Raw genomic sequence first — 72,089 nt, forward strand, 5'->3', positions numbered from 1 at the left:
AGGGGATAGGGTGTGTCTTTTAAGATTTAAAACACAGCTAATGATATATATATTTTTTTACATTGTTTGCAAACTGATATGTGACATGTATTAATGCCAAAATAACATGCAAAACAGGCAAGCCCCTCCCACAATTTTTTATTCTTGTTATTTGTTTGTTTATTATTATTTTTTTTAAATATATATATATATATATATATATATTTATTTTTGGGGGGGGGGTGTTAGAATAGCATTTATGTATTTTGTATATAGTTCTTTCCTTCAAAATGTATCACTGTACCAATTTGGCCACTTGGGTACATTTGTGTGGGACACCTGGGTGACTTCATGCTCAATATCATGTAGCTCGCTCATTTTTTAAGTTATCTGTCTAAAACTTTGCTCAGCTATTGTTACCATCTTATGTTCTTCATTCAATTCATCCACAGCATCCTATCTGTATGTTCTTGGCCAATTGAAAGATGATGCAGCAACAATAAAAAATAGAAAACGTATGTTTATTTCCTTGTATTTTCTTCTACCAGATCTATTGTGTTATATTCTCCTATATTCAATTCACATTTCCACAAAATTCAGAGTGTTTCCTTTCAAATGATACCAAGAATATGCATATACTTGATTCTGGGCCTGAGCTACAGGCAGTTAGATTAGGGTATGTCTTTAGGTGGAAATTGAAAAGAATGGGGGGTACCCAAAAGAAGTTAAAGGACCTCAATGATGTCACCATTGCCCATGATTCTAAGCAATGTTGTGCTGCTATTTTTATTGACTTGGACAAAGATTTTGATACAGTAGACCATTCCATTCTTGTGGGCCAACTAAGGAGTATTGGTGTCTCTGAGGGGTCTTTGGCCTGGTTTTCTAACTACCTCTCTCAAAGAGTGCAGTGTATAAAGTCAGAACATCTGCTGTCTCAGCCACTGTCTGTCACCAAGGGAGTACCCCAAGGCTCAATCCTAGGCCCCACACGCTCTTCTCAATTTACATCAACAACATAGCTCAGGCAGTAGGAAGCTCTATCATCCATTTATGTGTAGATGATACAGTCTTATACTCAGCTGGCCCCTCCTCGAATTTGTGTTACATGCTCTACATCAAAGCTTTCTTAGTGTCCAACAAGCTTTCTCTACCCTTAACCTTGTTCTGAACACCTCAAAAACAAAGGTCATGTGGTTTGGTAAGAAGAATTTCCCTCTCCCCACAGGTGTGATTACTAGCTCTGAGGGTTTAGAGCTTGAGGTAGTCACCTCATACAAGTACTTGGGAGTATGGCTAGATGGTGCACTGTCCTTCTCTCAGCACATATCAAAGCTGCAGGCTAAGGTTAAATCTAGACTTGGTTTCCTCTATTGTAATCGCTCCCCTTTCACCCCAGCTGCAAAACTAACCCTGACTCAGATGACCATCCTTCCCATGCTAGATTACGGAGACATAATTTATAGATCGGCAGGTAAGGTTGCTCTCGAGCGGCTAGATGTTCTTTACCATTCGGCCATCAGATTTGATACCAATGCTCCTTATAGGACACATCACCGCTCTCTATACTCCTCTGTAAACTGGTCATTTCTGTATACCCGTCGCAAGACCCACTGGTTGATGCGTATTTATGAAACCCTCTTAGACCTCACTCCCCACTATCTGCGATATCTACTGCAGCCCTCATCTTCCACATACAACACCCGTTCTGCCAGTCACATTCTGTTAAAGGTCCCCAAAGCACACACATCCCTGAGTTGCTCCTCATTTCAGTTCGCTGCAGCAAGCGACTGGAACGAACTGCAACAAACACTCAAACTGGACAGTTTTATTTCAATCTCTTCATTCAAAGACTCAATCATGGACTCTCTTACTGAAAGTTGTGGCTGCTTTGTGTGATGTATCAATGTCTCTACCTTCTTGTCTTTTGTGCTGTTGTCTGTTCCCAATAATGTTTGTACCATGTTTTGTGCTGCTACCATGTTGTGTTGCTACAATGTTGTAATGTTGTGTTGCTGCCTTGCTATGTTGTTGTCTTAGGTCTCTCTTTATGTAGTGTTGTGGTGTCTCTCTTGTCCTGATGTGCGTTTTGTCCTATATTTATTTACTTTTTATTTTTAATCCCAACCCCCGTCCCCGCAGGAGGCCTTTTGCCTTTAGGTAGACCATCATTGTAAATACGAATTTGTTCTTAACTGACTTTCCTAGTTAAATAAATAAATAAAACATTAAACATTGGATTATTAAAGTGATAGCCTAAAGAAGATTGAAGAATGTAGATAATTTGAATACACATGGATCTTAACAAACAAATGAATAAGACTGTTCTATTGTCTTTGATTTAGTTCCAATTGCAACTCAGAAAAATTACATTTGATGACATACTGAATGTATGAAGGACAAATTAAATGTTCAAATATGTTGGAATGACGAGTTGCACACATCATGCATGCTCTGCACCTTATTTGGCTAGTAGGCAAATAGGCCTACATTAGGGTATAATGACTTCGACTGATTGCCTCGAGAAGGGCATCTTGGTGCTGTGGTTCTCCACGGAGGGAATAGCCCATACGGAGACTACCTAAGACCATTGCAGTCGGTAATTTGGTGAGGATTAGGCTACTATAAGCTTTAGATAGCGGTCTAGACTATCTTACCTAGCAATCAACATTTTCTTTTTTTTTAGCTGACATGGGATAATTGAGTGAATGTCAGTGACTAACATAACATGTGGAAAATTGCATTACCAAATTTAAAAATTGCACCATATTTTCTACTTTTCTAACTCAACAGTAAACTAAGTTGACACCTCGACTGAGTCAGGGTCCCCTAGCAGCAGCGGGGCCCTAAGCGCAGTGAAGAGGAAGAGGTGGCTCTGGATGCACCTTGATGATTCAGGCCTAGTGCATTGTCATGTCTAATCAAATTGCATGAGAATATAGGCAGGAAATGCTTTTTGTTCTAATACAAACAACTGGAATCGAATACATAACTGACATTCATTATAGAAGGTTTCCTTTTGGCTCTGAACACAAGTTGAATATGTCCCTTTCGGAAATTAAGACATTGCTATAATACAATAAATACGTTTGCTTGTTAAATGAGGTTGAACGAATAACATCATGACGGCACTTTAAATGGCAACTAGAAAAAGACATGCAAAAAAACACATTTCCAATTCACACGTGCGTATTAATACACACTTATGTGAAATAGGACAAATATAAGCACCCACCATATTATACTGAACAAAAATATAAACGCAACATGTAAAGTGTTGGTCCCATGTTTTATGAGCTGAAATATTATTACTAGCAAAGTTTTTCAAAAATAGCTAGCAATGCTAATGTTAGCTAGCTAAAATACAGTGGTCCCCTCATATTTAGTTGGCTAAAGTTGTACTGAATCTAAAGTCAATCTGGTGACATCACAATCATGACAAAAGGTTTCCTACTTATTTCCCTTTTGAAATGTTATTGTGGCCAGTTTTATTGCTTCTTTAATCAGGACAAACAGTTTTCAGCTGTGCTAACATAATTGCAAAAGGGTTTTCTAATGATCAATTAGCCTTTGAAAATGATAAACTTTGATTAGCTAACACAACGTGCCATTGGAACACAGGAGTGATGGTTGCTGATAATGGGCCTCTGTACACCTATGTAGATTTTTCATTAAAAATCTGTTGTTTCCAGCTACAATAGTCATTTACAACATTAACAATGTCTACACTGTATTTCTGATCAATTTGATGTTATATTAATGGACAAAAAATGTGCTTTTCTTTCAAAAACAAGGACATTTCTAAGTGACCCCAAACTTTGAATGTTAGTGTACATGTGGGTAGAGTTATTAGTGACTTATTCATAGATAAGAGTAGGAGCAGTGTAAAAGAGGGGGGGCAATGCAAGTAGTCTGAGAATGGGGGCGTGCTCGGTCCTCCTTTACCTGTAATCCACAATCATCTCCTTAGTCTTGATCACGTTGAGGGAGAGGTTGTTGTTCTGGCACCACACGGCCAGGTCTCTGACCTCCTCCCTATATGCTGTCTCGTCGTTGTTGGTGTCATCGGCAAACTTAATGATGGCGTTGGAGTCGTGCCTGGCCATGCAGTCATGAGTGAACAGGGAGTACAGGAGGGGACTGAGCTCGCACCTCTGAGGGGCTCCCGTGTTAAGGATCAGCATGGCATATGTGTTGTTACCTGCCCTTACCACTTGGGGGCGGCCCACCAGGAAGTCCAGGATCCAGTTGCAGAAGGAGATGTTTAGTCCCAGGGTCCTTAGATTAGTGATGAGCTTTGGGGTCACTAAGGTTTTGAATGCTGAGCTGTATTCAATGAATAGCAGTCTCACATAGGTGTCCTTTTGTCCAGGTGTGAAGGGGCATTGTCGAGTGCAATAAAGATGCATCATCTGTGGATCTGTTGGGGCGGTATGCAAATTGGAGTGGGTCTAGGGTTTCTGGCATAATGGTGTTCATGTGAGCCATGACCAGCCTTTCAAAGCCCTTCATGGCTACAGACGAGAGTGCTATGGGTTGGTAGTCATTTAGGCAGGTTACCTTAGTCCCTCTGTCCAAGAACACTATGGTGGTCTGCTTGAAACATGTTGGTATTACGGACTCAGACAGGGAGAGGTTGAAAATGTCAGTGACACTTGCCAGTTGGTCAGCGCATGCTCGGAGTACACGTCCTGGTAGTCCATCTGGCCCTGCGGCCTTGTGAATGTTGACCTGTTTAAAGGTCTTACTCACATTGGCTGCGGAGAGCGTGATCACACAATCATCTGTGAACAGCTGGTGCTCTCGTGCATGTTTCAGTGTTACTTGCTGTCACGCCCTGACCTTAGAAAGACTTTTTATGTCTCTATTTGGTTTGGTCAGGGTGTGATTTGGGGTGGGCATTCTATGTTCTTTATTTCTATGATTTGTGATTCTATGTTTTGGCCGGGTATGGTTCTCAATCAGGGACAGCTGTCTATCATTGTCTCTGATTGGGAATCATACTTAAGCAGCCTGTTTGGCCACTTTAGGTTGTGGGATGTTGTTTTTGTTAGCTCTATGTAGCCTTCAAGACATTACGTTCGTGGTTCTTTTGTTTGGTGTTTGGTTTTAATAAAGAAGCATGAACATGTACCACGCTGCACCTTGGTCTCATCCTTCCAACGAGCGTTACACTTTCCTTGAAACGAGCATCAAAGTAATTTAGCTTGTCTGGTAGGCTTGTGTCACTGGGCAGCTCTCCGCTGTGCTTCCTTTTGTAGTCTGTAATAGCGCCGGAGCCGGTGTAGTGTCATTGGATCTTAGTCCTGTATTGACACTTTACCTGTTTGATGGTTCGTCGGAGGGCATAGCAGGATTTCTTATAAGCTTCCGGGTTAGAGTACCGACTTTCACTCATTTTCTATTAAGGTATCTTTACTTTTACTTAAGTATAACAATTGAGTACTTTTTCCACCTCTGAGACAAACTATCAATTTAATCAATTTTAAATACCGTCTAACACAACGAAATGTTGGAAAAGTCAAGGGGTGTGAATACTTTCTGAAGGCACTGTACAGTATTTCATGAAATGTGTGAGAAAAGTTTGCCACCTATGAGTGTTTGCTAGGCTCTTCCTTATTTCTGCATTATTTTGTGACTATAGAGTGTGTATTGAAATTGACACAGCGTGCACTCATATGTATAAACAACAAGTAATTAAATAAATACAATTTTCAACAACCAGTGCATGCTTAAAATGACTTGATGTGGCAAAATACCCATGCTTGTTTGACTGATTTGTCACATTATACAGTGCTGTGAAAAAGTACACCCCCTGGAAAGTGGTCTTTTTAAAATGTATTTTAACATATTTTGATACATGGATATTTGAGCTAAATTCCAACCACATTCGTTGATAAAGCTGACCCAATTTAACAAATAACACAAAAAATGTAACTTTGAAAATGTTATGCAACTAAAATAAACAAAAATGCAATTTCCTTATGAAGTTAGTAGGCCCCTACCTTTACATCACATAAAATGGCTACAATTAGATGCATGTTCACCAAAGCAGGTGCAAATGATTAGAGAGTAACTTGGGAGGGTCCAGCCTTCCATAAAGATTAGAAACTTGGTCTGGTTTGGTCTTAACCATATGGGTTTGTGGTAACACATCATGCCAAGATCAAAAGACCTGTCCGAGGCCCTTGGAAGAAAGTTTATTAATGACCATGAGTCAGGGAGGGGGTTACAAATCCATTTCCAAGCAATTTGAAGTACATCATTCCACTGTCCAATGGGTCATCTACAAATGGAGAAAATTCCAGACCACTGGCAATCTACCTAGGACAGGCCATCCCACCAAATTCAGCCCAAGAGCTGACCAAACTATGTCATAGAATATGTCATAAGAACCCCAGGGTAACATCAAGGGATCTACATGCCTCTCTGCGAAAAAAACTGCGAAAAAGACACTGCGCAAGCACTTGGCCTACATGGGAGGTCAGGAAGGATGAAGCCTCTGCTCTCAAAAATATCAAGTCTCGACTTACATTTGCCAGATAACACCTGGGTAAAGATCGAAACTACGTGTTCTGGACAGATAAGTCAAAGGTGGAGTTGTTTAGCTGCAATGCAAGATGCCATCTTTGGCAAAAACAAAACACTGCCTTTGAACAAAAGGACCTCATACCAACTGTAGTGGCTTCCTTTCCTCTTTACCATAGCCACTGCCCAAGCCTGAAGCGGGGTTGTTTCGGACGCATACAGTCCACACTTAACGTTTCCAAACGGCCAAACATTCAATGAGATCCAGGGATATGGTGCAACAAAAAATGTTTATTCTTCTTATCTAACAAAAAGGTATTCTCCAATCAACTTAAAGCAGAGATTACTTGAAATGCAAATACATAATATAATATGACCTGTCTGTCTTTCTGTATGTATGTCTGTATGTCTATATGTCTATATGGTCAAAAAACTATACCGCTCCCGCATCTAGCAAGGACTCCCCCCCCCCGAAGGCCCAACTTCCTGCCTTTATACTAACACAATTAACACAGTACAATGAATGGGCAAGAGGGGGGGCCAAAAACTGAGTTACACTAATAACAAATGAATATATCTCAATCCGGTAAATAAATCATAAAGGTACGTACCTAATATTTCATCATATACATTAATATTTAATATATTTACACAAATGTACATGGAGCTCAGTATGTTCAGTCTTTTATACAAATATGCCCAAATCGGCTCTAACATACCGGCCCCTAATTGTTGACTGCACTGAATGCACAACAATTACTTAATATTCAAACGTAGAGCCAATACAAAAACATTCTATACCAGAGCACCATTACAGTTCATAGCTATATACAAATATACAAGGTGCCATATAGGAAAATAGTCCATAGATCTCAGTCTGAGTTGAAGTGTAAAGGTGTTCAACTTCCAAAAAATGTCAAGAGTTTGACGTCCAAAAAATGTATGACATCAAAGAATGTAAGAGTACGACATCAACGAATCAGAGGTGCACATGATTCAAAGATGGAGCACTGTGTGTGTGTGTGTGTGTGTCTCACTTCGTCGCCTCAAGGAGCAGACAGAGTTTATTGATAGGTCTCTGTAAGATATTGGTCTTAGTCTTAACCATGACGCTCCGGACAAGACCTTTGGCCCCTGGCAAAGCCTTCACCACACGCCCCATTAGCCAAGAGTTCCTTGGGGCGGTGTCATCGACGATGACCACAAGGTCACCAGGACTGAAGTTTCTCTTAGTTTTGTTCCACTTGTTCCGCTCCTGCATAAGTGGAAGATACTCCCTGATCCATCTCTTCCAGAAGAGGTCAGTGATATATTGTACTTGCTTCCATCTCCTTCGTGAGTATAGGTCACTTCTCTGGAATAGTCCTGGTGGCAGGACTGGCTTTGCTTTCAGATGAAGCAGATGGTTCGGAGTCAGGGGTTCTAGATCGTTAGGGTCATTTGTTACAGTAGTGATTGGTCTGTCGTTCATAATCGCCTCAACTTCACACAAGGCTGTCTGCAAAGCCTCATCATCCAGTACTTGCTCTTTAAGGACTGAATAGAGGATCTTTTTCACCAGTCGGATCAACCTCTCCCATACCCCCCCATGGTGGGCTCCAGAGGGAGGGTTGAATGACCATGTCACTCCTTCCTTCAGTAATTTATTTTGAATCTTGTTGTGATCCAGCTCTTTCAGAGCTTCTCCTAGCTCTCTGTGTGTTCCAACAAAGTTGGTGCCATTGTCTGTTCTGATACTTGTTACTGGGCCCCTTCGACAGATGAACCTGCGCAGGGCATTGATGCAGGAATCAGTATCCAGATAACTAGCAACTTCTAGATGGACAGCTCGACTCACAAGGCAAGTAAAGATCACACCATACCGCTTCACATGAACGCGGCCTCGCTTCACCTCTATGGGGCCAAAGTAATCTATGCCCACATGGGTGAAAGGCGGCAAATCAGGTGCTACCCGATCTTGTGGAAGGTCAGCCATCTTCTGTTCTCCAGCTCTAGCTTGCATCCGCCTGCAGAAGACACAGCTCTTAAGGATCTTTCTTGCTAAGGAGTTGGCACAGGGTATCCAATATCGCTGGCGATGTCTAGAAAGCATGTGACCTCTCCCAGAGTGGCCAACCTGCTCATGGATGTGGAGTAAGATCAGTCTGGAGATGTAGGAGTCTTTGGGCAGGATCATAGGATTCTTTAGTTCCGTAGGCATAGCAGCTTTGCTTAACCTTCCTCCTACTCTCAGAATGCCATTGTCAACTATTGGATCAAGCTTACAGATTGAGCCGCTTCTCTTGGCACATTGTTTTCCTTTTACAACTAGTGCAATTTCTTGTTTAAAGTGCTGTCGTTGCTCAAATCGAATGATGACCTTTTCTGCTTCATCTAGGTCATCTACAGACAGACTTTCTTTTCCAAACGTCAGTTTGAACTTGTCAATTTGTTCCTTCAGTGAGTCTGTCAGACTCTGATCTGATCCTGGATCAGTTTGGGTGAGAACTTTCCTTTTCTGGCTTAACTGTAGTAGAAGTCTCTTCAGTTTCAGCATCCAGGCAACTGCTTTCTTCAAGCTGTTCCATGTTGAATAGTACTCAATCAGTTTGCTGGTCGGACTCTTTTCTTCCACACATGTACTGTTTACGATGACGTCTTTTCTCACCTCTGGATCATCTGGAGGGATGGAGCCAAGCTCCTCGGGGACTTTCGGCCATTGTGTTTCTGTTTTCTCCAGGAATTCTGGTCCTTTGCGCCATCTCTTTGAGTTCAGGAAAGTTTCAACATGTAATCCTCTTGAGGCATCATCGGCTGGGTTGTGTTTGGAGTTCAAATACCTCCACTGTTTTGCTTTCGATAGGTCACGGATCATAGCAACCCTATTAGCCACAAAAGTATGGAATCTCTTGGTATCGTTGCGGATGTATTTTAGCACCGACTGGCTGTCTGTCCAGAAAGTTGACTCAAGTTCAATCTGGAGCTCCAACCTTAACATCCTGTCCACTCGCACTGCCAATGTTGCTGCAGCAAGTTCCAGTCTGGGGATCGTCATCTGCTTGAGTGGAGTCACCCTTGATTTCCCCAGTATGAATGCGATGTGGACCTTTTCCATAACGTTTGTGAACCTAAGGTAGCTTGCCGTGCCATAACCTTGTTCACTTGCATCACCGAAGTGATGCAGCTGTGCGGTCTTGATTTGACCAAAGTTCTCAGGCATCATACACCTGTCTATCTGGAATCTGGAGAGCTGGTCCAGCTCTGAGAGCCATCTCTTCCATGAAATAGAGTGTTCTTCAGGGATAACTTCGTCCCATCCACACTTTAGCTTGCAGAGCACTTGAAGAATTTGCTTTGCCTTTAATACGAATGGGGCGAGGAAACCTAATGGATCATAAATAGAGCTGACAGTTGAGAGAATACCTCTTCTTGTAAGGGGTCTGTTCTTGACAGTGACCTGGAAGGTAAACACATCCCTTTCAATGTTCCATCGGATTCCAAGTGCTCTTTCAACAGGCAGCTTTTCTCTGTCCAGGTCCAGTTCTTTTATCTGCTTGGCTTTGTGTTCATCAGGGATAGAAGCTAGTACAGTGCGGCTGTTGCTGACCCACTTGGTCAATTTGAACCCACCTTGAGAGCACACATCCCTGAGGTTTCTTGTGAGAGCTATGGCTTGTTCTTCTGTGGCCACTGACTTGAGGCAGTCATCAACATAGAAGTTGGACTTGACTGTTTGAATCACCTCTTCATCGTACCTCTCACAGTTGTCTTCTGCAGTCTTTCGCAGTGCAAAGTTTGCACAACTTGGAGAGGATATAGCACCGAAAAGATGTACTGTCATTCTGTACTCCTCCAATCTTTTGTTAGTATCACCATCCGGCCACCATAGGAATCGCAGGAAGTCTAAGTCATCTTCATGGACACGTACTTGATGGAACATTCCTTCGATGTCTGCCATCATGGCAATGTGCTCTTGCCGAAATCTTAGCAAGACTCCTATAAGCGTGTTTGCCAGGTCAGGGCCTTGAAGGAGTTCACTGTTAAGAGATGTACCTTTATAGGATGATGAACAGTCAAACACCACTCGTATCGTTCCTTTGCGCTTATGGTGAACGCCATGGTGTGGTATGTACCATACCTTGCCTTTCTCTCTGAGGAGCTGTTCTTGTGGTACCTTCTCGGCGTAACCTTTTGTTATCATCTCTTCCATGAAGCCTTTGTACTCTGCAGCGTAACCTTTGTCCTTCTTGAACTTCCTGATAATATTTAGAGCCCGCTGCTTTGCCATGTCACGGTTGTTTGGCAGGACTACATCTTTGTTGCGAAAGGGCAACGGTAAGTAGTAGTGATGGTCTTTGAGGGTTATGGAGCTTGATACAATCTCCATAAACCTACGATCCTCAGCTGACATCTCACTTTTCTCTTCATACTCTCTCTCAGGGAAGTCATGGTTGTACTGATTTACAAGAAGAACCCCCAGGTCGGCCATTGAGATACAATTGGCCATCACCGTAGGATGCCCAGATTCTTCTGCCATGGTACAACTGTTGAGAGGACCATTCATCACCCATCCAAAGAGGGTTTTCACTGCATACGGTCCGTTGCCTTGGCTATTTATGATTTGCCAGGGTTCCATTGCCTTTGGAGCATTTACGCCAATCAGAAGTTCGACGTCGGCATCAATCTCCTTCAACTGAACCTCTTTCAGGTATGGCCACCTTTTGAGATCTTTCTGAGTGGGAATGTTCTCTCTTGTCACTGGGATCTTATGTTGGGTGTAGACCTTTGGTAATGCAAGAAATGTGTCGCCTTCCACATTGCCAATCTCTAATCCAGATATCTCAAAGCTCTTGGTAGGACTCTCCTGCCCCATTGTGCGTAGCAGAATTTCAGTCGCACTGCCTTTAGCTTGCAACTGCCTCATGAGTCTCTCCGTACAAAATGTTGCTGAGCTACCAGAATCAAGAAACGCATAGGTTAACACAGACTTGCTTCCATTTGCCACCTTTACTTGAACTGGCACAATTGCAAGTGCACAATCTGTACCGGCCCCGGTATCTTCACCAGCTTCCAGTGAAACAAGAGCACTGCTGACAGTCTCCTCCCGCTTTACTGCTACACCACTCATATCTGCCTTTTGAGATCTAAATCTCTCTCTTCCCTCAATGTGCAGGATAGTGGGGTGCTTTCTTTGACAGCTCTGACAGGTCATCCTTCTTTTACATTCTCTGCTTAAGTGTCCTCTCATCAAACAGCCAAAACAAAGGCCTTTTGATCTCAGAAACTCAACCTTGAATTCATGTGGCTGTGCCTTCACCTGTTGGCAGTCGACCAATAAATGCGCACCAGCACAAAATATACATGAGATACTGGGAGCATCAGAAGGGTAGGTGCCTGGTCTCTTTACTTTGAATGTTTGTTCTTTTAAAGGTTTTTCAGAGTCACAATCTGCCACTACAGCTACTGTAGTGGCAAAGCTGCTTCCCCTACTCTTGGACTTGAACTGCTGTTTAAAGTCAGCTTCTGTTTTGGGTTTTAAAAACCTTTTGTTGTACAGGGGATCTTGAATATCTCCATACAACGGATCCTGCAGTATTTTGGCCTGTTTTTCCATGAACGTTACCAGGTCACTGAACTGGGCCCTCAGGTGACTTCTCTCTAAAATATCACATGCCATAGACCTCCATTTTTCCCTTAGTTTGTAGGGAAGTTTTGACATGATCAGCTTTATGTTGGAGGGAAGATTAAGCTCTTCCATGTTCTGTAGGTCTTGCATAGCGTTACAGCAACCTCTTAGATAGAGTGCATAACCACCCAGTCCCTTTCCATCATCGGGTTTGATGTTTGTCCAGTTCCAAGCCTTTTCCATGTAAGCAGTGGTGACTTTGATTTCATTGCCAAAGTGTTCCTTTAACAACCTCTTAGCTACTGCATAGCCTCTTCTGGCTTCCATATGCAGACAACTACGGACCAGATCCTTGGGCTGACCAGAGGTGTATTGTTCCAGGTAATAGAGCCTATCCTGGTGACTGCTTGTCTTATCTTCTATACCATGCTCAAATGCACGCATGAATGGCCTAAAGTTTAGAGGATCACCGTCAAACATAGGTATCTCCCTAACAGGGAGTGTGGCTTGTTTGTGCTGTAGTACAAGGAGGTCAGCAATTTCATTCTGCCTTTGCATGACAGTAGAGAGGTTATCATGGCTGGTATTATGGCTGATACCCGCAGTGTTGATTCTGTGTTGATTGCTAGACCTTGCTGTTGGCTGCTGAAGAGTGTGGTTTACGACTGTTTTCGGAATAGGGTTTGATGGCTTTGTGGTCGGTTGTTGTAAAACTCTTTGTAGTGGGGTCTTTGGAACTGCACCTAATGCAGCAAACTCAACAGGTGATGGTTCAGGTTCCACATAGACCTCTGGTTCCTGTTTCTCAAAATAAGAGTTCATTCCATCTTCTTGGCTTAGTAAATGGGCTGCCACAGAATGGGATTGAGAAGTTGACTCAGTACTCTCCAGGACCTTTAGTTTGGCATTATATGCTGCTATGTCCGTTTCCAGTGCCATTTTTTCCATCCTAACATTCAGTTGAGCTTTCTCCAGTTCCAATGCATGCTTGTCTTGTAATGATGCTTGGCGAGCTAGTAGAGCTGCTCGTTCTGCCTCGGCTTTAAGGCGTTCAGAGGACACTGAGGAAGCAGTCTTAGAATACTTAGTTTTACTTGATATTTTTGACACATTGGAAATACTGTCATGTGGTTCAATGAGCGTTTGTGGCTCAACTTCAGCCTTTTTCCATATTTCCACCTCCATCATTCACTTTTAGTTCACTCAATTTACAATGACACGGTTGTTGGTTTGATTGTTAAACGTAATGCCCCTTTAGACCTCCTTTAATCTTTAAAAACACAGTCATCCATTTCAGCATATTGACCCATTTTGAATTGCACATGTGCAAGTTTGGCATTTTAGATGCGTTTTAAACATTTCATCCCGTTGAGGTTTTGTCCCTTTAATGAAGTTAACACGCAGTATCTTTAGATCCTTAAGTTGCATTCGTTGCGTTGATGCATTGCATTTCCACGTTAGGCCAAATATTAGATATATGATTAGGCTACATTGTGCATAGGATCTGTGTTTCCCAAACTTAAACTTCTTAATTGTTTTCACAGCGCTGTATTTTGAATTCCATTCCCAAGTTTATCAAACATTCCAATTATAAGCACATTTGCGCTTCCATAATATGCATGATCAAACGATCGCATTGAACAGGGCAGCTCATTCATTCGCAGTGGTTACTCACGGCTGGCGAAATCTAGGAGTTCAAATCCTTCCAAGCGAGCTGTCCTTATGGTCCGAATGCAATTACAAATAGAACAAAATCCAGCGTGTGTCCGAACCGGAGATTTCCTTCCGGTAGTAATCCTTCACGGAGTTTTTTGACTTGATTGTAGTGGCTTCCTTTCCTCTTTACCATAGCCACTGCCCAAGCCTGAAGCGGGGTTGTTTCGGACGCATACAGTCCACACTTAACGTTTCCAAACGGCCAAACATTCAATGAGATCCAGGGATATGGTGCAACAAAAAATGTTTATTCTTCTTATCTAACAAAAAGGTATTCTCCAATCAACTTAAAGCAGAGATTACTTGAAATGCAAATACATAATATAATATGACCTGTCTGTCTTTCTGTATGTATGTCTATATGGTCAAAAAACTATACCGCTCCCGCATCTAGCAAGGACTCCCCCCCCCCCGAAGGCCCAACTTCCTGCCTTTATACTAACACAATTAACACAGTACAATGAATGGGCAAGAGGGGGGGCCAAAAACTGAGTTACACTAATAACAAATGAATATATCTCAATCCGGTAAATAAATCATAAAGGTACGTACCTAATATTTCATCATATACATTAATATTTAATATATTTACACAAATGTACATGGAGCTCAGTATGTTCAGTCTTTTATACAAATATGCCCAAATCGGCTCTAACACCAACTGTAAAGCATGGAGGCGGGGCATTAAGGTTGGGGGCTGCTTTGCTGCCTCAGGTCCTGGTCAACTTGCCATCATTGAGTCAACCATGAATTCAATATTGTGCCAGAGGATTCTTGAAAAAGTGAGAGCTGAACTGAACAACGATCTTGCAACAGGACAATGATCCAAAACACACAAGCAAAGCAACAACAGAATGGCTCAAAAAAAAGAAATGGAGGGTTATGAAATGGCCAAGTCAAAGCCCAGATCTCTATCCTGTCAATGCTGTGGGGAGACTTGAAGCGGGCCGTGCATGCAAGAAGACCTTGAGCATGACACAGTTGAAGCAGTACTGTAAAGAATGGGCAAAAATTTCTCTGAGTCGAAATGAGACCGATAGACAGTTACAAGAAACGGCTACATGGAGTTATTTCAGCCAAAGGGGGCATTACAAACTATTGTAGCTAGGGGTCTACTTGTTTTTTTCCGCACTATGGAATTGCATTTCTGTAGATTTGATGAATAAATGATTTCAAAGTATAATCTGATTTCAAAGTATAATAAAGTTTCTTCTTCTTTTTGCTGAGTTTAGTCATATAGTCAGTTTAGTCAGTTGCGCAGCCAGACTTATTAGCCACTCATTTTGCCCCATCTCTTACAACCATACAGTTTTTTGAAAGTTTACATACACATTAGCCAAAAACATTTACACTCAGTTTTTCACAATTCCTGACATTTAATCCTAGTAAAAATTCCCTGTCTTAGGTCAGTTAGGATCACCACTTCATTTTAAGAATGTGAAATGTCAGAATAATAGTAGAGAGAATTATTTATTTCAGCTTTCATTTCTTTCATCACAATCCCAGTGTGTCAGAAGTTTACATACACTCAATTAGTTTTTGGTAGCATTGCCTTTAAATTGTTTAACTTGGGTCAAACGTTTGGGGTAGCCTTCCACAAGCTTCCCACAATAAGTTGGGTGAATTTTGGTCCATTCCTCCTGACAGAGGTGGTGTAACTGAGTCAAGTTTGTAGGCCTTCTTGCTTGCACATGCTTGTTCAGTTCTGACCACAAATTTTCTATAGGATTGAGGTCAGGGCTTTGTGATGGCCACTCCAATACCTTGACTTTGTTGTCCTTTAGCCATTTTGCAACAACTTTGGAAGTATGCTTGGGGTCATTGTCCATTTGAAAAACCCATTTGCGACAAGGCTTTAACTTCCTGACTGATGTCTTGAGATGTTGCTTCAATTTTGCCACATAATTTTCCTGTCTTATGATGCTATCTATTTTGTGAAGTGCACCAGTCCCTCTTGCAGCAAAGCACCCCCACAACATGTTGCTGCCACCCCCGTGCTTCACGGTTGGGATGGTGTTCTTCGGCTTGCAAGCATTCCCCTTTTTCCTCCAAAGATAACGATGGTCGTTATGGTCAAACAGTTCTATTTTTGTGTCATCAGACCAGAGGACATTTCTCCCAAAACAGTATGATCTTTGTCCCCATGTGCAGTTGCAAACCGTAGTCTGGCGAGTGTAGAGAGTATAGAGATATTGTTATCCACGTCGGCACCAAAAATGTTAGGATGAAACAGTCAGAGGTCACCAAGTGCAACATAGCTTCAGCGTGTAAATCAGCTAGAAAGATGTGTCGGCATCGAGTAATTGTCTCTGGCCCTCTCCCAGTTAGGGGGAGTGATGAGCTCTACAGCAGAGTCTCAGCACTCAATCGCTGGTTGAAAACTGTTTTCCGCCCCTCCCAAAAGATAGAATTTGTAGATAATTGGCCCTCTTTCTGGGACTCACCCACAAACAGGACCAAGCCTGACCTGCTGAGGAGTGACGGACTCCATCCTAGCTGGAGGGGTGCTCTCATCTTATCTACCAACATAGATAGGGCTCTAACTCCTTTAGCCCCACAATGAAATAGGGTGCAGGCCAGGCAGCAGGCTGTTATCCAACCTGCCAGCTTAGTGGAGTCTGCCAATAGCACAGTCAGTGTAGTCAGCTCAGCCATACCCATACCCATTGAGACTGTGTCTGTGCCTCGACCTAGGTTGGGCAAAACTAAACATGGCGGTGTTCGCCTTAGCAATCTTATTAGGATAAAGACCTCCTCCATTCCTGCCATTATTGAAAGAGATCATGATACCTCACATCTCAAAATAGGTCATCCTACTTTTCCAACTTAATCGAGGAAAATAAGAACAATCCAAAATTTCTTTTTGATAATGTTGCAAAGCTAACTAAAAAGCAGCATTCCCCAAGAGAGGATGGCTTTCACTTCAGCAGTAATAAATTCATGAACTTCTTTGAGGAAAAGATCATGACCATTAGAAAGCAAATTACGGACTCCTCTTTGAATCTGCGTATTCCTCCAGGGCTTAGCTGTCCTGGATCTGCACAGCTCTGCCAAGGCCTGGGATCGGGAGAGACACTTAAGTGTTTTAGTACTATATCTCTTGACACAATGATGAAAATAATCATGGCCTCTAAACCTTCAAGCTGCATACTGGATCCTATTCCTACTAAACTGCTGAAAGAGCTGCTTCCTGTGCTTGGCCCTCCTATGTTGAACATAATAAACAGCTCTCTATCCACCGGATGTGTACCAAACTCACTAAAAGTGGCAGTGATAAAGCCTCTCTTGAAAAAGCCAAACCTTGACCCGGAAAATATAAAAAACTATCGGCCTATATCGAATCTTCCATTCCTCTCAAAAATTTTAGAAAAAGCTGTTGCGCAGCAACTCACTGCCTTTCTGAAGACAAACAATGTATACGAAATGCTTCAGTCTGGTTTTAGACCCCATCATAGCACTGAGACTGCACTTGTGAAGGTGGTAAATGACCTTTTAATGGCGTCAGACCGAGGCTCTGCATCTGTCCTCGTGCTACTAGACCTTAGTGCTGCCTTTGACACCATCGATCACCACATTCTTTTGGAGAGACTGGAAACCCAAATTGGTCTACACGGACCAGTTCTGGCCTGGTTTAGATCTTACCTGTCGGAAAGATATCAGTTTGTCTCTGTGAATGGTTTGTCCTCTGACAAATCAACTGTGCATTTCGGTGTTCCTCAAGGTTCCGTTTTAGGACCACTATTGTTTTCACTATATATTTTACCTCTTGGGGATGTTATTCGAAAACATAATGTTAACTTTCACTGCTATGCGGATGACACACAGCTGTACATTTCAATTAAACATGGTGAAGCCCCAAAATTGCCCTCGCTAGAAGCCTGTGTTTCAGACATAAGGAAGTGGATGGCTGAAAACGTTCTACTTTTAAACTCGGACAAAACAGAGATGCTTGTTCTAGGTCCCAAGAAACAAAGAGATCTTCTGTTAAATCTGACAATTCATCTTGATGGTTGTAAAGTCGTCTCAAATAAAACTGTGAAGGACCTCGGCGTTACTCTTGACCCTGATCTCTCTTTTGACGAACATATCAAGACTGTTTCAAGGACAGCTTTTTTCCATCTACGTAACATTGCAAAAATCAGAAATTGTCTGTCCAAAAATGATGCAGAAAAATTAATCCATGCATTTGTTACTTCTAGGTTAGACTACTGCAATGCTCTACTTTCCGGCTACCCGGATAAAGCACTAAATAAACTTCAGTTAGTGCTAAATACGGCTGCTAGAATCCTGACTAGAACCAAGAAATTTGATCATATTACTCCAGTGCTAGCTTCCCTACACTGGCTTCCTGTTAAGGCAAGGGCTGATTTCAAGGTTTTACTGTTAACCTATAAAGCGTTACATGGGCTTGCTCCTACCTATCTTTCCGAGTTGGTCCTGCCGTACATACCAATACGTACGCTACGGTCACAAGACGCAGGCCTCCTAATTGTCCCCATAATTTCTAAGCAAACAGCGGGAGGCAGGGCTTTCTCCTATAGATCTCCATTTTTATGGAACAGTCTGCCTACCCATGTGAGAGACGCAGACTCGGTCTCAACCTTTAAGTCTTTACTGAAGACTTATCTCTTCAGTAGGTCATATGATTGAGTGTAGTCTGGCCCAGGAGTGTGAAGGTGAACGGAAAGGCTCTGGAGCAACGAACCGCCCTTGCTGTCTCTGCCTGGCCGGTTCCCCTCTCTCCACTGGGATTCTCTGCCTCTAACCCTGTTACAGGGGCTGAGTCACTGGCTTACTGGTGCTCTTTCATGCCGTCCCTGGGAGGGGTGCGTCACTTGAGTGGGTTGAGTTACTGACGTGATCTTCCTGTCTGGGTTGGCGCCCCCCCTTGGTTTGTGCTGTGGTGGAGATCTTTGTTGGCTATACTCGGCCTTGTCTCAGGATTATAAGTTGGTGGTTGAAGATATCCCTCCAGTGGTGCGGGGGCTGTGCATTGGCAAAGTGGGTGGGGTTATATCCTTCCTATTTGGCCCTGTCCGGGGGTATCTTCGGATGGGGCCACAGTGTCTCCTGACCGCTCCTGTCTCAGCCTCCAGTATTTATGCTGCAGTAGTTTGTGTTGGGGGACTAGGGTCAGTTGGTTATACCTGGAGTACTTCTCCTGTCTTATCCAGTGTCCTGTGTGAATTTAAGTATGCTTTCTCTAATTCTCTCGTTCTCTCTTTCTTTCTCTCTCTGAGAACCTGAGCCCTAGGACCATACGTCAGGACTACCGGGCATGACGACTCCCTGCTGCCCCCAGTCCGCCTGGCCTTGCTGCTATTCCAGTTTCAACGGTTCTGCCTGCGGTTACGGAACCCCTACCTGTCCCAGACCTGCTGTTTTCAACTCTTAATGATCGGCTATGAAAAGCCAACAGATTTATTCCTGATTATTATTTGACCATGCTTGTCATTTATGAACATTTTGAAAATCTTGGCTCTCTCTAATTTTCTCCTTCTCTCTTTCTTTCTCTCGGAGGACCTGAGCCCTGGGACCATACGTCGGGTCTGCCGGGCGTGGTGGCTCCTTGCTGTCCCCAGTCCGCCTGGCCTTGCTGCTGTTCTGCCTGCGGTTATGGAACCGCCACCTGTCCCAGACCTGTTGTTTTTCAACTCTTAATGATCGGCTATGAAAAGCCAACTGAATATTATTCATGATTATTATTTGACCATGCTTGTCACTTATGAACATTTTTGAACATCTTGGCATAGTTCTGTTATAATCTCCACCCGGCACAGCCAGAAGAGGACTGGCCACCCATCATAGCCTGGTTCCTCTCTAGGTTTCTTCCTAGGTTTTGGCCTTTCTAGGGAGTTTTTCCTAGCCACCGTGCTTCTACAACTGCATTCTAGCTGTTTGGGGTTTTAGGCTGGGTCTCTGTACAGCACTTCGAGATATTAGCTGATGTACGAAGGGCTATATAAAATAAACTTGATTGATTGATTGATGTGGCAGTTTTGGAGCAGTGGCTTCTTCCTTGCTGAGCAGCCTTTCAGGTTATGTCGATATAGGACTCGTTTTACTGTTGATATAGATACCTTTGTACCTGTTTCCTCCAGCATCTTCACAAGATTCTTTGCTGTTGTTCTGGGATTGATTTGCACTTTTCACATCAAAGTACGTGCATCTCTGGGAGACAGAACGCTTCTCCTTCCTGAGCGGTATGACGGCTGCGTGGTCCCATTGTGTTTATACTTGAGTACTATTGTTTGTACAGATGAACGTGGTACCTTCAGGCATTTGGAAATTGCTCCCAGGGATGAACCAGACTTGTGGAGGTCTACATTTTTTTTTCTGAGGTCATGGCTGATTTCTTTTGATTTTCCCATGATGTCAAGCAATGAAGCATTGAGTTTGAAGGTAGGCCTTGAAATACATCCACAGGTATACCTCCAATTGACTCAAATTATGTCAAATAGCCTATCAGAAGCTTCTAAAGCCCTGACATAATTTTCTGGAATTTTCCAAGCTGTATAAAGGCACAGTCAACTTAGTGTATGTAAACTTCTGACCCACTGGAATTGTGATACAGTGAATTATTGTAACGGCAGCCTTCCCTCTCTTCACTAGAAGAGAGAGTGTAGCAGGGATCGGACCAACACGCAGCGTAGCCAGTGCTCAACATGTTTAATAACACTAATAAACAGTGAACACTTAACACTTAACAAATAACAAAATAACAAAATATGGCAAACCGATAACAGTCCTATCTGGTGCAGAACACAAACACAGAGACAGGAAACAACCACCCACAATCCCCAACACAAAACAAGCCACCTATATATGATTCTCAATCAGGGACAACGATTGACAGCTGCCTCTGATTGAGAACCATATTAGGCTGGACACCGAAACAGACGAACTAGACACACAACATAGAATTCCCACCCAGCTCACGTCCTGACCAACACTAAACAAGCAAAACACATAAGAAATCTGGTCAGGACGTTACAGTACCCCTCTCCTGAGGTGCGGACTCCGAACGCACCCCTAAAACTCAAGAGGAGGGTCTGGGTGGGCATCTGTCCGCGGTGGCGGCTCCGGCGCCGGACGAGGACACCACTACACCACTGTCTTTGTCCCCCTCCTTAGCGTCCTTTGAGTGGCGACTCTCGCCCACGACCTTGGCCTAAGAATCGTCCCCAAGGCCCCCACATGATTTAGGAGGTAGCTCAGGACAGAGAGGTAGCTCAGGACAGAGAGGTAGCTCAGGACAGAGAGGTAGCTCAGGACGGAGAGGTAGCTCAGGACAGAGAGGTAGCTCAGGACAGAGAGGTAGCTCAGGACAGAGGGGCAACTCCGGACAGAGAGGCAGCTCTGGACGAATGGCAGCTCCGGACTGAATGGCAGCTCTGGACTGAGTGGCAGCTCCGGACTGAGTGGCAGCTCCGGACTGAGTGGCACACAACATAGAATTACCACCCAGCTCACGTCCTGACCAGCACTAAACAAGCAAAACACATAAGAACTCTGGTCAGGACGTTACAATTATAAGTTAAATAATCTGTCTGTTAATGAGGACAGAGGGCGCTGTTTTCACTTTGGGGGAAAATCGTGACCAATTGTAACGGCCTCGTACTCAATTCTTGCTCGTACAATATGCATATTATTATTACTATTGGATAGAAAACACTCTCTAGTTTCTAAAACCGTTTGAATTATATCTGTGAGTAAAACAGAACTCCTTTTGCAGCAAACTTCCTGACAGGAAGTGGAAAATCTGAAATCGATACACTGTTCTAGGGGCTGCCTATTAAAGTCCTTGATATTTAAAAGTTTAGATGCACTTCATATGTCTTCCACTAGATGTCGACAAGCAGTGGGAGAAGAAATTGAGTGTGTAACTTGATCTGGACTCGAATCATAGCTCTTGGTATGACGTGTCACCAGTTTCCTTTTTTCTGGAGAGCGCGTGGAGGGACTTGGATTTGCCTTCTGATAAGCTGTCGTTATGGACGACTAATATCTCCGGCTTTGATTTTATTTGATACATGTGACAATATCATCGTAAAGTATGTTTTTTCAATATAGTTTAATCAGATTATTGACATTTTTTCGGGAGTTTTGCCGTGTTCCGTTCTCTTCCGTTTGTTGACAATGGAGAGATTCGTGCCACTTGGCAAGTGTGCTTGCTAAATCGAGAGGGAAAAAGGCCGTTCTAAAACCAAAAAACGATTGTTCCCGACAAAGGACCCCTTGTACAACATTCTGATGGAAGATCAGCAAAAGTAGGACCCATTCTATGATGTTATTTCATTTATCTGTCGTACATGTGAACTAGTCGTTTGCGCCAAGCTTTTGGGTACTCTCTCGCTATACCTAAGCTGGATGTCGTAATGAAGTTATTTTTAGAATTCTAACACGGCGATTGCATTAAGAACTAGTGTACCTATCATTTCCTATACAACATGTATTTTTTAGTTATGTTTATGAATAGCTATTTGGTCAGAATATGTGTGTCAGAAAAAGTGTCAGAAAAATATCCGGACGTTGTGGGAAAAAGATGCTACGTTAGCACAACGTTAGCACAATGTATAACCACTGATTTCAGCTCTAAATATGCACATTTTCGAACAAAACATAAGTGTATGTATAACCTGATGTTATAGGACTGTCATCTGATGAAGCTTATCAAGGTTAGTCAAAATTATATATCTTGCTGGTTTATTCGCTATCGCTAACGTGCCTATTGCTATCGCTAACGTGCCTTGATGAATGAATGTGGTAGTGTGGTAGGCTATTGTAGTAAGCTAATATAATGCTATATTGTGTTTTCGCTGTAAAACACTTAAAACCTGTTAGAGGGGCAGCCCGACACCGGTACACTTATGACAACATCCAGCTCAAAGTGCAGGGCGCGAAATTCAAAAGATATTTTTTTTAAATATTTAACTTTCACACATTAACAAGTCCAAGACACCAGATGAAAGGTGCACATCTTGTGAATCAAGCCAACATGTCCGATTTTTAAAATGTTTTACAGGGAAGACAAAATATGTAAATCTATTAGCTAACCACATTAGCAAAAGACACAACTTTTCTAACTCCATCAGTTTCTTACTCCATCAGGTGCTATCACAAATTCGACCAAATAAAGATATAAATAGCCACTAACCAAGAAACAAATTCATCAGATGACAGTCTGATAACATATTTATTGTATAGCATATGTTTTGTTCGAAAAATTTGCATATTTCATGTATAAACCATAGTTTACATTCCAGCTACAATCCGAAATTGCACCGAAAGCAGCCATAATATTTACAGACACCAACGTCAAATAGCTAATTACTCATCATAAAACATTTCTGAAAAATACATAGTCTGCAGCAATTGAAAGACAGGCATCTTGTGATTCCAAACAATATTTCCGATTTATTAAATGTTTTACAGCGAAAACAAAATGTATCGCTATATTAGCGTAGCTACAATAGACAGAAACAATTGGGCGCCCACGGCCAGTTCACATGCACGACAGATATATGAAATAACATCATAAAATGGGTCTTACTTTTGCTGATCTTTCATCAGAAAGTTGAAGAAGGTGTCCTCTGTCCACATGAGTCGTTGTTTGGATTCAGAATGGCAAATTTCCCTCTTCAATTAGCATTGGCACTAGCCGAGTGGCACAAATTTCTCCAACGTAAACACAGTCAGAGGACGGAACACGGCAAAACTCCCGAAAAAAGTTTCAATAATCTGATTAAACTATATTGAAAAAACATACATTACGATGATATGGTCACATGTATCAAAAAAAAATTCGAGCCGGAGATGTTAGTCGTTCGTTACGAAGGCAAAACAGAAGTCAATCCCACTTCCTTCAGAGTACCGGAAGTGGACGGTCACATCAAAGAAATTGTTTTTTTTCCACCACAGACCAAGATGAGCACAAAAATTTCTTCTCTCACATCCTCTTTACACCAATAGGAAGGCGTATGGAGTGTAAGTAGACTCCTAAGTGTCAAGACCATGTATAGGCATCAAGTTGAAAAGAGCATCGATTTCTGACATTTCACTTCCTGGTCAGGAAAAGTGCTGCAGAAGGACTTCTGTTTCACTCAGAGAAATAATTCCAACTGTTTTAGAAACTAGAAAGTGTTTTCTATCCAAAAAGAATAATAATATCCATATTGTACGAGCAAGATTTGAGTAGGAGACCGTTTGAAATGGGCACGATTTCACTGGCTACTCAACACTTTGCCTTGCAGCCATAAGAAGTTAAAAAATCGGAAATATTGGCTGGATTCACAAGATGTTTGTCTTTAATTTGCTGTACACCATCGATTTTTCAGAAATGTTTTATGATGAGTATTTAGGTATTTGACATTGGTGTCTGTAATTATTCTGTCTGCTTTTGGTGCAATTTCTGATTGTAGCTGCAATGTAAACTATGATTTATACCTGAAATATGCACATTTTTCGAACAAAACATAGATTTATTGAATAACATGTTATAAGACTGTCATCTGATGAAGTTGTTTGTTGGTTAGTTTGGTTGGTTCTTGGTTAGTTAGGTTGGCTTTGTGCATGATACCTGTGCTGTGAAAAATGTCTGTCCATTTTTGTATTTGGTGGTGAGCTAACATAAATATATGTGGTGTTTTCGCTGTAAAACATTTTAAAAATCGGACATGTTGACTGGATTCACAAGATGTGTATCTTTCATTTGCTGTATTGGACTTGTTAATGTGTGAAAGGTAAATATTTCTAAATAATATCTTTTGAATTTCGCGCTCTGCCTTTTCAGTGGAATGTGGGAGGAGTTCCGCTGGTGGAACTCCAGAGCCAGACAGGTTACAATTGTTGGAAAAATGACTTGTGTCATGCACAAAGTAGATGTCCTAACTGACTTGCCAAAACTATAGTTTGTAAACAAGAAATGTGTGGAGTGGTTGAATATCGAGTTTTAATGACTCCAACCTAAGTGTATGTAAACTTCCGACTTCAACTGTAGGCCATTTGTTATGGTGGGGCATCTTTTACCATTCGCTGGCTTGTTATGTGCCCCTTCCAAGTATTGCTAAACGTTTTTTCACAGGCAATTACTGCTAGAACAGGCTAGTCCAGAAGATTTGAGTCCAGAAGATTTGTTGATCCACCATGCGCAAAACACGATTTATTTTCTAAGTATTTATCTGAAGTGCCTATTCATTGTGCGATTTTTTATTTTTCACTGGAAAAGTAGACCGCATGAAGATGACGCTGTTTGGTAAAATAACATATAATGTCTTTGCTCAATGTTACATTACATTTAAGCAATAAGGCCCGAGGGGGTGTGGTGTATATAACCAATATACCACGGCTATGGGCTGTTCTTATGCACGATGGAACGCAGAGTGTTAGGACACAGCCCTTAGCCGTGGTGTATATGCCATATATCACAAACCCCTGAGGTGCCTTATGGCTATTACAAACTGTTTACCAATGTAATTAGAGCAGTAAAACGGTACACGGTCTGATCTACCACGGCTTTCAGCCAATCAGCATTCAGTGCTCGAACCACCCAGTTTATAATATGCATTATAGGAGTGCTGTGGTATTCTTACTCTTTGTCAACTGATCTATTTTAAGGGTAGGCTATGTCCAGTCGCTGTAGGCAAAGGGGTCATAAACTCTGGGTCCTCCAAATTTCCGGTGACCTCCACTAGCCAATCGGTGGCAGTGATCTGGCTTGCATGGCTAAGGGCTGAAATCCACTGGCCAGGGGCCAAACAGTTCCTGAACTCCATTACCCCATTACCCCACTCCATTACCTCAGCCACCGAGTGATTTCCATGTATTCACTTTAACTCAGAAAATGTTTGATATTGCTACATGTTGCGTTTTAGTATTTTTGTTCAGTGTATATTTTCCGGATTTTGACATTGCTAGTTCTGTTATTTCTTAATTTTTGGGGATTAGGTCTGTGTTGTTTTTTATATTACTGTACTGTTAGAGCTAGAAACACAAGCATTTCTCTGCACCTAACATCTGCAAATCTGTGTATGCGACCAATAAACTTTATTTTGATTTGAGTTAACACCTGGATCTTAATCATTTTAGCTGCACTCATTCATTTGGTTAATTTGTGCATTCGTGTGTATTCAAATGTAAGTCTGGCATTAATGTGGTTTTTGGGTTGAGTTTGTACTGTTGTGGCTAGCCTACCTCTTTACACAGTCCATTGTTAATATGAGGCTATGGTGGCGGTTGCTCTGGAGACCATTGTGCTATTGTTAGTGCATTTATAACGCCATTTCATCCTGCATACACTTAATTGTTGCTTGTTTTTTGGCTACATATTCTTTCTGTTGAATTGATTGCACTCATTAGCTCTACTCCTCTTAATTCCAGAACCATGTCAATCCACATTTCCAATGATGTCCTTTGTGTGTTCTATCTCTGCAAGGTTGGGCTATTCTCCTAAAGCAGGGGTGTCAAATACATTTTGCCCCAGGGGCGGAATTCGGTCTTTAATGAGGTCAGGGGGGAATATGTGCACTGAAAATGTGTTATATTTCCTCGCAGTCATTTTTACTGTAGGAGTATTGGGCTCAACGAAACAATTGTGTTTACACTGCGCTGCTTGGAGGGGGGCAACTGTTGGGCTAGGATTGTGTGTTCCCTCTTGAGGTAGTGGTCAAGATGTGAGAAATTTGCAGAGACGTGAAAAATTTGTAGCTTTACATTACAGTAATACTGTACATCTATTCTCTGGATTTTTCCCATACCTCTCGAGAATCTCCATCTTTCGGCAATGTAAATGGGCCTTAGACATCAGAGTTGGGACATGTCCAAAGACTAGAGCAACGTTGAAGACCCCCTCCCGATAAGCCGGTCCCTAGCATGTGATAGACTTGTTGATTGTTTGACTATAATCAGTTAGCACAGGCTGCTGTTGAACATGTCAGAAAGAAAGGCTTCTCTTGAACAAAGATTGGTTATAGCCTCAATTTTACATGCTGTCTCAATTAGTTTCACTTGAGCAACCCATGAAAGTGAGTTATGCCTCCCACTCACTGCCAAACCAACTTGTGTGTGTGTGTGTGTGGGGGGGGGGGGGGGGGGGGGGGGGGGGGAATTAGAATATGGTGAAATTGATACACCTATAGGCAAAATACAGTGCCTTCAGAAAGTTTTCCTATCCATTGAGTTTTTCCACATTTTGTTGTTACAAAGTGGATTCAAATTGATTTAACTGTCCTTTTTGTCAACAATCTACACAAAATACTCTGTGAAAGTGAAGGAATTTATAGATGTTTCATTAAATATAAAACACTATTACAGTTCCTTGCAGAAGTATTCATCCCCCTTGGCGTTTTTCCTATTTTGTGGCATTACAACCTGTAATATAAATATTTATTTGGATTTCATGTAATGGACATACACAAAATAGTCCAAATTGGTGAAGTGAAATGAAAAAATTTAAAGAAAAAATTAACGGAAAAGCGTTGCGTGCATATGTATTCACCCCCTTTGCTAGCCCCTAAATAAGATCTTGTGCTACCAATTACCTCCAGAAGTCACATAATTACTTAGATTGCACACAGGTGGACTTTACTTAAGTGTCACATGATCTCAATATACACTGCTCAAAAAAATAAAGGGAACACTTAAACAACACAATGTAACTCCAAGTCAATCACACTTCTGTGAAATCAAACTGTCCACTTAGGAAGCAATACTGATTGACAATAAATTTCACATGCTGTTGTGCAAATGGAATAGACAAAAGGTGGAAATTATAGGCAATTAGCAAGACACCCCTAAAAAAGGAGTGATTCTGCAGGTGGTGACCACAGACCACTTCTCAGTTCCTATGCTTCCTGGCTGATGTTTTGGTCACTTTTGAATGCTGGCGCTGCTCTCACTCTAGTGGTAGCATGAGACGGAGTCTACAACCCACACAAGTGGCTCAGGTAGTGCAGTTCATCCAGGATGGCACATCAATGCGAGCTGTGGCAAAAAGGTTTGCTGTGTCTGTCAGCGTAGTGTCCAGAGCATGGAGGCGCTACCAGGAGACAGGCCAGTACATCAGGAGACGTGGAGGAGGCCGTAGGAGGGCAACAACCCAGCTGCAGGACCGCTACCTCCGCCTTTGTGCAAGGAGGTGCACTGCCAGAGCCCTGCAAAATGACCTCCAGCAGGCCACAAATGTGCATGTGTCAGCATATGGTCTCACAAGGGGTCTGAGGATCTCATCTCGGTACCTATTGGCAGTCAGGCTACCTCTGGCGAGCACATGGAGGGCTGTGCGGCCCCACAAAGAAATGCCACCCCACACCATGACTGAGCCATCGCCAAACCGGTCATGCTGGAGGATGTTGCAGGCAGCAGAACATTCTCTACGGCGTCTCCAGACTCTGTCACGTCTGTCACATGTGCTCAGTTTGAACCTGCTTTCATCTGTGAAGAGCACAGGGCGCCAGTGGCGAATTTGCCAATCTTGGTGTTCTCTGGCAAATGCCAAACGTCCTGCACGGTGTTGGGCTGTAAGCACAACCCCCACCTGTGGACGTCGGGCCCTCATACCACCCTCATGGAGTCTGTTTCTGACCGTTTGAGCAGACACATGCACATTTGTGGCTTGCTGGAGGTCATTTTGCAGGGCGCTGGCAGTGCACCTCCTTGCACAAAGGCGGAGGTAGCGGTCCTGCTGCTGGGTTGTTGCCCTCCTACGGCCTCCTCCACGTCTCCTGATGTACTGGCCTGTCTCCTGGTAGCGCCTTCATGCTCTGGACACTACGCTGACAGACACAGCAAACCTTTTTGCCACAGCTCGCATTGATGTGCCATCCTGGATGAACTGCACTACCTGAGCCACTTGTGTGGGTTGTAGACTCCGTCTCATGCTACAACTAGAGTGAGAGCACCGCCAGCATTCAAAAGTGACCAAAACATCAGCCAGGAAGCATAGGAACTGAGAAGTGGTCTGTGATCACCACCTGCAGAATCACTCCTTTTTTGGGGGTGTCTTGCTAATTGCCTATAATTTCCACCTTTTGTCTATTCCATTTGCACAACAGCATGTGAAATTTATTGTCAATCAGTGTTGCTTCCTAAGTGGACAGTTTGATTTCACAGAAGTGTGATTGACTTGGAGTTACATTGTGTTGTTTAAGTGTTCCCTTTATTTTTTTGAGCAGTGTATATATACCTGTTCTGAAAGGCCCCAGAGTCTGCAACACCACTAATCAAGGGGCACCACCAAGCAAGTGGCACCATGAAGACCAAGGAGCTCTCCTAACAGGTCAGGGACTGAGTTGTGGAGAAGTACAGATCAGGGTTGGGTTATAAAAAATATCCGAAACTTTGAACATCCCACGGAGCACCATTAAATCCATTATTAAAAAATGGAAAGAATATGGCACCACAACAAACCTGCCAAGAGAGGGCCGCCCACCAAAACTCACAGACTAGGCAAGGAGGGCATTAATCAGAGAGGCAACAAAGAGACCAAAGATAACCCTGAAGTAGCTGCAAAGCTCCACAGCGGAGATTGGAGTATCTGTCCATAGGACCACTTTAAGCCGTACACTCCACAGAGCTGGGAATTACGGAAGATTTTCCAGAAAAAAGCCATTGCTTAAAGAACAAAATGTGCAAACACGTTTGGTGTTCGCCAAAAGGCATGTGGGAGACTCCCCAAACATATGGAAGAAGATACTCTGGTCAGATGAGACTAAAATTGAGCTTTTTGGCCATCAAGGAAAACGCTATGTCTGGCACAAACCCAACACCTCTCATCACCCCGAGAACACCATCCCCCACAGTGAAGCATGGTGGTGGATGTTTTTAATCGGCAGGGACTGGGAAACTGGTCAGAATTGAAGGAATGATGGATGGCGCTAAATACATGGAAATTAATGAGGGAAAACTTGTTTTCAGTCTTCCAGAGATTTGAGACTGGGATGGAGGTTCACCTTCCAGCAGGACAATGGCCCTAAGCATACTGCTAAAGCAACACTTGAGTGGTTCAAGGGGAGACTTTTAAATGTCTCGGAATGGCCTAATCGAAGCCCAGACCTCAATCCAATTGAGAATCTGTGGTATGACTTAAAGATTGCTATACACCTGCGGAACCTATCCAATTTGAAGGAGCTGGAGCAGTTTTGCCTTGAAGAACGGGCAGAAATCCCAGTGGCTAGATGTGCCAAGCTTATAGAGACATACCCCAAGAGACTTGCAGTTGTAATTGCTGCAAAAGGTGGCTCTACAAAGTATTGATTTGAGGGGGTGAATAGTTATGCACGCTCAAGTTTACAGATTTTTTGTCTTATTTGTTGTTTGTTTCACAATAAAACATGTTTTGTGTAAATCTGTGTATGCTTGCTGTGTATGCATGCTGTGTAAATCAAATGATACAAACCCCCCCAAAAAGCAATTTTAATTCCAGGTTTTAACAAAATATGAAAAATGACACGGTGGGTGAATACTTTCGCAAGCCACTGTATATCTTGATTAGATAAGTACTAAACTCCTGAGTCAATACATGTTAGTCACCTTTGGCAGTGATTACAGCTGTAAGTAATTCTGGGTAAGTCTCTTAATTAAGAGCTTTGTACACGTGGATTGTACAATTTTTGCCATTATTCTTCAAGCCCTGGTTGTTGATCATTGCTAGACAGCCATTTTCAAGTCTTGCCATAGATTTTCAAGCCAATTTACGTCAACTATAACTAGGCCACTTAGGAACATTCAATGTCGTCTTTGTAAGCAACTCCAGTGTATTTATGGTCTTGCGTTTTAGGTTATTGTCCTGTTGAAAGGTGAATTTGTCTCCCAGTGTCTTTTGGAATGCAGACTGAACCAGGTTGTCCTCTAGGATTTTGCATGTTCTTAGCTCTTTATCCTACAAAACTCCCTAGTCCTTGCCGATGACAAGCATACCCATAACATGATGCAACCACTACCATGCTTGAAAATATGAAGAGGGGTACTCAATTATGTCTTGTGTTGGATTTGCCCCAAACAAAATGCTTTGTATTCAGGACAAAAAGTTCAATTCTTTGACACATTTTTTCAGTATAACTTTAGTGCACTATTGCAAGATGATATTGGAACGTTCCAGTCCAAAGAAAATGGAGCATTTTCAAATCACACCAGTTCAGCTTTATTTTTGAAAGCCATTCCCTGCCAAATAATGGGGGGCCAGTTCCAGGCACCACATACAGCTGTAACTGCTGTGTTTGCCACCCATAACTCACTCTGACCTGCAACGCCCCCATTGGGCTCAATCTCTCTCCCGAGTAGGTCTTCAGCAACACATTTGTGTTCTTCAGCTTGATAGCCTTGAAGTGCTCATTGTAAACAGTAGTGGAAATGATAGACACTGCAGATCCTGTGTCCAGCTCCATTTTGAGGGGTTTGCCTTCGATATCTGGTGTCACCCATATTATGCTACTGCTGGGAGAAGTCACTGTGTTTAACTCCAATGTACCAATTAATCGTTCATCTGAATCACTGCCACTGTTCTCTGCTAGTGCATTCACAGACCTTTTAATTTTCTCAGTTTTCCTGTTGTGACTGAATTTTGCTCTGCATGCTCTTTGAATGTGCCCCCTTCTACTGCATTTGTGACAAATTTCGTCTGAAACGGCAGTCCTCTGCTCTGTAACCATCTCTGTCACACCTGTTGCATTTTTCGGCCACACGGTGGCGCTGTCGGATGCGTGAAAACTTGTGCAGGGATGTTTGTGATAGGTCATTATTTCTTTTACTTTGTTACTCAAATGCATCTTTCGTCGCGATTTCCATAGTCACAGCAATTTCAACAGCCTTTTCAAACGTGAGATCTGATTCTGTGAGCAAACGTTTTTGAATGTGTTCATGTTTCAGTCCACAAACAAATCTATCCCTTAATGTGTCATTTGGGTTCTCTCCTACTGGCAATGTTCAGTTTCTTCAACTCTGCTACATATGTACTAACACCCCCCCCCCCCTCTCTCGTGGAAACGAAAACGTTTCGCAATGAGGAGTGGTTTAGGTGATAGGTGATTTTGCAATATCTCCACAATCTCTGTGAATGTTTTATTTGAGGGCTTCAGAGGGGCAGTCAGATCTCTTAGCAAACTGTACGTTTTTGGGCCAATTAAACTCAACAACGCTGGTACTCTCTTGATATCAGCAATGTCGTTTGCAATGAAGTACTGTTCCAGTCGTTCAATGTAAGTTGCCCAGTTTTCTTGCGTCATCAAACACATCTATTTTCCCGATGCTAGCCATTCTCTTTCTCCCTCCGGCTCCACGGGTCTTTGATCTGCCGCCTCGTTCTCGTCAGCTCTCCCCTCGTCGTCACTGCTTTGCTAGCTGTTGTGCTACAGGGTCAAAATCTTCCTCTCTTCCTACGAGCTCCATATGCATTCGTGATGCACACTGCAGGTAATCATCTTCGTCGCCATTGTAGTGTCTTAGTTTGTATTACTTATTTATATAATAAGAAAGACTCTGAATACAAGAAATGGAATTGGAGCTTCACATTTACTGAAATGAATTGGTACCAGAATAACATAGAACAACACTGCGCATGACCAAGGGGGCTCCATTTTTAAAGGAGACATCAGTAATTAACAGAACATAACACCACATAGATATCAGTAAAAAATACTTTATTTCTGTGAACTTTCATTATCCTCCCTCCTCATGAGGGAGAGATTTTAGAACATATGCATCTTAAAGATGTGTTTTTGGTTACGGAATTTCAAGGCACAGGGCAATGTTTCTTAATCTTACACAAGGCAAATAGTTTCTCCAAAACTAAATATATGTTGATATTAGTTGGCAGGGGTCTTTACTTCAACGTTATTGGATTTTGATGTATTTCTAATACTTTAATATATTTTCTGGTAGATGTTTACCAATACCCTTTTTCTATCTGTTTGAACAGAAATCAAAGTCTTTTCTTATTCCTAATATTTTGGATCGACAAGTTCGCTTTCATTTGACACCAGATTTGACAGTCTCCTATAAACTTCACGTTGGTTTTCATGGGTCCTTTTACATTGAAATGGCCTCATGTTTGCATAAGGCCAGCATCGTAGACATTGGCAAAATATACCCCACCATAAGAAAAGACCTTTCACTTGTTTGGTATCGGCCCCTTCCAAGTGTCTCTAACTGGTTTTTCATGGGCGATTACTTCTAGAACAGGCTTTCTCAGAGTCCAGAAGATAATCACTTTGTTGATCCACCATGCGTAAGATGCAGTTTGTTCTCTAAGTATTTATCTGAAGTGCCTATTCATTGTGTGATTTTTCACAGGAAAAAGTAGACCGCATGATGATGACACTGTTTTGTACAATAACATCTAAAGTCTTGTCAGAATGTTATATTATATTTAAGCAACAAGGAACAAGGGGGTGGGGTATATGGCTAATATACCACGGCTAAGAGCTGTTCTTACGCACCACACAACAAGGCGTGTCTGGAAACTGCCCTTAGACATAGTATATTGGCCATATATCACAAACTTATATATATATATATATCATGGCCAGATATCACCAGCATAAAAGGAGACACTCTAGACCCAAACTGTTATAGACCTATATCCATCCTGCCTTGCCTTTCTAAAAAATATTTGAAAGCCAAGTTAACAAACAGATCACAGACCATTTCGAATCGCACCGTACATCTCCACTATGCAATCTGGTTCCCGAACTGGTCATGGGTGCACTTTAGCCACGCTCAAGGTCCTAAACGATATCAGAACCGCCATCAATAAAAAACAGTACTGTGCACCCGTCTTCATTGACCTGGCCAAGGCTTTCGACTCTGTCAATGACTGCATTCTTATCGGCAGACTCAATAGCCTTGGTTTCTCAAATGACTGCCTCGCCTGGTTCACCGACTAATTCTCAGATAGAGTTCAGTGTGTCAAATCAGAGGGCCAGCTGTCTGGACATCTGGCAGTCTCTATGGGGGTGCCACAAGGTTCAATTCTCGGGCCGACTCTTTTCTCAGTGTATATCAATGATGTCGCTCTTGCTGCTGGTGATTCTCTGATCCACCTCTATGCAGACGACACCATTCTGTATACATCTGGCCCTTCTTTGGACACTGTGTTAACAAACCTCCAAACAACCTTTAATGCCATACAACACTCCTTCCATGGGCTCCAACTGCTTTTAAATGCTAGTAAAACTAAATGCACGCTCGTCAACCAATTGCTACCAGCACCCACCCGCCCGACTAGCATCACTACTCTGGACGGTTCTGACTTAGAATATGTGGACAACTACAAATACCTAGGTGTCTGGTTAGACTGTAAACTCTCCTTCCAGACTCACATTAAGCATCTCCAATACAAAATTAAATCTAGAATTGGCTTCCTATTTCGCAACAAAGCATCCTTCACTCATGCTGCCAACATACCCTCGTAAAACTGAATATCCTACTGATCCTTGACTTCGGCGATGTCATTTACAAAATAGCTTCCAACACTCTACTCAGCAAACTGGATGTAGTCAGTGCCATCCGTTTTGTCACCAAAGCCCCATATACTACCCACCACTGCAACCTGTATGCTCTCGTTGGCTGGCCCTCGCTACATATTTGTCGCCAAACCCACTGGATCCAGGTCATCTATAAGTCTTTGCTAGGTAAAGCCCCGCCTTATCTCAGCTCACAGGTCACCATAGACCGATAGACAGTTACAAGAAACGGCTACATGGAGTTATTTCAGCCAAAGGGGGCATTACAAACTATTGTAGCTAGGGGTCTACTTGTTTTTTTCCGCACTATGGAATTGCATTTCTGTAGATTTGATGAATAAATTATTTCAAAGTATAATCTGATTTCAAAGTATAATACAGTTTCTTCTTCTTTTTGCTGAGTTTAGTCATATAGTCAGTTTAGTCAGTTGCGCAGCCAGACTTATTAGCCACTCATTTTGCCCCATCTCTTACAACCATACAGTGTTTTGGAAGTTTACATACACCTTAGTCAAATACATTTACACTCAGTTTTTCAATTCCTGACATTTAATCCTAGTAAAAATTCCCTGTCTTAGGTCAGTTAGGATCACCACTTCATTTTAAGAATGTGAAACGTCAGAATAATAGTAGAGAGAATTATTTATTTCAGCTTTCATTTCTTTCATCACAATCCCAGTGTGTCAGAAGTTTACATATATTCAATTAGTATTTGGTAGCATTGCCTTTAAATAGTTTAACTTGGGTCAAACGTTTCGGGTAGACTTCCACAAGCTTCCCACAATAAGTTGGGTGAATTTTGGTCCATTCCTCCTGTCAGAGGTGGTGTAACTGAGTCAGGTTTGTAGGCCTTCTTGCTTGCACATGCTTTTTCAGTTCTGCCCACAAATTTTCTATACGATTGAAGTCAGGGCTTTGTGATGGCCACTCCAATACCTTGACTTTGTTGTCCTTAAGCCATTTTGCCACAACTTTGGAAGTATGCTTGGGGTCATTGTCCATTTGGAAAACCCATTTATGACCAAGCTACAACTTCCTGACTGATGTCTTGAGATGTTGCTTCAATATCGCCACATAATTTTCCTGTCTTATGATGCTATCTATTTTGTGAAGTGCACCGGTCCCTCTTGCAGCAAAGCACCCCCACAACATGTTGCTGCCACCCCCGTGCTTCACGGTTGGGATGGTGTTCTTCAGCTTGCAAGCCTCCCCCTTTTTCCTCCAAAGATAACGATGGTCATTATGGCCAAACAGTTCTATTTTTGTGTCATCAGACCAGAGGACATTTCTCCCAAAAAGTATGATCTTTGTCCCCATGTGCAGTTGCAAACCGTAGTCTGGCTTTTTTTATGGCAGTTTTGGAGCAGTGGCTTCTTCCTTGCTGAGCAGCCTTTCAGGTTATGTCGATATAGGACTCGTTTTACTGTGGATATAGATACTTTTGTACCTGTTTCCTCCAGCATCTTCACGAGATTCTTTGCTGTTGTTCTGGGATTGATTTTCACTTTTCACACCAAAGTACGTGCATCTCTGGGAGACAGAACGCTTCTCCTTCCTGAGCGGTATGACGGCTACGTGGTCCCATTGTGTTTATACTTGAGTACTATTGTTTGTACAGATGAACGTGGTACCTTCAGGCATTTGGGAATTGCTCCCAGGGATGAACCAGACTTTTGGAGGTCTACAATATTTTTTCTGAGGTCTTGGCTGATTTCTTTTGATTTTCCCATGATGTCAAGCAATGAGGCATTGAGTTTGAAGGTAGGCCTTGAAATACATCCACAGGTATACCTCCAATTGACAAAAATTATGTCAATTAGCCTATCAGAAGCTTCTAAAGCCAATGGAAGCCAAGCCTTGGAATTTTCCAAGCTGTTTAAAGGCACAGTCAACTTAGTGTATGTAAACTTCTGACCCACTGGAATTGTGATACAGTGAATTATAAGTTAAATAATGTGTCTGTTAACAATTGTTGGAAAAATGACTTGTGTCATGCACAAAGTAGATGTCCTAACTGACTTGCCAAAACTATAGTTTGTAAACAAGAAATGTGTGGAGTGGTTGAATATCGAGTTTTAATGACTCCAACCTAAGTGTATGTAAACTTCCGACTTCAACTGTAGGCCATTTGTTATGGTGGGGCATCTTTTACCATTCGCTGGCTTGTTATGTGCCCCTTCCAAGTATTGCTAAACGTTTTTTCACAGGCAATTACTGCTAGAACAGGCTCTCTGAGTCCAGAAGATTTGTTGATCCACCATGCGCAAAACACGATTTATTTTCTAAGTATTTATCTGAAGTGCCTATTCATTGTGCGATTTTTTATTTTTCACTGGAAAAGTAGACCGCATGAAGATGACGCTGTTTGGTAAAATAACATATATTGTCTTTGCTCAATGTTACATTATATTTAAGCAATAAGGCCCGAGGGGTTGTGGTGTATATAACCAATATACCACGGCTATGGGCTGTTCTTATGCACGATGCAACGCAGCGTGTTAGGACACAGCCCTTACCCGTGGTGTATATGCCATATATCACAAACCCCTGAGGTGCCTTATGGCTATTACAAACTGTTTACCAATGTAATTAGAGCAGTAAAACGGTACACGGTCTGATCTACCACGGCTTTCAGCCAATCAGCATTCAGTGCTCGAACCACCCAGTTTATAATATGCATTATAGGAGTGCTGTGGTATTCTTACTCTTTGTCAACTGATCTATTTTAAGGGTAGGCTATGTCCAGTCGCTGTAGGCAAAGGGGTCATAAACTCTGGGTCCTCCAAATTTCCGGTGACCTCCACTAGCCAATCGGTGGCAGTGATCTGGCTTGCATGGCTAAGGGCTGAAATCCACTGGCCAGGGGCCAAACAGTTCCTGAACTCCATTACCCCATTACCCCACTCCATTACCTCAGCCACCGAGTGATTTCCATGTATTCACTTTAACTCAGAAAATGTTTGATATTGCTACATGTTGCGTTTTAGTATTTTTGTTCAGTGTATATTTTCCGGATTTTGACATTGCTAGTTCTGTTATTTCTTAATTTTTGGGGATTAGGTCTGTGTTGTTTTTTATATTACTGTACTGTTAGAGCTAGAAACACAAGCATTTCTCTGCACCTAACATCTGCAAATCTGTGTATGCGACCAATAAACTTTATTTTGATTTGAGTTAACACCTGGATCTTAATCATTTTAGCTGCACTCATTCATTTGGTTAATTTGTGCATTCGTGTGTATTCAAATGTAAGTCTGGCATTAATGTGGTTTTTGGGTTGAGTTTGTACTGTTGTGGCTAGCCTACCTCTTTACACAGTCCATTGTTAATATGAGGCTATGGTGGTGGTTGCTCTGGAGACCATTGTGCTATTGTTAGTGCATTTATAACGCCATTTCATCCTGCATACACTTAATTGTTGCTTGTTTTTTGGGCTACATATTCTTTCTGTTGAATTGATTGCACTCATTAGCTCTACTCCTCTTAATTCCAGAACCATGTCAATCCACATTTCCAATGATGTCCTTTGTGTGTTCTATCTCTGCAAGGTTGGGCTATTCTCCTAAAGCAGGGGTGTCAAATACATTTTGCCCCAGGGGCGGAATTCGGTCTTTAATGAGGTCAGGGGGGAATATGTGCACTGAAAATGTGTTATATTTCCTCGCAGTCATTTTTACGGTAGGAGTATTGGGCTCAACGAAACAATTGTGTTTACACTGCGCTGCTTGGAGGGGGGCAACTGTTGGGCTAGGATTGTGTGTTCCCTCTTGAGGTAGTGGTCAAGATGTGAGAAATTTGCAGAGACGTGAAAAATTTGTAGCTTTACATTACAGTAATACTGTACATCTATTCTCTGGATTTTTCCCATACCTCTCGAGAATCTCCATCTTTCGGCAATGTAAATTGCCGGGACTTTTTTTCTCTCAGTTTCCCCGGATTCCAACCGCAGCCTCTGGACACTTGCACCTTGATTTCGCAGCTAGCTAGCTGCATACCGTGTGACTATTGGCTTACGTCGACCCCGGAGCTAACTCAAATCATGCTGGAGCTAGCCAGCTGAGGAGTTCCATCACCATCCGGACCCGCTTCTTTGTTGCTGCTGCAGATACGGAACCCCACCGGGCCTTCACGACTGACTGCCGACGTTATCTGCCCGAGGGATTTATCCAACCGGCACCACCGTCCCGGCGTTACCTGAACGCTCATCTGAGGCCCGCTAATCGTTAGCTGTCTTATCGGCTGCTATCTGAACAAAACCCCACTACATGGAACCTACCGACGGAAACGCACGAGGTATCTACAAACAGACCTCCATCCTATGCTGCTACCGATAGCCATATACCCGGCCAGCTGTCTGGATCGCCACGACCCCAACCAACCTCTACTCACTGGACCCTTATTTATCACTCGATTAAGCTTGCCTCTCCTTAATGTAAATATGCCTTGTCCATTGCTGTTCTGGTTAGTGTTTATTGGCTTATTTCACTGTAGAGATTCTAGCCCTGCTCTCTATACCATATCCAACCCTGCAGTTCCACCACCCACATATGCGATGACATCACCTGGTTTCAATGATGTTTCTAGAGACAAGATCTCTCTCATCATCACTCAATACCTAGGTTTACCTCCACTGTATTCACATCCTACCATACCTTTGTCTGTACATTATTCCTTTAAACTATTTTATCGCCCCCAGAAACTTCCTTTTACTCTCTGCTCTGGTAGCTCTAGGCGACCAATTCTCATAGCTTTTAGCCGTACCATTATCCTACTTCTCCTCTGTTCCTCTGGTGATGTAGAGGTGAATCCAGGCCCTGCAGTACCTGGCTCCACTCCTATTCCCCAGGCGCTCTCTTTTGATGACTTCTGTAACCGTAATAGCCTTGGCTTCATGCATGTTAACATTAGGAGCCTCCTCCCTAAGTTTGTTTTGTTCACTGCTTTAGCACACTCTACCAACCCGGATGTTTTAGCCGTGTCTGAATCCTGGCTTAGAAAGACCACCAAAAATTCAGACATTTTTATCCCCAATTACAATATTTTCAGACAAGATAGAACGGCCAAAGGGGGCGGTGTTGCAATCTACTGCAAAGACTGCCTGCAGAGTTCTGTTATACTATCCAGGTCTGTTCCCAAACAATTTGAACTTCTACTTTTAAAAATCCACCTCTCTAAAAACAAGTCTCTCACCGTTGCCGCCTGCTATAGACCACCCTCTGCCCCCAGCTGTGCTCTGGACACTATATGTGAACTGATTGCCCCCCATCTATCTTCAGAGCTCGTGCTGCTAGGCGACCTAAATTTGAACATGCTCAACACCCCAGCCACCCTACAATCTAAGCTTGATGCCCTCAATCTCACACAAATTATTAATGAACCTACCAGGTACCACCCCAATTCCGTAAACACGGGTACCCTCATAGATATCATCCTAACAAACTTGCCCTCCAAATACACCTCTGCTGTTTTTAACCAAGATCTCAGCGATCACTGCCTCATTGCCTGCATCCGTAATGGGTCAGCGGTCAAACGACCTCCACTCATCACTGTCAAACGCTCCCTGAAACACTTCAGCGAGCAGGCCTTCCTAATTGACCTGGCCGGGGTATCCTGGAAGGATATTGATCTCATCCCGTCAGTAGAGGATGCCTGGTCATTTTTTAAAAATGCCTTCCTCACCATCTTGAATAAGCATGCCCCATTCAAGAAATTTAGAACCAGGAACAGATATAGCCCTTGGTTCTCTCCTGACCTGACTGCCCTTAACCAACAGAAAAACATCCTATGGCGTTCTGCATTAGCATCGAACAGCCCCCGTGATATGCAACTTTTCAGGGAAGCCAGAAACCAATATACACAGGCAGTTAGAACAGCCAAGGCTAGCTTTTTCAAGCAGAAATTTGCTTCCTGCAACACAAATTCAAAAAAGTTCTGGGACACCGTAAAGTCCATGGAGAATAAGAACACCTCCTCCCAGCTTCCAACCGCCCTGAAGATAGGAAACACTGTCACCACCGACAAATCCACTATAATTGAGAATTTCAATAAGCATTTTTCTACGGCTGGCCATGCTTTCCACCTGGCTACCCCTACCCGGGACAACAGCACTGCCCTCCCCTCTGCTACTCGCCCAAGCCTTCCCCATTTCTCTTTCTCCCAAATACAGTCAGCTGATGTTCTTAATGAGCTGCAAAATCTGGACCCTTACAAATCAGCCGGGCTAGATAATCTGGACCCTTTCTTTCTAAAACTATCTGCTGAAATTGTTGCCACCCCTATTACTAGCCTCTTCAACCTCTCTTTCGTGTCGTCTGAGATCCCCAAAGATTGGAAAGCAGCTGCGGTTATCCCCCTCTTCAAAGGGGGGGACACCCTTGACCCTAACTGCTACAGACCTATATCTATCCTACCCTGCCTTTCTAAGGTCTTCGAAAGCCAAGTCAACAAACAGATTACCGACCATTTCGAATCACACCACACCTTCTCCGCTATGCAATCTGGTTTCAGAGCTGGTCATGGGTGCACCTCAGCCACGCTCAAGGTCATAAACGATATCGTAACCGCCATCGATAGGAAACAATACTGTGCAGCCGTATTCATTGACCTGGCCAAGGCTTTTGACTCTGTCAATCACCACATCCTCATTGGCAGACTCGACAGCCTTGGTTTCTCTAATGATTGCCTCGCCTGGTTAACAAACTACTTCTCAGACAGAGTTCAGTGTGTCAAATCGGAGGGTCTGTTGTCCAGGCCTCTGGCAGTCTCTATGGGGGTGCCACAGGGTTCAATTCTTGGACCGACTCTCTTCTCTGTTTACATCAATGATGTCGCTCTTGCTGCTGGTGATTCTCTGATCCACCTCTACGCAGACGACACTATTCTGTATACTTCTGGCCCTTCTTTTGACACTTTGTTAACAACCCTCCAGGCGAGCTTCAATGCCATACAACTCTCCTTCCATGGCCTCCAACTGCTCTTAAATACAAGTAAAACCAAATGCATGCTCTTCAACCGATCGCTGCCTGCTCCTGCCCGCCTGTCCAACATCACTACTTTGGACGGCTCTGACTTAGAATATGTGGACAACTACAAATACCTAGGTGTCTGGTTAGACTGTAAACTCTCCTTCCAGACCCACATCAAACATCTCCAATCCAAAGTCAAATCTAGAATTGGCTTCCTATTCCGCAACAAAGCATCCTTTACTCATGCTGCCAAACATACCCTTGTAAAACTGACCATCCTACCAATCCTCGACTTCGGTGATGTCATTTACAAAATAGCCTCCAAAACCCTACTCAATAAATTGGATGCAGTCTATCACAGTGCCATCCGTTTTGTCACCAAAGCCCCATATACTACCCACCACTGCGACCTGTACACTCTCGTTGGCTGGCCCTCGCTTCATACTCGTCGCCAAACCCATTGGTTCCAGGTCATCTACAAGACCCTGCTAGGTAAAGTCCCCCCTTATCTCAGCTCGCTGGTCACCATAGCAGCACCTACCCGTAGCACGCGCTCCAGCAGGTATATCTCTCTAGTCACCCCCAAAACCAATTCTTCCTTTGGACGCCTCTCCTTCCAGTTCTCTGCTGCCAATGACTGGAACGAACTACAAAAATCTCTGAAACTGGAAACACCTATCTCCCTCACTAGCTTTAAGCACCAGCTGTCAGAGCAGCTCATAGATTACTGCACCTGTACATAACCCATCTACAATTTAGCCCAAACAACTACCTCTTTACCTACTGTATTTATTTATTAATTTATTTTGCTCCTTTGCACCCCATTATTTCTGTCTCTACTTTGCACTTTCTTCCAATGCAAACCAACCATTCCAGTGTTTTTTTTAGTTTTTATTTTACTTGCTGTGTTGTACTCACTTCGCCTCCATGGCCTTTTTATATTTTTATTTATTTATACATATATCTGTTTGCCTTCACCTCCCTTATCTCACCTCACTTGCTCACATTGTATATAGACTTATTTTTTTATCTTTTTCACTGTATTATTGACTATATGTTTGTTTTTACTCCATGTGTAACTATGTGTTGTTGTATGTGTCGAACTGCTTTGCTTTATCTTGGCCAGGTCGCAATTGTAAATGAGAACGTGTTCTCAATTTGCCTACCTGGTTAAATAAAGGTTAAAAAAAAAAAAAAAAAAAAAAAAAAAAAATGGGCCTTAGACATCAGAGTTGGGACATGTCCAAAGACTAGAGCAACGTTGAAGACCCCCTCCCGATAAGCCGGTCCCTAGCATGTGATAGACTTGTTGATTGTTTGACTATAATCAGTTAGCACAGGCAGCTGTTGAACATGTCAGAAAGAAAGGCTTCTCTTAAGCAAAGATTGGTTATAGCCTCAATTTTACATGCTGTCTCAATTAGTTTCACTTGAGCAACCCATGAAAGTGAGTTATGCCTCCCACTCACTGCCAAACCAACTTGTGTGTGTGTGTGTGTGTGTGGGGGGGGGGGGGGGGGGGGAATTAGAATATGGTGAAATTGATACACCTATAGGCAACATACAGTGCCTTCAGAAAGTTTTCCTATCCATTGAGTTTTTCCACATTTTGTTGTTACAAAGTGGATTCAAATTGATTTAACTGTCCTTTTTGTCAACAATCTACACAAAATACTCTGTGAAAGTGAAGGAATTTATAGATGTTTCATTAAATATAAAACACTATTACAGTTCCTTGCAGAAGTATTCATCCCCCTTGGCGTTTTTCCTATTTTGTGGCATTACAACCTGTAATATAAATATTTTCATTTGGATTTCATGTAATGGACATACACAAAATAGTCCAAATTGGTGAAGTGAAATGAAAAAAATTACTTGTTTAAAAGAAAAAATTAACGGAAAAGCGTTGCGTGCATATGTATTCACCCCCTTTGCTAGCCCCTAAATAAGATCTTGTGCTACCAATTACCTCCAGAAGTCACATAATTACTTAGATTGCACACAGGTGGACTTTACTTAAGTGTCACATGATCTCAATATATATATACCTGTTCTGAAAGGCCCCAGAGTCTGCAACACCACTAATCAAGGGGCACCACCAAGCAAGTGGCACCATGAAGACCAAGGAGCTCTCCTAACAGGTCAGGGACTAAGTTGTGGAGAAGTACAGATCAGGGTTGGGTTATAAAAAATATCCGAAACTTTGAACATCCCACAGAGCACCATTAAATCCATTATTAAAAAATGGAAAGAATATGGCACCACAACAAATCTGCCAAGAGAGGGCCGCCCACCAAAACTCACAGACTAGGCAAGGAGGGCATTAATCAGAGAGGCAACAAAGAGACCAAAGATAACCCTGAAGTAGCTGCAAAGCTCCACAGCGGAGATTGGAGTATCTGTCCATAGGACCACTTTAAGCCGTACACTCCACAGAGCTTGGAATTACGGAAGAGTGTCCAGAAAAAAGCCATTGCTTAAAGAACAAAATGTGCAAACATGTTTGGTGTTCGCCAAAAGGCATGTGGGAGACTCCCCAAACATATGGAAGAAGATACTCTGGTCAGATGAGACTAAAATTGAGCTTTTTGGCCATCAAGGAAAACGCTATGTCTGGCACAAACCCAACACCTCTCATCACCCCGAGAACACCATCCCCCACAGTGAAGCATGGTGGTGGATGTTTTTAATCGGCAGGGACTGGGAAACTGGTCAGAATTGAAGGAATGATGGATGGTGCTAAATACATGGAAATTATTGAGGGGAAACCTGTTTTCAGTCCTCCAGAGATTTGAGACTGGGATGGAGGTTCACCTTCCAGCAGGACAATGGCCCTAAGCATACTGCTAAAGCAACACTTGAGTGGTTCAAGGGGAGACTTTTAAATGTCTTGGAATGGCCTAATCGAAGCCCAGACCTCAATCCAATTGAGAATCTGTGGAATGACTTAAAGATTGCTATACACCTGCGGAACCTATCCAACTTGAAGGAGCTGGAGCAGTTTTGCCTTGAAGAACGGGCAAAAATCCCAGTGGCTAGATGTGCCAAGCTTATAGAGACATACCCCAAGAGACTTGCAGTTGTAATTGCTGCAAAAGGTGGCTCTACAAAGTATTGACTTTGAGGGGGTGAATAGTTATGCACGCTCAAGTTTACCGATTTTTTTTGTCTTATTTGTTGTTTGTTTCACAATAAAACATGTTTTGCATCTTCAAAGAGGCATGATGTGTAAATCAAATGATACAAACCCCCCAAAAAATCTATTTTAATTCCAGGTTGTAAAACAATATGAAAAATGACAAGGGGGGTGAATACTTTCGCAAGCCGCTGTGTATCTTGATTAGATAAGTATTCAACTCTTGAGTCAATACAGGCCAGCATCGTAGACATTGGTAAAATATACCCCACCATAAGAAAAGACCTTTCACTTGTTTGGTATCGGCCCCTTCCAAGTGTCTCTAACTGGTTTTTCATGGGCGATTACTTCTAGAACAGGCTTTCTCAGAGTCCAGAAGATAATCACTTTGTTGATCCACCATGCGTAAGATGCAGTTTGTTCTCTAAGTATTTATCTGAATGCCTATTCATTGTGTGATTTTTCACAGGAAAAAGTAGACCGCATGAGGATGACACTGTTTTGTACAATAACATCTATAGTCTTGTCAGAATGTTATATTATATTTAAGAACAAGGAACAAGGGGGGGGGGATATATGGCTAATATACCACGGCTAAGAGCTGTTCTTACGCACCACACAACAAGGCGTGTCTGGAAACTGCCCTTAGACATAGTATATTGGCCATATATCACAAACTTATATATACACTGCTCAAAAAAATAAAGGGAACACTTAAACAACACAATGTAACTCCAAGTCAATCACACTTCTGTGAAATCAAACTGTCCACTTAGGAAGCAACACTGATTGACAATAAATTTCACATGCTGTTGTGCAAATGGAATAGACAAAAGGTGGAAATTATAGGCAATTAGCAAGACACCCCCCAAAACAGGAGTGATTCTGCAGGTGGTGACCACAGACCACTTCTCGTTCCTATGCTCCCTGGCTGATGTTTTGGTCACTTTTGAATGCTGGCGGTGCTCTCACTCTAGTGGTAGCATGAGACGGAGTCTACAACCCACGCAAGTGGCTCAGGTAGTGCAGTTCATCCAGGATGGCACATCAATGCGAACTGTGGCAAAAAGATTTGCTGTGTCTGTCAGCGTAGTGTCCAGAGCATGCAGGTGCTACCAGGAGACAGGCCAGTACATCAGGAGATGTGGAGGAGGCCGTAGGAGGGAAACAACCCAGCAGCAGGACCGCTACCTCCACCTTAGTGCAAGGAGGTGCACTGCCAGCGCCCTGCAAAATGACCTCCAGCAGGCCACACATCAATGATGTCGCCCTCTGATCGACCTCTACGCAGACGACACCATTCTGTATACATCTGGCCCTTCTTTGGACACTGTGTTAACAAACCTCCAAACAACCTTTAATGCCATACAACACTCCTTCCATGGGCTCCAACTGCTTTTAAATGCTAGTAAAACTAAATGCACGCTCGTCAACCAATTGCTACCAGCACCCACCCGCCCGACTAGCATCACTACTCTGGACGGTTCTGACTTAGAATATGTGGACAACTACAAATACCTAGGTGTCTGGTTAGACTGTAAACTCTCCTTCCAGACTCACATTAAGCATCTCCAATACAAAATTAAATCTAGAATCGGCTTCCTATTTCGCAACAAAGCATCCTTCACTCATGCTGCCAACATACCCTCGTAAAACTGATTATCCTACTGATCCTTGACTTTGGCGATGTCATTTACAAAATAGCCTTCAACACTCCAACAAGCCCCATATACTACCCACCACTGCAACCTGTATGCTCTCGTTGGCTGGCCCTCGCTACATATTTGTCGCCAAACCCACTGGATCCAGGTCTTTTGTGCTCTTTTGCACATCATCATCTGCACATCAATCACTCCAGTGTTAATGCTAAATTGTAATTATTTCGCCTCTGTGGCCTATTTATTGCCTTACCTCCCTAATCTTCTACATTTGCACACATTGTAGATAGATTTTCATATTGTGTAATTGGCTGTACGTTTTGTTTATGTACGTTTTGTTTATGTGTAACTCTGTGTTGTTTTTGTTACACTGCTTTGCTTCATCTTGGCCAGGTCGCAGTTGTAAATGAGAACTTGTTCTCAACTGGCCTACCTGGTTAAATAAAGGTGAAATAAAAATAAATAAATAAAAAAGGGGTCAAAAAGGTCTCATAAACTCTGGCTCGTGGACATTTGTGGTGACCTCCACTGGCCAAATCAGAGGCAGTGATCTGGCCTAGATGGCCAGAGGCCAGACTTCAGTGGGCCAAACCATGGATCCCGAACTCCACTCCCCCGGACCTCAGCTACCCAAACCACGGCCTGTTCACCCCAGAAGGTGGAGACCGTACAGGTGCATCAAAGTTGGGACCGAGAGATAAACTGCTTCTATCTCCAGGCCATCAGACTGTTAAACAGCTACCACTAGCCGGCCTCCGCCTTGTACCCTGCCCTGAACCTCAGTCACTGTTATTAGCCAGCTACCACCCGGTACTCTACCCGGCACCTTAGAGATTGTTGCCCTATGTACAGTCATTGAACACTGGTCACTTTATTAATGTTTCCATACTGTTTTACCCACTTTATATGTAGTCATGGCTCATCCTATTTGACTACTGCTGTGCACCTTTTCTATTCATATACTGTCTATACAGAACTTAATTATAATATTTTATATATATATAAATATAAATCTGGACTCTGACATTGCTCGTTCTGATATTTCAGATTTTTTGGGGATTATGTGTATATTGTTTTTTATTGCTAGGTATTACTGCACTGTTGGAGCTAGAAACACAAGTATGTTTGTTTGTTTGTTTGTTTGCCACCCCTGCCCTAAAGCATAGAGAACATCCCAACAGTCTGCACAAAAAACTTCTTTGTTTTCTTTCAGGAATAAATAGCCTACACCCCTGGTTGAGAATGGACGCTGTTGCTGACAATTTTGCAATGATGGGAAGCATTATTGGATAACTTCTAAACATCGTTGGCATGGATACCACTGTTCTCACTTCCTTCCCCTTTGGAAGAATCATTGTCTCATCCATTTGTGCGATCTTTCTCCTGGCCCTCATGCTCTTGTCGTACCGCGGCAGGACCCAAGAGGTGATAGGAGCGGGCCGTGCGGTACTGATAACGGGCTGTGACAGCGGATTCGGTCATCATCTGGCCCGCAGGCTGGATGCTCAGGGGTTTGTGGTCTTTGCCGGTTGTCTGTTTCCCAACGGAGATGGTGCCCAAACTCTGCACAGAGAGAGCTCCAGCAACATGAACATTCTCAAGCTAGACGTCACTAAAGATGAAGATGTGACACAGGCAAGGACTGTGGTCCAATCTAACCTGCCAGAGAAAGGTGAGCTTTGTTACAAGTAGGTTACTTAACATAACAATTACGGACTGTTAACGCAAAAATGGATCCAATTTCCTTCTCAAAATAAACTCTTAAGACTAAGCAGGGGTAGGCAACTATATTCAGCCATGGGCCAATTTCTGTCGGAGCGGATAGTCAGGGGCGGAACATAGCCCAATTGTACACTGCAAATTGAGCACAACTAAACCCAATAAGATTTTTTTTTAAATAATCATGTCATACATGATCACGTCTCTTTTTTTTGTGGGAATACTTTGGAACAGATTTCATAAATGTAACACATTTTGGCTCAATTCCTGGTGATTTTAGCCTCTTTTTTTTTTTTTACTTAAAATAAATTCATTGGGGGCTGTTTTTGGCTTGTGGGACACCTGTTGCTGACCCATGATTAAGACTATTCTGAGGTTGATGTTCCTGCTCTTCACAAGTCCTTTTTCCCCCCAGGGCTTTATAAATGATGCATTGACTGTTGTTAACACTAAGAGTGAACCTTTTCCTTCTCAAAAGTACCTGTTGTCAACTACAACATAAAATGTGTAACCTGGGCTCAGGGCAATTTGTAGGATTTTGTGCATACCTCCATTTAGCATGCTATATTACATTTCTTTAGGTAACATTATGACTTGAATAGCGGTCGTACAATATCATACGAATTAGAGGACGTATAGTGTCACTCAAATTCGCGACCTTTTGATTGCAGGAATTAGGGTTAGGGTAGAGCTGGGTGACATGGACAAAAATCCATATCCCGATATGTTGACCTATTTTATGATAATGCTGATAAATCAGCGATAAATTATTTTTGTGGGAGGTGCTAGAGCCTGACGATAATATGGACAAATAATAGTGTGACAAATGTAACTATTTTGATGGACAGTTACTTTGCAGGGCTCTAGAATATTTTTTTCCAGTGCCAAGTAAGACAACGGAGATGGTAGCCTATATATGATTCAAAGAGTAGCTATTTCATCAAACCTATCCAGGGAATGCATGATTGAAATTGTGATGTGAAACCTGTCAAAAATTATCCAGAATTATCAGATTTTTTGGGGCTCTTCAGAGAATTTGCAGACACCTATAGGCAATATTATTTCACCTCCTGAGGTAGTGGGAAATCAAAACACTTACCTAGTTTGCTGACTCTAAATATGATTCTGTTGCTATATAGAAATGTAGGCTAATTTATTAAGATGAATCAATCAGTAATTATAGGCTAATCGCCTTCAAAAACTTTCCAGCACAAGGCCTAGGCTCCTTGATGAAGGCCTAGTCACTGCGAATCGCGCGCTCGGCTCTGCTCCGCTGGCGTATCAAAACCATATTACAGTTTGCTCCAGATATGTTTAAGATGTGCTATGCATAAATTACTCCGCCATTTCCTGGTTGCTAAAATAGAGTAGTTCTAAACCACTGCGAAATACCTTTTCCATAACCAAAAATATTGTACTTCCAGCTTTTTTAAGCTGGTGTGGAAAACTGAAAGTAAAAGATGCAAAAACATAGAAAGCATAGAAATAGAAATAACGCACACAGAGCATATCTACCGCTTCTTAGACTTGCTTTCAATAAGAATGACAGCTCTATTTGGATTTGGTCAGGTTTAAAGTAACTGGACCATTAGTATATATTTTATTTAACTAGGCTTGTCAGTTAATTAAGAACAAATTCTTATTTAAAATGACGGCCTAGTGGTTTAACTGCCTTGTTCAAGGGCAGAACGACAGATTTTTACCATGGCAGCTCGGGGATTCCATCTAGGAAACCTTTCGGTGACTGGCACAACGCTCTAACCACTAGGCTACCTGCCACCTCAAAAACTATATATACAGTTTCAATCATCTTGGAGGTTCTCATAAATATGTATAGTATGCTTCATATGGCTCTGACGCCAGGCTGAAATGTGAGACACTTATGACAAAACTGATTTAACAGGTTTTACACACATTGTTAATGTAAGTTGATTTGTTTTGTTTGAAGGGCTTTGGGCAGTTGTGAACAATGCTGGCATCTCAGACTGGTCAGAGACAGAGTGGAACACCATTGATGATTATCGCAATATAGCTGAGGTCAACTTATTTGGCAGTATCAGGACCTCCCTAGCTTTCCTCCCATTGGTCCGTGCCTCAAAAGGTAAGTTTAATTATTTTACCATCATCATTTCATAATGGTGATCACAGTTCTTGATTTATCACATTCAATGTTCATATTACTCCACAGTGTTCTAAAATGTGTAATGTTCATTGATTTCCGTAGGACGGATGGTGTACGTCTCAAGCATCTTTGCCTTCTTCAACTGTCTGACCATGGGAGCCTACAGTATGTCCAAGAGAGGACTGGAGGCGTTTGCAGACTGCCTACGGGTAGAGATGGCCGGTTTTGGAGTAAAGGTAAAGACAACTCTTGGTAATCATAATAATTACTGTGTGTGTGTGTGTCTTTTTAATACACTGTATATTTTTTTACATTGATTGTAACCAACACATTCCCCTTAAAACGTCAATCTGTGATTGCTATGTCCATTTATGGACATTTAAGTTAATGATATACAGTATACCCATTTATTCTTGAAGAATATAACGTATAAATGCATCATGATCGTAGTTCAACTGTGGTACCCCATCAGAACCCAAAATATAAGCTTGTTTTACTTCTTTGTTGGTAAACAATATAATTGTAAACAAACACTATAGCTTCAAACCATGGTTAAATCTATAACTTTGATATCATGGATGGCCAATCCTTGCATCCATAGCTCTGTTTATGAATTTGAGAAAGGTTACATTTCTCCAGCCCCATCCCTCAGGTCTTCACCAAAACACTGGCGGTGTGACTGCTTATTGTTTGAACTTCAGAGTGCCCCTTTAACATTGTGGTGATGATCTCAGGTGAGCATCATCCAGCCAGGTAACTTTGGTCCTGCTACCAGCATCCTGAAGAGGAGAACAGGGACAGAAATCTGGGAGAAACTGGACGAGGAGCGTCAACAGATGTTCAACAGACAGTATGTGGACCTGGCTAATAACTACCACATGTCTACATGTATGACTGGCAACCAGGACAGCAGCCTGGTCATAGACGCTATGGTGGACGCCCTCACAGCGGACAGACCTAAACGCAGATATCTGTTGGTCTCTAAGCTGGATATGTTGTTCTTCTATGCCTTTCCCTATCTGCCGACACGCGTCACTGATGCAGTTTTCTACCTCAGTCCCATGTACAACAAAAGAAAAGCAATGCTTTATTCCAAATAGAGAATATCTGTATTATGCTGGAGTGACAGTAGAAAAAGTGTATGGCTTTGTGTTATGTTGTAATGTGCAATATTTTTACATCGCGCTTCTCACTTATTCTGTGTTGCAAACTTGCATGTGTCCCAAATTCTCTGGGAAGTGTATGCATTCCTTCCCACCAACAATACATTGGGGAAGAATAGAAGATTTCCGGGACGTAACTAAGAGGATTCCATGGCATGTTACTGTGTCTTGCAGCTGCTTGCTTCACTCACAACCACAAAATGACATATTTACCCGATTTGTTTGATATTAATAGTTAGCAATTGATACTTAACAAATAGGAGGATATTTCTGTGCTGCTAGTGTCTGTGTTTTTATGGTCTCCACTCTAGTTCCCTGCAGCTAATCTGGGTGTATGGTCACCAGAGATGGCTTGAGCTGACAATTTAGTTAGACTGCATTACATAGACGAGATGTGGTGGGTGTAACCGAGATGGAGGAGTTTAGAACAATTCCTCATTGTCTCTAAATCATCCTTGCATCTGGGAAACTAAGCCAGGGTGGGGTAAAGGCAACACCCATGTGCAGATAACGACAGGATGAACCCAGAGTGGTTTGATGCTCCTTGGTCTGCATGAGGGGGGTTGAACCAACCATGACTGAGCATTGTTAGTGTCAGCTATATATAGTACTCTGCATTTGTGTAAAGGTTAGGTTATTCGGTCCAACACTCAAGGGTGGAGGGTCGACCAGCCTAATTATTGCAATAATTAATCGATATTTAATAAAGATGATTGTTTGAAGAAATGACCAAATCTCTCTCAGTACTGAATTTCCACGACAGTATACAGAACTACATGACCAAAAGTATGGGGACACCTGCTCCTCAAACATCTCATTCCAAAATCATAGACATTAATATGGAGTTGGTCCCTCCTTTGCAGCCTCCACTATTCTGGAAAGGCTTTCCACTAGATGTTGGAACTTTGCTGCGGGGACTTGCTTCCATTCAGCCTCATCATGGCTGTGTGCTCAATTTTAAACACCTGTCAGCAATGGGTGTGGCTGAAATAGCCGAATCCACTATTTTAAAGGGTCATCCACATACTTTTGTAGATATTGTGTATGTGGTTGTTTTATTCAAGAAGCTGTATGCAACGTTCTTTATACCAGTATTTGTTTTTCTCTGTTTTTTACTATAATACTTTAAACACAACACAATGCTTTATGCAAATAACTTGTCAAGAATACAACCTCAATTCTAAGTACATTATCACTACAGAATCCATAGGCTTTAAAATTGATGTGCATAGTAACCGTTTCCCCTCTATTGGTGTTAACTACCTTTCTCTTGGTGCAGGAAACTGCAGTTTATGGGGAAGACCATTTATCTCTTTATGCTAATTCTTGCAAATGGAGTGTTGGGGAGTTGTTTGTCCCTTTGTGCTCAAGGGGGCCCTAAATGCTTCCTTATGCTTCGGTTTAGCATACAGATACAATGCGAGTTTGACTACCTCTGGAGGTGGTCAGGAAGATGCGTCTTTTAATGTATACACCGGTCTAAAAATGTGGGCACAATCACAATGTGGACAAGATCAGGACAAAGATACCATGTTAGAACCAAGTATAAACAGGGCTAGTGCCTTTTCACTCTGCTCAACACCAACACTTTCATGTGGGTAACTGAAGTCTTTACCTTCCCTCCTATAATTTTGCACAAACCAAAACCTATGTTGTTGAAATGTGCCCTTTCCCTGATAAGCTCATAAATAACCTTGGTGGTTGAATCAAAAACAGGATGTTAATAGAATAAAGAGGAAGGTCTTAATGTGTCTTTGTAGTGATATTGGACATGGGGAAGTGATCGGAGTACTGTAGCTGTTATGATAAACACAGTATACTGTATGCTAAGGCTGTAATGATATGAATGGCACAGGGGTCAATTAGGGATTTATTAGGGGTGTATTCCTTCCTATCACCCAATAAGATCACACCCTGCTTCTGTCTGGTATTTTTGTTGGAAAGGCTCCCTCTGGCACCAAGTTACTTTTGAAGGAAAAGATTGGTATATTCAAATCATCCCATGGAAATGTTAGGGAGAGCTTATTTGTATTTTCCGTGCGAGATTATATCTGTCCTAGGCAAATACATTTATTTTAGAGACCTGAAATGCAGTATTTGTATTGTATTATATCCCTGTGGCACTAGGCTAGGCTAGTCAGCGTTTTTGATGACAGTTATCCCGGATCCGGTTATATAAAATAAAAAAATGATATGCCCCAACAACATCACAGACCTCTGCAAAAAGGGACACTTTTTTGGGTTGAGCTTGAAGTTGTGAGCCTTAAGACGTTCCAAGACCATTTCCAGTCCCTGCAGAACCCAGGTCTTCAGTGGGCGCATAGACCAAGACATCATCAAGGTAACACAGCAGGCTAAGAAAGTTCTGATCTCCGAAGATGTTTAGCATCATCCTCATGAATGTTACAGACTGTTACATAACCCCTGTGGAATATGGTTGTATTCATAAAATCCAAATGGCGATGTAAAGGCTGTGAATCTCTGGTCATCCTTATGCATCTCCACATTGTAGTAGCCAGAGGTAACGTACATTGTTGAGAAAAAGGGATTTCCACCTAAAGCAGCCAGAGCATCAGCCTGGCGAGGGAGTGGTGAGCGTCTTTGATGGTGCGACATGCAGAAATCAGTAGTGCTGCTATAGACAACATAGAAAAGGAGAGAAATTAAAATAAATGGCCTCATGTATTATTTCTTTAATGAAATTGCTATGGGTTTTTATTAACAAGAATATGACATTCTTTGCATATTTTGTATTGTGAAATGTTGAATTATTCCTCCGTGTTTATCAATGCCAATTTCACAGCATGATATGCTCTTTTGTCAAAATCTAGCAAAGAATTACTAAAACGTGTAACTGGATGCAACCTAATACAATATAATTTCATGAAATCACAAGTCCAATACAGCAAATGAAAGATAAACATCTTGTGAATCCAGCCAACATGTCCGATTTTTTTAATGTTTTACAGCGAAAACACAACATATATTTATGTTAGCTCACCACAATATCCAAAAACACACCGCCATTTTTTCACAGAAAAGATAGCTTTCACAAAACCCACAAATAGAGATAAAATTAATCACTAACCTTTGAACAACTTCATTAGATGACAGTCATATGACATCATGTTATACAATACATTTATGTTTTGTTCGATTATGTGCATATTTATAGCCAGAAATCGTAGTTTTACATTGGCGCCATATTCAGAAATGGCTCCAAAATAAGTAAAAAGTAATTACAGGTAGCAACGTGAAATACTCATCATAAACTTTGATGAAAGATACATGTTTAACATGTAATTAAAGATACACTGGTTCTTAATGCAACCGCTGTGTTAGATTTAAAAAATAACTTTAGGAAAAAGCACAGCATGCAATAATCTGAGACAGCGCTCAGCCATTCTCCGCCATGTTGGAGTCAACAGAAATACGAAATAACATCATAAATATTCCCTTACCTTTGATGAACTTTCATCAGAATGCAGTGCTAGGAATCGTAGTTCCACAATAAATCGTTGTTTTGTTTTATAATGTCCATTACGTCTGTCGAATTAGCAACTTTGGCTAGCATGTGTAGCTCACGTGTCCATACACATATATGCAGAGCGAGTTGAAAAGAAAACACACAGAAGGCTGATGTAATCCGGAGACAAGTGTTTTATACATCTGCAACCATGGCATCCGTGACAGAGAGGGAGAAGCGTCCATCCATGTATACAGGTAAGTTAGTCTAGCTAACTACATTTTCAGATTTTATACATTTCTAATTTTGTCTAAGTCATTTTCATTTCAAGTTAAAGCATACTGTTACCTAGCTAGCTAATGTTGGTGGGCTGGCTCTCTAGCTAATGTTACATGTATGATCTGTGTAGTAATATTATATGCATCTCAGAGCCCTTTGCATTGCAAGTTATAGTCTAATGTTAGCTAGCTAGCTAGCTACCTAATGTTAGCTAGCTAGCTACCTCCCAGATTTGTTTTTGTATTTATTATGGATCACCATTAGCTGCTGCCAAAGCATTAGCTACTCTTCCTGGGGTCCTGCAAAATTAAGGCAGTTTATACAATTTTAAAAACATTACAATACATTCACAGATTTCACAACACACTGTGTGCCCTCAGGCCCCTACTCCACCACTACCACATATCTACAGTACTAAATCCATATGTATGTAATAGTGCATATGTTATCGTGTGTGTGTGTGTGTGTGTGTGTGTGTGTGTGTGTGTGTGTGTCATGCATGTAAAGTTTTGAGTTGGGATTATGGTTCATTGTTTAGCTAGCTAGCTAGCTAGCTACATGTCTAAACAAAAGACTCCACTATGCAAGTAACCATTTCACTACACCTTCTGTATCCTGCGTATGTGAGAAATTAACAGATTTTATTTGATATACTGTAGTATGTATTTAGCAGAGATGGTAACGTGAAGAACAACATGACCTGCACCAAAGTCAAAATAGGATATAACGTTAGGCCAACAAGACAGTGTCCAAGTTCTAGAATTCTCTGGTAGAATGCCCGGCTTTAATTTACGCACATTCACAACCGTAAGCTATCTTCTGTAATTTCTGTAATTAGAGTAGCGAGGAGCATTCATTGGGAGTAATACAGCAAATACTATGGGTAAATCATGTAGATACAGTAGCAAACAAAAACTCACACTATACACAGAATACAAGTCACTACTTGATTTCCTGACTAACCATGCTATCATCACCCATAGTAATTGGAGGTCATCGCTACCTACTCCCATCTTCACATGGTAAACGACGAGCCGCTCTTGTTGGATCCGTCGGTGGACTTGTGTGCTGGGATATAGAGGTCAGAGGTCATGCGTGAGGAGCGTCCAGATGGGTAGATGTACTTCCTGCCCATGCACCACAGGTCCTCCAGGATATTCCTGAAGTGGCTCCTGAACTTGACACCGATGAAGGCATACAGGATGGGGTTGAGGCAGCAGTGGAGGTAGGCCAGGCTCCTGGTGATGGTGAGGGTGGTGAGGATGATGGTCTCTACCTCACACTCCCTCTGATGGAACAGCGCTACCGTGTGGTAGAGTAGCACCACGTTGTAGGGCAGGTGGCACACGATGAAGACCACCACCACGGCTAGGACCACACGAACCGCCTGAAGAGAAGACGAGATAAACTTAATTGACCCAATAAGAAACATTGACTTTGACACAAATACACTGCTCAAAAAAATAAAGGGAACACTTAAACAACACAATGTAACTCCAAGTCAATCACACTTCTGTGAAATCAAACTGTCCACTTAGGAACCAACACTGATTGACAATAAACTTCACATGCTGTTGTGCAAATGGAATAGACAAAAGGTGGAAATTATAGGCAATTAGCAAGACACCCCCAAAAAAGGAGTGATTCTGCAGGTGGTGACCACAGACCACTTCTCAGTTCCTATGCTTCCTGGCTGATGTTTTGGTCACTTTTGAATGCTGGCGGTGCTCTCACTCTAGTGGTAGCATGAGACGGAGTCTACAACCCACACAAGTGGCTCAGGTAGTGCAGCTCATCCAGGATGGCACATCAATGCGAGCTGTGGCAAAAAGGTTTGCTGTGTCTGTCAGCGTAGTGTCCAGAGCATGGAGGCGCTACTAGGAGACAGGCCAGTACATCAGGAGACGTGGAGGAGGCCGTAGGAGGGCAACAACCCAGCAGCTGGACCGCTACTTCCGCCTTTGTGCAAGGAGGTGCACTGCCAGCGCCCTGCAAAATGACCTCCAGCAGGCCACAAATGTGCATGTGTCTGCTCAAACGGTCAGAAACAGACTCCATGAGGGTGGTATGAGGGCCCGACGTCCACAGGTGGGGGTTGTGCTTACAGCCCAACACCGTGCAGGACGTTTGGCATTTGCCAGAGAACACCAAGATTGGCAAATTCGCCACTGGTGCCCTGTGCTCTTCACAGATGAAAGCAGGTTCACACTGAGCACATGAGCACATGTGACAGACGTGACAGAGTCTGGAGACGCCGTGGAGAACGTTCTGCTGCGTGCAACATCCTCCAGCATGACCGGTTTGGCGAAGGGTCAGTCATGGTGTGGGGTGGCATTTCTTTGTGGGGCCGCACAGCCCTCCATGTGCTCGCCAGAGGTAGCCTGACTGCCAATAGGTACCGAGATGAGATCCTCAGACCCCTTCTGAGACCATATGCTGACACATGCACATTTGTGGCCTGCTGGAGGTCATTTTACAGGGCTCTGGCAGTGCACCTCCTTGCACAAAGGCGGAGGTACCTGAGCCACTTGTGTGGGTTGTAGACTCCGTCTCATGCTACCACTAGAGTGAGAGCACCGCCAGCATTCAAAAGTGACCAAAACATCAGCCAGGAAGCATAGGAACTGAGAAGTGGTCTGTGTTCACCACCTGCAGAATCACTCCTTTTTTGGGGGTGTCTTGCTAATTGCCTATAATTTCCACCTTTTGTCTATTCCATTTGCACAACAGCATGTGAAATTTATTGTCAATCAGTGTTGCTTCCTAAGTGGACAGTTTGATTTCACAGAAGTGTGATTGACTTGGAGTTACATTGTGTTGTTTAAGTGTTCCCTTTATTTTTTTGAGCAGTGTATATTCTTAGAATTAAACATTCCAATTCTATGACTAGAATTTTGGTGGATACTTAAACCTTGTGTCTCTGGGTGCTTTGGGCCTTCAGTAGGGTCCATAGGATGCTGGCATAGCAGAGGACCATGGCCAGGAGTGGCAGGAAGAACCCCATGGCCACCTGCAGGCTAGGCACCAGCACCTTCATCAACCGGGCGGTCCTGTTACTTTGGAACTGCGCCTGGCATGCGGTTATAGTCCCTTCCAGCAAGATGGTCTCCTCAACCAGCTCATTGTAGATGACTGTGGGGATGGACAGGGCTATGGCCAGAGCCCAGATGGCTGTACAGATTAGGCGGCTATAGATCAGGTTCTGGGACCGGAGGCCAAAGAAGCGCCTGGCCTGGACAATGGAGATGTAGCGGTCTCCACTGATGCAGGCCAGCAGGAGCATGCCACTGTACAGGTTGATGCTGTAGGCTCCTTGCAAAGCCTTATAAATTTAAAGAAAATAAAGAAAAACATTGTTGTCCATGCAATGTGGAAAGGAACAAATGTTGAACTTTAGAACCTGTATTGGGAACTTCATTAGGAACTGTGAGAACTCCTTACCTTGCAGGCCACTGAGCCCATGCTCCAGTCATGCTGCTCATTGTAAATTATGAGAGGTAGGGCCACGATGAAGAGCAGGTCTGCCACCGCCACGTTCAGAAGGTACACGTCCGTCATGGTCTTGGCTTTCTTGTAGAAGGCATATGTGACTATCACCAATGCATTGCCACAGAAACCGAATGCACAGATGAAGGAATGGAAGTAGGTCTGTATGACTATCTCCATATCACGGTTGGGATTCAGGTTACAGATATATTCGTTATCATCTGGATAATCATTAGTGTAGTTTTCTGTGTTGTCATAATCATCTGTGCGCGTCTCATTCATGTTTTATCACCTGTGGAGAAGACATATTTTGCTGTAGAAAATAGTAGTCTTCTATAATGATTTAGTCCTTAAATTACTCTTTAATGTTGTACAATCAAGTCCATGACAAAAAAAGAAGAGATTAACATCACAGTATTTGTGAACTATCTTAAGCCTGTAGCTACAATGTGACATTTCTTATTTTACACATACTGTAGATGTAACGGCGGCCTTCCCTCTCTTCACTAGAAGAGGGGGTGAAACAGGGATCGGACCAACACGCAGCGTAGCCAGTGCTCAACATGTTTAATTAACAACAACTACTGTGAACAATAAACAAATACGAAATAACAAAAGTGGCAAACCGAAACAGACCTATCTGGTGCAGAACACAAACACGGAGACAGGAAACAACCACCCACAATCCCCAACACAAAACAAGCCACCTATATATGATTCTCAATCAGGGACAACGATTGACAGCTGCCTCTGATTGAGAACCATATTAGGCTGGACACAGAAACAGACGAACTAGACACACAACATAGAATTCCCACCCAGCTCACGTCCTGACAAACACTAAACAAGCAAAACACATAAGAACTCTGGTCAGGACGTTACAGTACCCCCCTCCTGAGGTGCGGACTCCGAACGTACCCCTAAAACTCAAGAGGAGGGTCTGGGTGGACATCTGTCCGCGGCTCCGGCGCCGGACGAGGACACCACTACACCAATGTCTTTGTCCCCCTCCTTAGCGTCCTTTGAGTGGCGACCCTCGCCCATGACCTTGGCCTAAGAATCGTCCCCAAGGCCCCCACATGATTTGGGAGGTAGCTCAGGACAGAGAGGTAGCTCAGGACAGAGAGGTAGCTCAGGACAGAGAGGTAGCTCAGGACAGAGAGGTAGCTCAGGACAGAGAGGTAGCTCAGGACAGAGAGGCAGCTCTGGACAGAGGGGCAACTCTGGACAGAGGAGCAACTCCGGACAGAGAGGCAGCTCCGGACTGAGTGGCAGCTCCGGACTGAGTGGCAGCTCCGGACTGAGTGGCAGCTCCGGACTGGCTGGCGGCTCATGACTGGCTGGCGGCTCATGACTGGCTGGCGGCTCTGGCAGCTCCTGACTGGCGCTGGGCAGACGAGCAGTGCAGGCGGCGTTGGGCAGACGGCCGACTCTGACCTGCTGAGGCGCACAGTAGGCCTGGTGCGTGGTGCCGGAACTGGTGGTACCGGGCTCAGGGCACTCACCTCAGGGCGAGTGCGGGAAGAAGGAACAGTGTGTACAGGGCTCTGGAGACGCACAGGAAGCCTGGTGCGTGGTGTAGGCACTGGTGGTAATGGGCTGGAGACACGCACCTCAAGGCTAGTGCGAGGAGCAGGAACAGGGCACACTAGTTTCTCAAAGCGCACTATAGGCTTGGTGCGTGGTGCAGGAACTGGTGGTACCGGACTGATGGCACGCACCTCAGGGCGTGGTGGGCTCTGGAGACGCACAGGAGGCTTGGTGCGTGGTGCCGGAACTGGAGGTACTGGGCTGGAGAAACGCACCACAGGGAGAGTGCGTGGAGGAGGAACAGGGCTCTGGAGACGCACAGGAAGCCTGGTGCGTGGTGTAGGTACTGGTGGTACTGGGCTGGGGCGGGGACGTGTCTCCGGATATACCGGACCATGCAGGCGTACTGGCTCCCTTGAGCACTGAGCCTGCCCAACCTTACCTGGTTGTATGCTCCCCGTAGCCCGCCCAATGCGGGGAGGTGGAATAACCCGCGCTGGGCTGTGTATGCGAACCGGGGACACCATGCGTAAGGCTGTGCCATGTATGCCGGCCCGAGGAGACGCACTGGTGGCCAGATGCGTTGGGCCGGCTTTATGACATCCGGCTCAATACTCAATCTAGCTATGCCTGTGCAGGGAGGTGGAATAACCCGCACCGGGCTATGCACACGTACAGGAGACACCGTGCGCTCTACCGCATAACACGGTGTCTGCCCGTACTCTTGCTCTCCACGGTAAGCTCGAGGAGTTTGCGCAGGTCTCCTACCTGACTTCGCCACACTCCCTTGTAGCCACCCCCCAATAAATTTTTGGCTTTGACTCACAGGCTTCCATGCTAGTCTCGTACCCTCATAACTCCAGTTCCTCTCTCCGGTTGCCTCTGCTCTCCTAATCGCCTCCAGCTGTTCCCATGGGAGGCGATCCATTCCAGCCAGGATCTCCTCCCATGTGTAGCAACCCTTGCCATCCAAAACTTCCTCCCATGTCCATTCCTCCTTCTTGCACCGTTGCTGCTGCCCGTTAACCCGCTGCTTGATCCTTCGGTGGTGGGTGATTCTGTAACGGTCGTCTTGTGGTGAATGAGCGGACCAAGGCGCAGCGGGTGATGAAAACATAATGATTTATTATAACAAGACGAAACACAATGAACACTTGAAAAAACTATAAAACAACAAACGACGTTAAACAGACCTGAACATGAGAACTACATAAAACGAAGAACGCACGAACAGGAAAAACGAATGAACGAACGAGACAGTACCGTGTGGTGCAACAAAACACAGACACAGCGACAGGAAACAACCACCCACAATCCCCAACACAAAACAAGCCACCTATATATAATTCTCAATCAGGGACAACGATTGACAGCTGCCTCTGATTGAGAACCATATTAGGCTGGACACAGAAACAGACGAACTAGACACACAACATAGAATTCCCACCCAGCTTACGTCCTGACCAACACTAAACAAGCAAAACACATAAGAACTCTGGTCAGGACGTCACAGTAGAGCGCTGCAACTTGGACTCAGGGATAGATGTAACATAGTAAATGTAAGTCTGTCTCCCTCCATTTAGTATGATATGTTATGATATGATATGTTAGTATGGCATGTATTCATTTGTGGATGTCCATCATCCATTTTGTATAATATGTTGCAAATTGCAATTTGTACATTATGTTACGAATTTGCAATATATACACTACCAATCAAAAGTTTTAGAACACCTAGTCATTCAAGGGTTTTTCTATGTTTTTTACTATTTTCTACATTGTAGAATAATAGTGAAGATATCACAACTATGAAATAACACATATGGAATCATATAATAACGAAAAAAACACATTCAGTACACAACACTATGCTCATCATGTTTTAGCAGGATCAGATGGTGACAGGTGTCCCAGCCGGGTCAGACAGCCATGGAAGACCAGTCTTCGGAGCGGAGGTGAATTTTGAAGTATATTATAACAATCAGTGAATGGATACAAAGTTCCATCTTGAGTTGATGGGTAGACTACAGTCTGGGATCTGGGAATAATGGTCATTTCAATTATTGAACCATTGATTCCATTCTTGGATAAAATAATGTATATATGTACACCAGGATCAGGACTATGAAATAACACATATGGAATCATATAATAACCAAAAAAACACATTCAGTACACAACACTATGCTCATCATGTTTTAGCAGGATCAGATGGTGACAGGGGTCTCGGCAGGGTCAGGGAAGCAGGGATGACCTGTCTGTGATGGCTTTGAGGTTAACTTTTGCAGATGCAACACTTTATTTCCCCTTGTGCAGCAAACCCTGGACAAGCCAGGAGCTTCAAAGATTGAAACTATTTTAAAACAGTCTGACAAACCTCTAAAGTTGATTTCCAAACTGTATCAAGGGTTGACAGAGGCTTTTACCGATGACACAAACAAAATGTGAGGAAGACCTGGGAGACACTACTGATGATGATGAATGGATACAGATGTGTTTGAATAACCAATCGTGTACATATAATCTCAGACATAAATTACTTTAGTTTAAGACCATCTATAGAACGTACTATATGCCAGTGAAACTGAACATCATGCACTCAGATATGTAATTCCTCTACTGGAGGCATAAAACACAAAAGGGGATATATTTCAATGTTATTGCATATGTTATGCTCTGGTGAATGCTGAGCGAATTCTGGCAAAGAGTATGTTATTTTATCTTAGCATGTCTACAGATTCTCCCTTCTTCCTGTTTTTGTTTGCTTGGAAATATTGATACTGGAGACTGTTATCAGAAGAATCTGTGTAACCAAGCAGTAATAGCGGCTATGAAATGCATTGCCATTAATTGGAATGTTGGAATGTCAAAATGGATGGCAGAAATGTAAAGTTATGTGTCACTAGATTTGATTTATTACAAGATTAAGGGTATACTGTGCAAATTTCATAAGGTCTGGATGCCTTATATGGAATGCTGTATGTGGACACCTGCTCGTCGAACATCTCCAAAATCATGGCCATTAATATGGAGTTGGTCCCCCCTTTGCTGCTATAACAGCCTCCACTCTTTTTGGAAGGATTTCCACTAGATGTTGGAACATTGCTGCGGGGACTTGCTTCCATTCACTCATAAGAACATTAGTGAGGTCGGGCACTGACGTTGAGTGATTAGTCCTAGATTGCAGTCGGCGTTCCAATTCATCTCAAAGGTGCTCGATGGGGTTGAGGTTAGGGCTCTGTGCAGGCCAGTCAAGTTCTTCCACACTAATCTCAACAAACAATTTCTGTATGGACCTCGTTTTGTGCACGGGGGCATTGTCATGCTTCAATCTATAGCTAGAGGACTCGTGATAACTATACTTTTTTTGTCTCTTTATCTGTTGTTGTCTAGTACTGTCTTTTTGTTAGCTAGGGCCATCTACTTTAACTGCTGCCTGTTTTCCCAGTGGCCTACTTGCTGTGTGAACTGCTGACTGTGTATAATTTGCCGATAGTTATTGACACATCAACCAGGATTGGGGGGGTGGGGGCAATTAGCAATTAGTACAGGGAAGTGTGCTCTCCATCTCTGCTAGACTATTAGCAATTAGAGTTAGTTCTTCAGTCTCCCCTAGTTTCTCAGCAACATCTGTAAGTGTCGGTCATGTCAGTGGCGGTTTTGTCTTAAAACTAAGACCGTGGCCGAAACAATGACGGTTCGAGTTATTCTGCAGAGTTCTTCAAGGAAGGCTCTACAACATTCTCTCACTTGAGTATTTTAGCTAGTTATTTACAGATTATCAAATTTGGCTCTTTTGTAGCTTTGTCAACTATGTATATGTGTTTTCTATACCTTTGCACCTCTCCCTGTAGGCTTTACACAAGCTCCCCACCCCTTGGCTGCAATCCTTTTAATTTAGTGTACCCTGCGCGAACAACACATGTGGCATTCCGAGTCTCAGGCAGCATTTGGAACTGCCGATCTGTGGTCAAGAACGCCGAGTTCATCTCAGCCTATGCTGCTCTTCAGTCCCTTAACTTTTTGGCCCTGACAGAGACATGGATCACCCCAGAGAACACTGCTTCTCCAGCTACTCTTTCTTCTTCTGACTATGTTTTCTCTCATAGTCCAAGAGCATCTGGTCGTCAGTGGTGGCACAGTTCTACTAATTTCTCCTTAGTGGAGATTTTCTCCCTCTTTCACCTGTCCATCTCTTCATTTGAATTCCATGCTGTCACTGTCACTTGTCCACTCAAGCTTAACATTATTGTCACCTATTGCCCACCAGGTGCCCTTAGAGAGTTCCTCAATGAGCTAGACACCTTGATAAGCTCATTTCCTGACAATAGCTCACCGCTCTTTGTGCTTGGCGACTTCAACCTCCTGACGTCTGCCTTCAATTTCTTTCTTTCCAACTCTCTCTTACCCTCCTTTCCTCTTTTGACCTAACCCTTTCGTAATCCCTTCCAAATCACAAGGCAAGCAATACGCTTGACCTCATCTTTACTAGAGGCTGCTCGACTACTAATTTCCCTGTAACCCCCCTCCAGGTCTCTGATCACTACTTTGTTTCCTTTTCTGTCTCCCTTTCCTCCAACCCTAACCACTCAGCCCCTACCCAGATGGGCATGCCCCTTTGCAATCTTCACTCTCTCTCTCCCACTACTCTCTACTCTTCTATCATCTCTCCCTTCTGCTACATCCTTCTCCCTCCTGTCTCCTGATTCTGCCTCTTCGACCGGACTCTCCTACCTTCCCTTTCCGCATCCTATAACTCGCAATGTCCCCTTTCCTCCCGGGCTGCAGGCAGCTGAGTGAAAATGGAGGAAACTAAACTTCCGGAGAACCTACTATCCTTTCAATCCCTCTTCTCTACCTTCTCTTCCTCTGTTTACGCTGCTAAAGCCACTTTCTACCACACTAAATTTCAAGCTTCTGCCTCTAACCCTAGGAAACTCTTTCCCACCTTCTGCTCCCTCCTTATTCCTCCACCTACTCCCCCTCCCTCCTACCTCTCTGTGAACGACTTTGTCCACCACTGGGAAAAAAAGGTTGACTACAAGACCATGGTGCTTACCTCGCTCCAGCAGGTATATTTCACTGGTCATCCCCAAAGCCAACACTTCCTTTGGCTGCCTTTCCTTCAAGTTCTCTGCTGCCAATGACTGGAACGAATTGCAAAAATTACTGAAGCTGGAGACTTATCTCTCCCTCTCTAACTTTAAGCATCAGCTGTCAGAGCAGCTTACCGATCACTGTACCTGTACACAGCCAATCTGTAAATAGCCCACCCAACTACCTCATCCCCATATTGTTACTTATCCTCTTGCTCTTTTGCACCCCAGTATTTCTACTTGCACATCATCAGCTGCACATCTATCACTCCAGTGTTAATGCTAAATTGTAATTATTTCGCCTCTATGGCCTATTTATTGCCTTACCTCCCTACTCTTCTACGTTTGCACACACTGTACATAGATTTTTCTATTGTGTTATTGACTGTACGTTTGTTTATGTGTATCTCTGTGTTGTTGTTTTTGTCGCACTGCTTTGCTTTATCTTGCCCAGGTCGCAGTTGTAAATTAGAACTTGTTCTCAACTGGCCTACCTCGTTAAATAAAGGTGAAATAAAAATAAATAAATAAAAAACTCTATCTGACGCTTGGCATTGCATATGGTGATCTTAGGCCTGTGTGCGACTGCTCGGCCATGGAAACCCATTTCATGAAGCTCCCGACGAACAATTCTTGTGCTGAAGTTGCTTTCAGATGCAGTTCTGAACTCAGTAGTGAGTGTTGCAACTGAGGACAGATGATTTCTACGCGCTGCACGCTTCCACACTCGGCAGTCCCGTTCTGTGAGCTTGTGTGGCCTACCACTTTGCGGCTAAGCCGTTGTTGCTTCTACACGTTTCCACTTTACAATAACAGCACTTACAGTTGACCGGGGCAGCTCTAGCAGGGCAGAAATTTGACAAACTGACTTATTGGATAGGGTGCATCCTATGCCAGTGCCACGTTGAAAATCAATGAGCTTGTCAGTAAGAACATTTTACTGCAGTGTTTGTCTATGGAGATTGCATGGCTGTGTGCTCGATTAGGCCTATGATATGAATTAGTGCCCTACGTAATTAGTGGGACAGTGAACCATTTTTTCTTAGTTTGGCTCTCTACTCCAAATGTTTGAAATCCAACAATGACTATGAAGTTACAGGGCAGACTCTCAGCTTTCAGGATATATTTATTGATATCGGGTGAACCGTTTAGAAATTACAGCACTTTTTGTACATGCTGAAGTCCCCCATTTTAGGGGAGCAAAAGTACAGGGACAAATTCACTTGTGTGTGTTTTAAAGTAAACTCAGCAAAAAAGAAACATCCTTTCACTGTCAACTGTGTTTATTTTCAGCAAACTTAACATGTGAAAATATTTGTATGAACATAACTAGATTCAACAACTGAGACATAAACTGAACAAGTTCCACAGACATGTGACTAACAGAAATTGAATAATGTGTCCCTGAACAAAGGGGGGGTCAAAATCGAAAGTAACAGTCAGTATCTGGTGTAGCCACCAGCTGCATTAAGTACTGCAGTGCATCTCCTCCTCATGGACTGCACCAGATTTGCCAGTTCTTGCTTTGAGATGTTACCCCACTCTTCCACCAAGGCACCTACAAGTTCAAAGACATTTCTGGGGGGGAATGGCCCTAGCCCTCACCCTCCTATCCAACAGGTCCCAGACGTGCTCAATGGGATTGAGATCCTGGCTCTTCACTGGCCATGGCAGAACACTGACATTCCTGTCTTGCAGGAAATAACACACAGAACAAGCACTATGCTGGTGGCATTGTCATGCTGGAGGGTCGTGTCAGGATGAGCCTGCAGGAAGGGTACCACATGAGGGAGTGTTGAGATTGAATCTAGAATCAGCTTCCTATTTCGCAACAAAGCCTCCTTCACTCATGCTGTCAAACATACCCTCGTAAAACTGATTATCCTACCGATCCTTGACTTCGGCGATGTCATTTACAAAATAGCCTCCAACACTCTAGTCGGCAAATTGGATGTAGTCTATCACAGTGCCACCGTTTTGTCACCAAAGCCCCATATACTACCTACCACTGCGACCTGTATGCTCTTGTTGCCTGGCCCTCATTTCATATTCGTCGCCAAACCCACTGGCTCCAGGTCATCTATAAGTCTTTGCTATGTAAATCCCCACCTTATCTCGGCTCACTGGTCACCATAAAAACACCAACACGTAGCACGCGCTCCAGCAGGTATATTTCACTGGTCACCCCCAAAGCCAACTACTCCTTTGGCCGTCATTCCTTACAGTTCTCTGCTGCCAATGACTGGAACGAAGTGCAAAAATCACTGAAGCTGGAGACTCATATCTCCCTCACTAACTTTAAGAATCAGCTGTCAGAGCAGCTTACCGATCACTGCACCTGTACATAGTCCAACCTTTGCACCCCAGTATCTCTACTTGCACATTCATCTTCTGCACATCTATCACTCCAGTGTATAATTGCTAAATTGTAATTATTTCGCCACTATGGCCTATTTATTGCCTTACCTCCCTAATCTTACTACATTTGCACACACTTTACATAGACTTTTCTATTGTGTTATTGACTGTACGTTTGTTTATCCCATGTGTAACTCTGTGTTGTTTGTGTTGCACTGCTTTGCTCTCTTTGGCCAGGTCGCTGGCCTACCTGGTTAAATAAAGGTGAAAAAATGTTCTTGCCTGCAATGACAATAAGCTCAGTCCGATGATGCTGTGACACACCGCCCCAGACCATGACGGACCCTCCACCTCTAAATCGATCCTGCTCCAGAGTACAGGCCTTGGTGTAACGCTCATTCCTTCAACGATAAACGTGTATCCAACCATGACCCCTGGTGAGACAAAACCGCGACTCGTCAGTGAAGAGCAGTTTTTGCCAGTCCTGTCTCCTCCAGCAACAGTGTTTTTTACCTTTATTTAACTAGGCAAGTCCGTTAAGAACTTATTTTCAATGACGTCCTAGGAACAGTGGGTTAACTGCCTTGTTCAAGGGCAGAACGACAGCAACACCTTGTCAGCTCGGAGATTCAATCTTGCAATCTTTCGGTTACTAGCCCAACGCTCTAACCCCTAGGCTACCTGCCACCCCTATGGGTTTGTGCCCGTAGGTGATGTTGCCGGTGATGTATGGTGAGGACCTGACTTACAACAGGCCTTCAAGCCCTCAGTCCAGCCTCTCTCAGCCTATTGCGGACAGTCTGAGCACTAATGGATTGTGTGTTCCTGGTGTAACTCAGGCAGTTGTTGTTGCCATCCTTTACCTGTCCTGCAGGTGTGATTTTCGGCTGTACCGATCCTATGCAGGTGTTGTTACACATGGTCTGCCACTGCGAGGACGATCAGCTGTCCGTACTGTCTCCCTGTAGCGCTGTCTTATGCGCCTCACAGTATGGACATTGCAATATATTTCATTCGGGTTGGAGCGAGTAGTCGCATTTCGCGTCGCTCCACAGGTAATATTACATTTAATTTAATTTCATTACAGTACAACGGTTTGATTTGTTTGATCTTAGCACTTTTTTCTTAGCTAGCTACATAGCCGTCTTTGTATCAAAGATAATTGTGTAGTTTAGATTATTATCGAATTATCGAATCTTCTAACGTTGTCAACACTGCTAGCTAGCCAGCTAGCCAACTTCTACCGAATCATTACTACGGAACGATTTGATTAGTGTAGTGTTAGCTAGCTACATAGTTGTCTTTGCTGTCTTTGTATCTAAGATAATTGTGTAGTTTAGAGTAATTATCTAGCCAGTTATCGAGGTTACCTAGCCAGCTCCACTTTCAAACAAAGTCAGCTAGCCAGCTATTTTCGCCGTCCTAACGTTGTCAACACTGCTAGCTAGCCAGCTAGCCAACTTCTCCCGAAACAGTACAACGGAACGATTTGATTAGTGTAGTGTTAGCTAGCTACATAGTTGTCTTTGCTGTCTTTGTATCTAAGATAATTGTGTAGTTTAGAATAATTATCTAGCCAGTTATCGAGGTTACCTAGCCAGCTTCACTTTCAAACAAAGTCAGCTAGCCAGCTATTTTCGCCGTCCTAACGTTGTCAACACTGCTAGCTAGCCAGCTAGCCAACTTCTACCGAAACAGTACAACGGAACGATTTGATTATTGTAGTGTTAGCTAGCTACATAGTTGTCTTTGCTGTCCTTGTATCTAAGATAATTGTGTAGTTTAGAGTAATTATCTAGCCAGTTATCAAGGTTACCTAGCCAGTTATCGAGGCTACCTAGCCAGCAACACTTTCAAACAAAGTCAACAACGCAGCCACTGCTAGCTAGCCTACTTCACCAGCCAGCAGTACTGCATCATTTTAGTCAATAAGATTTTTGCAACGTAAGCTTAACTTTCTGAACATTCGAGACGTGTAGTCCACTTGTCATTCCAATCTCCTTTGCATTAGCGTAGCCTCTTCTGTAGCCTGTCAACTATGTGTCTGTCTATCCCTGTTCTCTCCTCTCTGCACAGACCATACAAACGCTTCACACCGCGTGGCCGCTGCCACCCTAACCTGGTGGTCCCAGCGCGCACGACCCACGTGGAGTTCCAGGTCTCCGGCAGCCTCTGGAACTGCCGATCTGCGGCCAACAAGGCAGAGTTCATCTCAGCCTATGCTTCCCTCCAGTCCCTCGACTTCTTGGCACTGACGGAAACATGGATTACCACAGATAACACTGCTACTCCTACTGCTCTCTCCTCGTCTGCCCACGTGTTCTCGCACACCCCGAGAGCTTCTGGTCAGCGGGGTGGTGGCACTGGGATCCTCATCTCTCCCAAGTGGACATTCTCTCTTTCTCCCCTGACCCATCTGTTTATCGCCTCCTTTGAATTCCATGCTGTCACAGTTACCAGCCCTTTCAAGCTTAACATCCTTATCATTTATCGCCCTCCAGGTTCCCTTGGAGAGTTCATCAATGAGCTTGACGCCTTGATAAGTTCCTTCTCTGAGGATGGCTCACCTCTCACAGTTCTGGGTGACTTTAACCTCCCCACGTCTACCTTTGACTCATTCCTCTCCGCCTCCCTCTTTCCACTCCTCTCCTCTTTTGACCTCACCCTCTCACCTCCCCCCTACTCACAAGGCAGGCAATACGCTTGACCTCATCTTTACTAGATGCTGTTCTTCCACTAATCTCATTGCAACTCCCCTCCAAGTCTCCGACCACTATCTTGTATCCTTTTCCCTCTCGCTCTCATCCAACACTTCCCACTCTGCCCCTACTTGGATGGTATCGCGCCGTCCCAACCTTCGCTCTCTTTCCCCCGCTACTCTCTCCTCTTCCATCCTATCATCTCTTCCCTCTGCTCAAACCTTCTCCAACCTATCTCCTGATTCTGCCTCCTCAACCCTCCTCTCCTCCCTTTCTGCATCCTTTGACTCTCTATGTCCCCTATCCTCCAGGCCGGCTCGGTCCTCCCCTCCTGTTCCGTGGCTCGACGACTCATTGCGAGCTCACAGAACAGGGCTCCGGGCAGCCGAGCGGAAATGGAGGAGAACTCGCCTCCCTGCGGACCTGGCATCCTTTCACTCCCTCCTCTCTACATTTTCCTCTTCTGTCTCTGCTGCTAAAGCCACTTTCTACCACTCTAAATTCCAAGCATCTGCCTATAACCCTAGGAAGCTCTTTGCCACCTTCTCCTCCCTCCTGAATCCTCCTCCCCCTCCCCTCCCCCCCTCCCTCTCTGCGGATGACTTCGTCAACCATTTTGAAAAGAAGGTTGACGACATCCGATCCTCGTTTGCTAAGTCAAACGACACCGCTGGTTCTGCTCACACTGCCCTACCCTGTGCTTTGACCTCTTTCTCCCCTCTCTCCCCAGGTGAAATCTCGCGTCTTGTGATGGCCGGCCGCCCAACAACCTGCCCGCTTGACCCTATCCCCTCCTCTCTTCTCCAGACCATTTCCGGAGACCTTCTCCCTTACCTCACCTCGCTCATCAACTCATCCTTGACCGCTGGCTACGTCCCTTCCGTCTTCAAGAGAGCGAGAGTTGCACCCCTTCTGAAAAACCTACACTCGATCCCTCCGATGTCAACAACTACAGACCAGTATCCCTTCTTTCTTTTCTCTCCAAAACTCTTGAACGTGCCGTCCTTGGCCAGCTCTCCCGCTATCTCTCTCAGAATGACCTTCTTGATCCAAATCAGTCAGGTTTCAAGACTAGTCATTCAACTGAGACTGCTCTTCTCTGTGTCACGGAGGCGCTCCGCACTGCTAAAGCTAACTCTTTCTCCTCTGCTCTCATCCTTCTAGACCTATCGGCTGCCTTTGATACTGTGAACCATCAGATCCTCCTCTCCACCCTCTCCGAGTTGGGCATCTCCGGCGCGGCCCACGCTTGGATTGCGTCCTACCTGACAGGTCACTCCTACCAGGTGGCGTGGCGAGAATCTGTCTCCTCACCATGTGCTCTCACCACTGATGTCCCCCAGGGCTCTGTTCTAGGCCCTCTCCTATTCTCGCTATACACCAAGTCACTTGGCTCTGTCATAACCTCACATGGTCTCTCCTATCATTGCTATGCAGACGACACACAATTAATCTTCTCCTTTCCCCCTTCTGATAACCAGGTGGCGAATCGCATCTCTGCATGTCTGGCAGACATATCAGTGTGGATGACGGATCACCACCTCAAGCTGAACCTCGGCAAGACGGAGCTGCTCTTCCTGCCGGGGAAGGACTGCCCGTTCCATGATCTCGCCATCACGGTTGACAACTCCATTGTGTCCTCCTCCCAGAGCGCTAAGAACCTTGGCGTGATCCTGGACAACACCCTGTCGTTCTCAACTAACATCAAGGCGGTGGCCCGTTCCTGTAGGTTCATGCTCTACAACATTCGCAGAGTACGACCCTGCCTCACACAAGAAGCGGCGCAGGTCCTAATCCAGGCACTTGTCATCTCCCGTCTGGATTACTGCAACTCGCTGTTGGCTGGGCTCCCTGCCTGTGCCATTAAACCCCTACAACTCATCCAGAACGCCGCAGCCCGTCAGGTGTTCAACCTTCCCAAGTTCTCTCACGTCACCCCGCTCCTCCGCTCTCTCCACTGGCTTCCAGTTGAAGCTCGCATCCGCTACAAGACCATGGTGCTTGCCTACGGAGCTGTGAGGGGAACGGCACCTCCGTACCCTCAGGCTCTGATCAGGCCCTACACCCAAACAATGGCACTGCGTTCATCCACCTCTGGCCTGCTCGCCTCCCTACCTCTGAGGAAGTA

At 43.5% G+C, this 72,089-nt stretch overlaps 2 protein-coding genes across 4 annotated transcripts; one reads left to right on the forward strand and one right to left on the reverse strand.

Annotated features, from left to right (window-relative positions):
* Nucleotides 1-31,806: 31,806 nt before the first annotated feature.
* Nucleotides 31,807-51,781, forward strand: zgc:113142 (uncharacterized protein LOC503524 homolog). Of its 3 annotated transcripts, none has more exons than XM_055862829.1 (5): nt 31,807-32,233; nt 47,459-47,715; nt 49,711-49,863; nt 49,987-50,120; nt 50,619-51,781. In XM_055862829.1, the coding sequence occupies exons 1-5, from the start codon at nt 32,067-32,069 to the stop codon at nt 50,982-50,984; spliced, it is 1,077 nt and encodes a 358-aa protein (XP_055718804.1). In that variant the 5' UTR covers nt 31,807-32,066; the 3' UTR covers nt 50,985-51,781. The 3 variants fall into 3 exon arrangements, with proteins under 3 accessions (XP_055718804.1, XP_055718805.1, XP_055718806.1); XM_055862830.1 differs by having other exon boundaries at nt 31,807-32,019; nt 47,257-47,715; XM_055862831.1 differs by having other exon boundaries at nt 32,144-32,233; nt 47,257-47,715.
* A 2,930-nt stretch (nt 51,782-54,711) lies between these two features.
* LOC129812141 (C-C chemokine receptor type 6-like) lies at nt 54,712-58,575 on the reverse strand. The gene is made up of 3 exons (XM_055864064.1): nt 58,234-58,575; nt 57,704-58,114; nt 54,712-56,179 (listed from the first exon to the last, which is right to left on the reverse strand). The coding sequence occupies exons 1-3, from the start codon at nt 58,558-58,560 to the stop codon at nt 55,808-55,810; spliced, it is 1,110 nt and encodes a 369-aa protein (XP_055720039.1). The 5' UTR covers nt 58,561-58,575; the 3' UTR covers nt 54,712-55,807.
* Nucleotides 58,576-72,089: the final 13,514 nt, after the last annotated feature.

The sequence above is a fragment of the Salvelinus fontinalis genome, chromosome 15 (assembly GCF_029448725.1).
Source record: "Salvelinus fontinalis isolate EN_2023a chromosome 15, ASM2944872v1, whole genome shotgun sequence".
Taxonomy (NCBI): Eukaryota; Metazoa; Chordata; class Actinopteri; order Salmoniformes; family Salmonidae; genus Salvelinus; species Salvelinus fontinalis.

Coding starts and splice junctions, on each gene's coding strand:
- zgc:113142 (XM_055862829.1), top strand. CDS start 32,067: ATGCTAGCCATTCTCTTTCTCCCTCCGGCTCCACGGGTCTTTGATCTG. Junction 49,864..49,986: donor ATTGGTCCGTGCCTCAAAAG/GTAAGTTTAATT, acceptor TGATTTCCGTAG/GACGGATGGTGTACGTCTCA. Junction 50,121..50,618: donor TGGCCGGTTTTGGAGTAAAG/GTAAAGACAACT, acceptor TGATGATCTCAG/GTGAGCATCATCCAGCCAGG.
- LOC129812141 (XM_055864064.1), bottom strand. CDS start 58,560: ATGAATGAGACGCGCACAGATGATTATGACAACACAGAAAACTACACT. Junction 58,115..58,233: donor TGGGCTCAGTGGCCTGCAAG/GTAAGGAGTTCT, acceptor TAAATTTATAAG/GCTTTGCAAGGAGCCTACAG. Junction 56,180..57,703: donor AAAGCACCCAGAGACACAAG/GTTTAAGTATCC, acceptor TCTTCTCTTCAG/GCGGTTCGTGTGGTCCTAGC.